The sequence below is a fragment of the Phyllostomus hastatus genome, unplaced genomic scaffold (assembly GCF_019186645.2).
Source record: "Phyllostomus hastatus isolate PE091 unplaced genomic scaffold, TTU_PhHast_1.1 phas_scaffold_182, whole genome shotgun sequence".
Classification (NCBI taxonomy): Eukaryota; Metazoa; Chordata; class Mammalia; order Chiroptera; family Phyllostomidae; genus Phyllostomus; species Phyllostomus hastatus.
This window is the reverse complement of record NW_025334013.1, coordinates 7,462,926-7,532,864: the sequence shown is the minus strand read 5'-3', so window position 1 is coordinate 7,532,864 and position 69,939 is coordinate 7,462,926. Positions and strand designations below refer to the sequence as shown.

General features: G+C 49.9%; 4 protein-coding genes across 4 annotated transcripts in view; 1 reads left to right on the top strand and 3 right to left on the bottom strand.

The window, feature by feature from the left end:
* The window catches only part of LRRC38 (leucine rich repeat containing 38), a 22,174-nt gene extending 13,350 nt beyond the window's left edge, over positions 1-8,824 (top strand). Inside the window, exon 2 of the mRNA XM_045859812.1 lies at positions 3,389-8,824. Coding sequence (XP_045715768.1) covers positions 3,389-3,642 — 254 coding nt within the window. The 3' untranslated portion in view covers positions 3,643-8,824. The remainder of the gene's footprint in view (positions 1-3,388) is intronic.
* Positions 8,825-26,824: 18,000 nt separating this feature from the next.
* LOC123831673 (PRAME family member 12-like) lies at positions 26,825-29,616 on the bottom strand. The gene is made up of 3 exons (XM_045858758.1): positions 29,330-29,616; positions 28,331-28,903; positions 26,825-27,398 (listed from the first exon to the last, which is right to left on the bottom strand). Exons 1-3 carry the CDS (start codon positions 29,614-29,616, stop codon positions 26,825-26,827), a joined length of 1,434 nt encoding a protein of 477 aa, XP_045714714.1.
* A 6,262-nt stretch (positions 29,617-35,878) lies between these two features.
* CFAP107 (cilia and flagella associated protein 107) lies at positions 35,879-47,368 on the bottom strand. Its single transcript, XM_045858423.1, has 4 exons — positions 47,255-47,368; positions 40,048-40,161; positions 37,127-37,304; positions 35,879-36,060 (listed from the first exon to the last, which is right to left on the bottom strand). The coding sequence occupies exons 1-4, from the start codon at positions 47,366-47,368 to the stop codon at positions 35,879-35,881; spliced, it is 588 nt and encodes a 195-aa protein (XP_045714379.1).
* A 7,494-nt stretch (positions 47,369-54,862) lies between these two features.
* On the bottom strand, positions 54,863-67,608 carry LOC123832312 (arylacetamide deacetylase-like 3). The gene is made up of 4 exons (XM_045859990.1): positions 67,441-67,608; positions 65,999-66,215; positions 64,347-64,410; positions 54,863-55,637 (listed from the first exon to the last, which is right to left on the bottom strand). The coding sequence occupies exons 1-4, from the start codon at positions 67,606-67,608 to the stop codon at positions 54,863-54,865; spliced, it is 1,224 nt and encodes a 407-aa protein (XP_045715946.1).
* Between the last annotated feature and the right edge of the window lie 2,331 nt (positions 67,609-69,939).

The window sequence follows — 69,939 nt, the reverse complement described above, 5'->3', positions numbered from 1 at the left end:
GGCCGCGCCTGGGCAGCGCCGTCCGACCCTGCAGTGGACAGAGGGCCTGGGCCTTGCTTCTCCATTCCTCAGTACCACAGCTCCATGAGCTGCAGCGCCCGACCCTGACGAAACAGTCAGGTGTTGCACGCTTTAAAAATCCTTGCGGCGCGCCGGGTGGAAATTGCTGAAATACGCTGACGCAGGGGAAGCCCTAAGAGCAGCGGCCGGCGCGTGCAAGATGCCACATATGTGTCTGCTTTTGTTCGCTGACCTTACCTCGGCCGCTGAGGAGACGGAGGTCAGAGAAGGAGGGAGAACATTCCCGATCAGGCAGGAGGATCTCGGGGGCGGGGGGCACCCTTTTCCCCTCCACGGGCCCCACCCCTCTGGGCTGTCCGAGGACCTCTCGCAATATCATTACTTGTGTCTGTACCCTGATGCCCTCCTCTTAGACTTGAGTCTCTCTCTTCTTTTTTCCCTCCCTCTCCGCCTCCCTTCCTACCTTCCTTCCCTTTTTTTGTGGGGGTGGGGGGTACCTGGCGTGAAGCCTCACTCATTCTGTTTAATGCACGAAGCAAAAGAAGCTGTTTAATAACCAAATGGCTGGATAACAGCTAAGAGTAACCCGGCCTTCAAAGGCCCGGAGCAGTGGGGGGATTCTGCCTCTGTCCCCAGCCCCCTCCTCGGGACATGGGGCACTGTCTGCAGACATTTTTGGTTGTCACAGTGGGAGGGGACCTGCTCCCGGCCACTCGTGGGTGGAGCGCAGGGGTCACCATAAACAGGATTCAGTGCACAGGACAGCCCCCCGTCAAAGGGTTATCCCACCGCGACTGTCGGTCTTGCAGAGGCTGAGATGCCCTGGTCTGAAGTGAGATTCTGCAGGAGAGAAGAGAGAACCCCAAAGTCAGGTCACCCCAACTCCTGAGCTCTGCGGCGGGCCTTGAGGGGGCCTTTAGAATGCCCGGGGCCGCCGTGCCCTGCCCCCTCTGCTGGCCCAGCTGACTCTCTGTACGACTCTCCTTACTCCCGGCGGCCGGCCCTTCGGGAGCCCCGAAGACCCGTCAGGTCAGTGCATCTGATCACCCTGGCGCCGTCAGCCGCGTTCCAGAGCCTCCCACTCCACAGGGGGGTGGTGTGGGGCACTGTTCAAACAAGCCTGTCTTTTCGAGCCACAGAGAAATGGGAGATGACATTTCCTAAGGGCGGCACTTTGTAAAAACGCCAAACCTAATCCGAGGGCACAAAGAACTCTGTGGAAATCAGAACTGACTGGAGGAGCGGGGGCGGGGCTGGCTCTGTAGCGGGGTTGTTTTATTGTGCTTGTTGTCCTCGTCAAAGAAGGACTTTCGACAACGTTTCTCTAGGTAATAATGACTTCTGATGGCTCTGAAGACAGCAAATATTACCGTGGCTTCACAAATGCCTGCGCTTCATGCCCCTCATTGGCGTCCACATTGTTGATTTCCATGGCATCTTTGGCTGCAGATGAGTGAATATTAAGACAAGGCAGGTCAACTGATTTTTCCACTTTTCTTTTTTTTTTTTTTTAGATTTTATTTATTTATTTTTAGAGAGAGTGAAAGGGAGGGAGAAAGAGAAGGAGAGAAACATCAATGTGTGAGAGATGTATTGATTGGTTGCCTCTTGCATACATACCCCCAACTGGGGACCCGGCCCACAACCTAAGCGTGTGTGTCCTGACTGGGAATCGAACCAGCAACCTTTCAGTTCACAGGCTGTCACTCAATCTACTGAGCCACACCAGCTAGGGCAATGTTTCCACTTTTCCACTGAAGAAAAATGTGTCCAAAAGGAAATCCCAATACAATGCTGTCTTAAAGCTCTCCTGTTATGTTCAAATGCATTTATTTTTTTTTTAAGATTTTATTTATTTATTTTTAGAGAGGGGAAGGAAGGGAGAGAAACTTCAATGTGTGGTTGCCTTTCACCTGTCCCCCACTGGGGACCTGGCCCCCAACCCAGGCATGTGCCCTGCTAGGGCAGTTCCCCTAGACTGGGAATCAAACTGACGACCCTTTGATTCACAGGCTGACACTCAATCTATGAGCCACATCAGCCAGGGCTGCTCAAATGCATTTAGAACACTCAAAAAAGCAAACAAGAGTTTGGCTTCTTCAAGAAAAAGAAACAGCCGTAAACCACAATCAAGAGAAAGCTGGACAAACTTGCAGAACTGTGGTCCAGCTAATCCCTTGGGTATAGAAAGTAGGCACTGATTCTGGGAGAGGAGGGACCAAGGGTCTGGTTGCTAGGCAATGGTTCCCATGGGGAGGAGAACATCATGGTTTGGCTATTGACACATAAAAAAATGGGCCAGGGCAGAAGAAAGGACAAAGCACAGCCACTCCTCCTTCCTCTTCACTTTCTGATCTGGGGAAGGAAATATATGCAAATGAAGACCCAAAGGGTGGTTGCGGGTTTGCTGTGCAATTAGCAGGGTTGCTCTTTGAAGGACAGAAACAAGCTAATTAGCGCTGTGCACAGAAATCCTCTTGACTTTCAGATAACGCTGGAGAAGTGTCGAGGGTTAGCTCTTTGAACCCGGGCAGCAATGAAAAGGAACAGTTGCAGGTTTTGCTGAGAACTGAAAGGAAGTCAAAGGGGCGCAGAGGTTGCAGGCAGTTGCGCTTAGTGTCAAATGGTGTCCTCGCGTCTCTGAGAAGCTGTGTTGCTGAAGACAAACCATGCACACTCTCCGAGCTTCAGTTTTCTCGTCCATAGCTGACATAATGACAGCAGCTACCTCAGAAGGCAGTTGTGTGAATGAAGAGTTAATGTCTGCAGCACTTAGAATAGTGTTTGCCGTTAGTAAGTACAATATGAGTAAGAGTCACTACGATTCTGCGTTTCTCTCTTCTTCCAGATAAGAAGCAGAAGACGTGAGTTCTTTATGCATTTTACTATCGTGCGTTCTTTTTCTGTCTGAAGTCTGCAAAATCCTGGCAGCAACTCGACTTTGTGTATGGTTGTATCAGTTGTGTATCAGTCGGGATGTGTAGACCGTGCTTGGTAACAAGCATGAACACGCCCTGATCCCACAGCAGCTGCCCCGCCCTCCACCCACCCTCCGGGAGGCTGGGGGTTACCAGGTCTGGGTTAGAGAGGTCCTAAACCCTGAATGGATTTTGCTGCCCTTCCATCGGCACCCCGAGTACCAATGCCCTGGAGGAGGCCAAGGAAACCTGATGCATTCTGCTGTCTCCCACGGTGGTGGTTCTGAGGCTTTTAAAAAAAGCTTCAATTCCATGCCAATCAACTTCTCCGCCACTTTGGTCCTGGGGTCTGCTCCCACTCTGCACTCCGCAGGCACCCCCTTGCCCAGTGGTAGGCAGCCCCGGGCCGCAGCCTAAACCTATCTCTCGTTCTGCCCACCTCCTTCCAGGCCTCGAGGAGATCCAGTGCTCCCTGCCCCTGGAGAACAGGAGGGTGTCCCTCCGCGAGCTGTCGGAGGCCAGCTTCAGCGAATGCAAGTTCAGCCTCTCGCTCACAGACCTGTTCATCATCATCTTCTCCGGCGTGGCTGTGTCCATCGCCGCCATCATCTCCAGCTTCTTCCTGGCCACCGTGGTGCAGTGTTTCCAGAGGTGCACCCCCAACAAAGACGCCGAGGAGGAAGATGAGGACGAGGACGACTGAGCCACCCCGCCCACGCCCCGCTTTCAGGAACCCACGCTGGTGGCTCCCCTCCAAGAAGAGAGGGAAATGGCAAAAGGAAAACGACCACCGCCAGTGCCCAGAGCACAGAGTGGCACTTGCTCGGTGCCTCACACCCGGGCGGGCACAGTGGGCGGGACCTCTGAGCTCAGAGTCTAGAAGCCGCGGAGCCAGGCGCTCAGGAAGCATTCCTGGAGGAGGGGCTGCCTCTCCGCCTGAGGTGTGTGCGTGTGGGACGTGATGGAGTCGGGCTTCATAGCCGCTGGCTGAAAACCAACCTAGGGCATGTGAGACTAGCAGCTCTTGCCCACGAAGATGATATGGGGATGTCCATGTCCCTGACCTGGCCCGGCAGACCACGCCACGCATCTCCTTCCTCCCAAGAGGCGGCAGCTCAGACTGTGGGGGTTGGGTCTCCGCTCCCTCTCCCGCATTTGGCTAGAGTGGCACCGAGGAGAGAGCTCAGAACTGGCCACAGGGCGTTTGTTGTTACATTTTGGTGAGCGGGTCGGGAAAACTTTCGTCTCTGGAACTCAGACCCTGATCCTTACCCGTAGAGGCAGCAATCCAAAGAGGAAGGGCAGGCGTTTCGTTCAGCCGTCAGGGCCTCTGCTCAGAGTTACTCTTCCCTCTGAAAGTGTTTCCCTTCCCTGTCCCCACTCTCAGTCCCCTGAGTCCCTCCTCAGCCAAACAGCACCTGGCCGTTCTCTGGGCTGACCCCGTTCCAGGACATGCGCTAAAACCTTCCTGGTGGCCAGGCTTCCAGAAAGCAGGTGGCATCAGAGCCACACAATGGTACAATATGACAAAACAAACAAACTGGGGCTTGGCCTCTGAAAAACCTCCATCCCTGACCCTTGGGTGTGTGTGTGACCATTTTTTGGAGCCTAGGTTGTGACAGGCAGTGTTTTCCAGGGTTGGGAAGGGGCACGCTGCTCATGGACGATGTTGAAAGAACGTCCGTCCAGGGCCCAGTGGGTTAATGCGCGCCAGCCTGGGGCAAACCCTCGGGGCAGCAGCCCTGGCTGGGCCTTGCTGGGTCCAGCGGTCAGGTGAGGGGCTCAGGGGATGCTCCGGGGATGCTGCTGGGCGTTGCATCTCCATTGTTCTCCATAATACACGCATGTGTCTGCCTCCGTCGCTCCTTTCCAGCTCTGCTTCCACAAAGAATTACTGAGGGTTTGCTGGGTGCCAGGCATTGACTGGGAAAGACAGGCCCCTGCTCGTGTGGACGTCCTCTTACAAGCGGTGAGGAGCGCCTTGACGGGCATAGATGAGGTCTTGTGACAGAGTGACCAGCAGAAGGCATTCAAGAATGGGCAGCTGGGCCCTGGCCAGAGTAGCTCAGCTGGTTAGAGAGTCCTCCTGATACACTAAGGTTGCAAGTTTGATCCCCGGTCAGGGCACATGCAAGAATCAACCAATGAATGCCTCAATAAGTGGAACAAAAACTCTCTCTCTTTGTCTCTCTCCCTCCCCCCTTGCTCTCTATAAATAAATAAGTAAATAAATAAAGTGGGTAGCTGGGTGTATTAGGGCTCACTAGAAAAACAAAACCAATAGAGGAGATGTGTAATCTATCTAGCCATCCATCTATCCATCTATCCATCTATCCATCCATCCATTCATGCAGGGAGGTTGTAAGGAATTTGCTCACACGCTTTTGGAAGCTGAGAAGTGCCATGATCTGAGGTTGGCCAACTCGAGAGCCAAGAGAAGCCGGTGGTCTGGCTCCAGCCAGGTCCAGAGGCCTGGCCACCAGGTGCGGTTCAGCTGGAGGGCGTGAGAAGACCCCGGTGAGGCAGGCGGGCAGAGCGCTCAGGACTGTCCGCCTTGCGCAGTCCACACGTTCTAACGCCGATCTCCTCCAGAAAGATCCTCACACACACACACCGGGAACGACACATCCCTGGCCACCGGGCAGCCCGATCAAGTTGACGCATAAAATGACCCATCCCACTGGGGAAGGGCTGTGATTGGGTGGCTTGGAGCTGAACCCTGCCTCCTTCTCTCGCCTCCTTGCCGGCCTCCCTCCCTTCTTCCACTGTCTCTGCTCTTCTCCCCCACCCCTGACGCTGGAGGAGACTCTTGGTAACTCCTTCGAGCCTCCAGCATGCTTGACTCCAGGGCAGGAGACCCCTGGCTGGGAGTGGCTTTCTTCTCCCACTGGACAGATGGGGAAGCTGGTGGCCACTTCCCAGACTCTAGGGAACTTCAGCGGCTGAATGACCACTTCCCTAAGTTCCGCCCTGAGTGCAGGTAACGCTTCCATTGAGGAAACCACATAGGCAGACTGCAGTTGGTCGGTCATCCTGAGCCCCCAGGTGATGCTCGAGTGTCGGTCTAAAGGTTGCAGCCATTATTTACACCTTGTTATGAGAGAAGGTTCCGGAAGAAGGTTTTCAGATCAGGAGGGAAGGGAACGCCACTGACATGGCGCCCCCTGGAGGGAAGATAAAACATGACAAGGAGGACCACGCGCTCCCAGGCTGCGAGTGAGACAGAAAGCAATCCGTTGGTTCGGCACCTCCCAGGCTTAGCCGCAGACTCAGCGGAGCAGTGGCGGAGACGAGACGAGACGAGACGTGCGGGGCTGGAACGCTGCCTGTCACCACAGTCTCCGCCCCCTGCCTCCCGGAGCGGCCTATCAGGACCCAGCTGGGCCCCCAGCAAAGTCACACTGTGTTTCTCCCAGGATCCTGGCAAGGAGGTGTCCCGAACTGTGGAAATAGCAGAAGACCCTTTTCTAACAGGTTCTGGTGAATGAATTCCCTCCTAACGAGACCATTTTACTCCTTATCTGCATCAAGGGGCTCCTTCTGGTCAGTGAGCGCGGACCCTGCAGGGCATAGGGGCCAGGGGTCACTTCCCGAATGAGTGAGTGACGAGGGGAGGGGCACCCCGGGCTTTCTGAGCACCAACCAACCAACCATCATTTCGGCCGGCTGCACCCAGCTTTGGAACGAACACGATGCTGAGGAAGAGGAAGAGCTTTACAATACAGCCAGCGGAAACCGTCGCTGCCTGGATGTAAAGTTTCCGTGAAACACTGGGGACGCTGGGGACAAGCGGGACGTCCGCGGGGTACGCTGACCAGGAGCCACAGCTCCACTGGGAAGTGGCCCTTTAGACGGGACAGGGCACAGACAACAAGCGATGATGGTTCCAGGCTCCCTGATTGCGGTATTGGCCATGGCAGTGACCGTGCTCTGCGGCAGCGGACGGCCTCCAGTGCAGCAGCCAGGGCCCTCGGATCTGCACGTGTGTCATTTGGGTCTCGGACGTCACCCCCCCCCCCCCCGCTCAGAATCACTCTTGTTGCAGCAACCCGTATAATTTTCCGCACGGTGTGCACCGCGATGTGAAATTATCCCGTTTCTTCGTGTGTCGTCTGTCTCTCTGGACCAGAACAGGAGCTGCCCTAGGGCAGGAGCCTGGGCGGTCTGTGTCGCCGGTGGTCAGAGCAGTGCCTGGCACTTAGTAGTGGCCCGACAAGATAGCACGGGCTTGGAGCGCAGACCAATGAGTTCCAGGCACCGCACTAGAAACGCTACAGACAGGAACTCCATTCGAGCATCCTCACAACTCCTGGCGAGAGCTGCCATCGTCCCGATCTTACAGATGAGGACCCCGAGGCTCAGAGAAGGTGGATGGATTACAGTGTGCAGGGGGAGGCCCTGGCCACGGGTCCTCTGACCGCTGCACCGCGGCTCCATCCAGCTGCATTCCCTTCTCTGGCCGGCAGGGGCAGTGTGGAGTGACACCTTTCCTGGGTCTGTGCACTGGGCTCCAGGAAAAGCCGCCTGCACTGGCTAGGCACACCCAGAACGAGTTTCCTTTGAGCCTCACATCCACCGTCTTGGACCCCAGCAAGAGAATCAAAACCACCAAAGTATCTTGTTTCACGGTCTCACTCTCCCTAAGATCTGAGGACCAGTGATTGTGGCAGCATCACAAATGAATTCATCTTCTCGTGGTAACAGTGGGTGGCACCAGTGCAGCCCTTAGACCTGGACAAAGGGTCCCCACTCCGGCCCTCCTCCAGCTCTGCTCTTCCCCCTGGGGTGAAGAATTTGTGAGGCCAAGGACACCCACCCAGCCAGAATCAGTGCCCTCTTCCAGAACATTCTCTGGGCACTCAGGATTTCAGAATTTCCTGCTCAACTATCCCCAAACTTGGGAGTGAGCCTGTCTTCCCAGCATCCCTCCTCCAGAGGGGACGGAGTGGCCAGGCAGTAGATATCTCTGGGGGACGTGAGCAGGGTTTGGATGTGCGGCCTGGGGTGTCCACACGGGGGAGCACAAGAGCCCTTGAGGCGCAGGGTGGAGCCAGGGCTGGGGAAGGAAAGGGGCAGGTGTCAGATGGCTCAGCCCACACGCCAGATTCCCGGGAATGCAAGAATTGTCATTTAACCCTGGCCTTGCCATTCATTAACAAGGCATTTTTGTCAAGGTAGCTGAGGAGAACATTTTCTTTACCAGTCTATCTTCATTTGTGACTTATGAATGTTTTGATATGGGTGTGTGGAGGGTGTTTGTACTCTGACCTGGCTCTCCAGATGGGCCTGGGTACCACAGCAGGGACCCAAGGGCAGCCACACACCCTGGCGGTGGCCCTGGGACCAGGCACCACTTCTGCCCCGCAGGGCTGGTCAGAACGGGCCTTTATACAGAAAGGCTGAAAAACGTGCTCACACCGGTTGCTTCCACCAGCGACGGAGAAGGGTCTTGCATCAAGCATCCATGCTTCCCTGTTCTCCTCTTCCTCCTCTTCCTCTTCCTCCTCTTCATCCTCCTCCTCACCCACCCAGGGTCCTTACAGGTTCGCATGGCCAACGTTACAGGAAGGAGTTCTAGGTGCAGCCAGCGGCTGGGGCCGGCGGCGTTGCCAACTCTGTTAAATTTAACTGGACCCTGGAGCGTATCAAGGCTCCAGGTCTCTAACATCCCCCCACCACCAACCGAGCCAGCTGTCAGCCCTGGACCTTGGCCATGAACTCATTTCTAGTGGCTTCCGGTGCCCTCCAGAGTGAAAGTAATTTATTATTTGCAAAGTGGTCTAGTGGTACCCAGCACAGGAACACCCCCCCAAAGCAGACCCCTGTGGGTTTCGTCTGCCTGCAGCCAACAAGGTAGCTTTGTGTTTTAAGACCCCAGGCCAATAAACACGCATCCAAACTTTACATTGTTTTTCCACATACATTTTGTGTGTGTGTGTGTGTGTGTGTGTGTGTACACTGTTGTCTGCTATTTACAAATGTAATCCATTTTTTGAAAGCATGCCTTTTTGGGGTGGGAGGTTATTATATTTTGACCTTGGGAACAAATACAACATCTTTTATGGTGCAACCTCACACCCATGTTCAGGACCCTGAGCCGTGAACTCATGTGCTCACTGGAGTCCCATCGGAATCCGAGCTGGGAGCTGGTGTTCCAGGAACCGTTCTTTCAGTGTTTAGCGCTCAGTACAGAACCTCCACCCCCACTCAGGCCTCTGGTCGTGAATAATCAGAGGGAAGCAACCCCACATTAACCAGCCTCGGAAGGAGCCCGGGGTGCGGAGGCCTGGTCAGCCCTGCAATCCAAGTGTCCACGCTGTCCTCCTAGCTGAGTGCCCTTGGCCATGCCCTGGACCCTCTCGGAGCTGCGAGCCCTCCTTTGTGAACAGGATAGCGCTGACTTCTTGGCAGTGAAGTGAGGGAAGGGACCACCCCACAGCCGCGGTCCTGCCCCGCCTCCTCCAGAAGCCCAGCGGCAGGGCATTCGTGCCCAGGTGCGCAGAAGGGCGTGGCCTCCGAGAAGGGGGGCGTCCAGGCTGCAATGTCCGCACCAGAGAACGGGAGTCAGGAGCCGGCGGTCTGAGCACCCCTGGCATGTCCCCGGGAGGGGGCTCAGTTCTCATCTCTACCACTGAGCCATCCGCCCCAGACCCACCGCTGCTGGCCTCCCGGACCCACCGGGGTGCTCCCCGGTCTGCACAGACGTCAAGGCCGCTCTCACACATGGCACCTGCGTCCCTGGGGGCCGCTGGCCAGGAAGACAGTGGAGCCACATGAACAAGGACTCCAGTGATGTCGTCCTGCTGGATCCTGCCTGCCTGACTTCAAATCCACAAACACACGCCCATACCCCCAACCCACAGACACTGAGTACAGCTGGCCCCCGAACAACTCGGGGTTAGGGACGCCGACTCCCACGCAGTCGAAAATCTGTTTATAACTAAGCACTGTGTTGTGGTCCAGTGTTGAGGTTGGTTGAATTCACAGATCCAAAACGTGGGGATATGAAGGGCTGACTGTGTGCATTTATTGAAAAAAAAAAAAATCCGTGTGTAAGTGGGCCCGTACAGTCCAAAGCAGTATTGGTCGGAGTCCCATGTACTTCTGGGGGTGGAGTCTCTCAGGCTTAAAACCCAGATTGAACTGGCGTCCACCAAGTATCCATCGTGTCTGCTGAGGGTCCACCCCGCTGGGGCTCTTGGCCCTCCCCCGCCAACAATCCCACCGGGTTTTGAATTCCAAACTGCCAGTCCTGGAGGGGACCCCACAGGTGACCTTCCGGTCAGCCCTCACTCACCCCACAGAGACACTGTGTTTCTGATGGAAACAGGGACACCACCCGCCCCGCGGGGTCAGACTGGTCCCTAGGCGGGGCCTAGCGCCACACCTCCTGAGATCTCCCCAGTTCCCTAAAAGCCAAAACCTCTGTTTTTTCAGATTTCCTGCTACTCAGGTTTATCAATGCGAGCAAATAGGTTCCCCAGCGCAGGGCTGTCACTTCCTGCAGCCATGGCAACCGCCAGCTTCCACACCAGATCCGGCTCAGGTGGGACAGGAAGGGAAGTGGACTTCGAAGCCACTCAGCAGCTCTGAGGCTTCCCACTTGAATGGCTGGGCTGGTGCGGGGGTCGGGGGGCGGGGTGGGGGAGTGGGGGGGTTGGGTGGGGAGCTATGAGCTCCCCACACCCTGAGCTACCGGGGAAGGTGACAAATACAGGGGTAGGACATCCCCACCGTGGGGCTCTGAGCTGGCACCACGGACATCTCCTCCGTCCCCTGTGTCCCCACGGAATCCTCTGTCCCCAGAGACCCTCTAGACTGCAAGCTCCATGAAGTCAGGGCCTGCGGGCCGCCGTCACTAAATGCCAACCCTTGACCAGGCCTGGCAGGCAGGAGCCCTTAACCCTCACACACTCACTTGTCACCGCTCTCAACTGCCGCAGGGACAGAGGAACACACACTTGCCCGTCGGAAAGAGGGCCGGACCACGTGGTCTCCCTCCCTTAGGGAAGGGGGTCCAAGCAGGCAAGGCAGGGTCCCCGCTGAGGTCACGCCAGCGAATTGCAGAGGGCCCACCAGCACTGAAATGGCTCTAATAGAGCCTTCTCAAATAGTATAACCTGGTTACTAAAACAGCAGAGTAACAAAATATCCTAGCAGAGTCCCGCAGCACTCGCTTTCTGGGTGTTAGGAGGGTAGCGGGGCTGGGTGTGCGGCTCACCTGGCTGCCCCTTAGGCTGTGCGATGCTGCCGTGAGTGGTCCTGCTCCTGTCCCTGTCCCCACTGCTTGCTCACGCCCTTCAGCCCCTCGGCCCCCTCCGGTTCCCCACACAGAGTCCTCGACCTGTCGTCCCCTCCGCCTGGAATGCTCCTCCCCGCCATCTTTGCTGCTTCTTGTCATCCAGGTCTCAGTGCAAAGGTCACCTTCTCAAAGAGCTCTGCCCTGCCCGTCCCCGCTAAAGACCCCCATCTGTCACCATCTAATGTGTCGTCACCCCCTTGCATTCCTTCATGGCTGTGTGGGCTTCCTGGGTCCTGCTGGCCGCCTTGTGTGTTGTTTTCTCTCTGTAGATGGCAACTACGAGAGTGGGGTCCCTGCTTGGCTTGTTTCTCTGGCATCCCCACAGCCTAGGTCTGCCAAGGGCTAGGCAGGAGCCTGATAAACACTGTGAAGTGGATGAATGAGGTGGATGGATGGTGGGTGGGTGGAGTCATTAGTGAGTAGGTGAGTGGGTGGATGGATGGATGGGTGAGTGCATGGATGGATGGGTGGGTGGAAAGTTTTCTACCCTTTCCCAGGACTTGAAAGCCACCCATAAAGTGAGAAGAACGCAACCAAGGAAGGATTTACAAGAAGCACTGACTGCATTGAAGGAAAATGCCTCTTCACCTTGCAGGAGGCACGGTTCTGAGCCCGGGGCTGCTGCGATGTCAGAAACCACCTCTGGGGTTTCTTCCCTCAGCAGTCGCCCATCTTTGCTGCAGCTCAGAAGCTCCCCCTCAGCCGCAGTGTGGGCTGCTGACTGCAGACTCGAACCCCCAGACTTTGCACCTCGCCTTTGGTCTGCGAACCCGGAGAACAAGCCCCATCAGACCTCTGTGTCCTGTTAGGGGTGGAGGCCTCCCTCCCTCTTCTCAGGGTCCTCCCCCGCCCACCCCTGCGACCTCCTCTCCTCCGCACGGCCAGCCTTGGCATCTGTGACTGGGGACTGAGTGATTTCCATTTGTGACCATCTGACCCCTAATTACTTCCATTAATTACTTGGACAGGCTTCCCCTCGCAAAAAGAGCTTAAATCCCAGGGACGGCAGGAAGGGATGGCCTTCCCGTGTCCTTGCCCACCACCTGCCTCCCGCGGGAAGAGACAGTGTCCCGGGGGGGTATTCAATTTTCCAAGGACTGGCTCTCCGTGGGGGTCAGTCCGTCACGTGATGAGTTCCCTCGAAGAGCTTGCTCTCTCGCTCAGCCTGAATCTTCTAAGGAGCCCGGCTGCTGCGGGGGTGGGAGGGTGGAAACAAGTGTGATAGCAGGAGGGGTGGGTGGGGGGCAACAGGAGGCCTGGATTCGCAGCCTCGGTGACCTGTGGCCCCCACTCTGACCCCCAGCACGGAGCAGCCCAGCCCAGGCAGAGCATAACCACCCACAGCGCCCACGCCCCTCAAGCCACCGCCGCACATCCCTGAGACATCCTCAGTCCTGTCCTCCAGACCCCAGGGAGAGTGCGACAGGCCCCCAGGTCATCGGGGTTTGCCCTTCCCCCTCACCTCCCCAAGCTGTCCTGCCTAAATCCCCCTTGTGCTCGATGCTCCTGACCTGGGATGGACTATTCACTCATTCATTCATTCATTCAGCAGCTATTAACCCTTCGCCCCCTGGCCTGGCACTGGCCACACTGCGGCACGGACGCACACAGCCCTGACCACATGCAGTTTTCTACCAGCAAAGACAAGGAAAACAAGGGATTCCACAGACGTTGACGAGTCACACCAGGAAGTGCCAGGCACCTGCGGAGCCCAGCTCAGGGCGAGGGGCCAGGAAAAATGTCTCCGGTGAAAACTAGCCACTTCGTCCATGCCCCTGCACTGGAGGCGACTGAACTCTAGCAGGGGTCCAGCAGCATAAAGCTGCAGTCTGAGGATGCCCCAGCCCTCAGGCTGCCAGGAGAGTTCCTGTTCGTCCCAGTTAAGCCCTCAATACCCCCCCAACTGTGTCCCTTCTCATGTGCCATCTTTAGGCCCAGGCAGTCCCCTCCAGGTCCTTCTGTTTGTCCTCACTGCTGTAAGCAGACGCTCCTGCAAGACATAGGAGGTCTGGGGACCTAAGAGAGAGGTCGGGGTGTGGGAGAAATAGGGATGGATGTGAGAGGGGAGGCAAGGCACTGCGCCTGCGGGTGGGCGGGGCTCATGACCAGGCAGACTCGGGGCACAGCCCTTTCCTCTGGCCCTGGCTGTCTGCTGAGGCCCAAAGACTTCTTCACAATGGCGGGGGGTGGAACCCCAGGGCCGGGAGCGCCCAACACACCTCAGAAGATGGCCGTTGGAAGCAGTGGCTTTCCATCCCAGTGGAGTCCTTGAGATCTAGGCAGAGAGGCACTGGGCCTGCCGCGTTGTGTCCCAGCAAGCCACGGGAAGTTCCTGAGCAAGGGCATGGTCACCCTGGAGTGGCGCTCTGCAAAGCAGGATGGATTCTGACATTTCCTGAATCTCCAGGCTCCCTGCTGCCTGGCAGCGGTGGGAGGGTCCCTGGAGGAGGGGGAGGGGCTCTGGCTGCCCATCGCTCAGACAGAAATAGTCATGCAGCCAGCCCCTGGGAATTCCCTGGATGCCACATGCCTACTGTAAAGTCCTCCCCCATCCAGGGCAGGCAGAGTTCAGGGGAGCAGGGGGGCCCTTGGCCGTGGGGGTGCTAAAGCAGCCGCCAGCTCCTTACAGGAACCAGTGCCCATGGGCGCCCTCTGCCTGTGTCTGTCTGGACTACGGCAGGCTGGCCAGTCCCCAGTGCAAACAGCCCCGGCTTTGTAACCCCGGCCGCGACAGTCTGACCAGCACCTTCCCCGTGCTTTGATGAATGGTGCCCAGGGATTTTTTTTCTTATGAAAAGGGAAGATTTTCTCTGATTAACCACGAAGGAGACAAGCATAAAAGGCACTCCGCACAAGGCTTCTGGAAGGAAATCTCTGCCTTCACACAGCAGAGTCTCGATTCCCTTGAGTGACAGGACATTTCTTTAAGGAAGCCGAACAAAGAGTGTATAATCCTAAACCCCGCCTGTTTCTTTCCCCATGACCTGCCTTTCGAAATCCAAATAAATAGGGTCAAGTTCAATCCAGGTCCTCCCAGGAGGGGGTTATACAGGTCCACAGGCCTCAGCCAGCGGATTTCTTTTTTCAGATCAGTAACCCCAAAAGGGACTTGTAACTGCCACTTCCAACCGCTGAGGTGGCACCCCCCGTGGAGATACGATAAGGACCACCCCTTACCCATCACCAGAGGGCGAGCTCGCAGCCCTTAAACTGGGCCGATGTCAACCCCCTCCCAGCACACAGAACAGCCCCAACATGGCACGAGGTTTCCTTTGGGGGGGGTGACAAAATGTTGGGGAACTTTATAGAAGCAATGGTGGCACCACATTGCGCATGCATGTACCAAATGCTACTGAATGGCGTACTGTAAACGGTGAATTCTGTGTGATGTGCGCGTCACCTAAATTGAAAGGAGAATTCCGCTTCAGTGTTGCAGACACAGAGCGGATCGATCAAAATCCAAGGTCGGTGCGCTGGCAGCCCTGCCCTCCTTTCTGCAGGGGTCTTGGGCGAGGAATATAAATAGAGCAGTGGGTGAGCAGGAGCCAGCAGGGTTCAGCCTCTGCCCTAGAAAAGAAATGAAACATGTTTGAAAAAAAAATCAAGAAAAGAGAAAGAGAGAAACAAACAAAAGCAAGGAACACCTTGGTGTCTCCTTGGCAGACTTAACCTCAAATCCCGCTTCCGATGCGTCCAGACCTCCGTGGAGACGGAAGACAAAGGAGCTGGTAGGTGCCTCGCCTCTCGGAAAAGAGTTCACCTTCTCGGATAAAGATCGTTTCTCACAAGATAATAGCTGGAGGTTCCACCACAGAGAAGACATCTCTGGGTAACGGCAGCTTCTGGGTCTAGGCCCACCTGGGCAGAGGCCCTGGTCTTGACTTGAAATTCCGTCTTTTGGGGGCCATATATCCACCCGCCCCACCCCTGCCAGGAAGCCTCATCTGTTCCTGGGACTAGGAGCATTGCCTGGGAGATACTTTTCGGGTCCAGTTTTCTAGGTGTCCCAGACTGCCCTTTTCTGGACATCTCTGCCTGGGGTAAGTTGGAGCCGCCTCTGGTTTTCTTGCATGAGTAACCCTTGCTTCCATCACTTGCTGGTTCCTGAGGATGGGCAAGAACAGCGGCTGCCTTTGACTGGGGCCAGGCTTCTGCCATCTTCTGATTGGACGCTCTGACCACGTGCTGACACACCCTCCTGGCCCGGTTCCTTTGGTCATTCATGCCTGGAGCATCTTCTGTGTGGCGGATTAGCACTATGTAGTGTCACAAGAGCATCTCTGTGACAATGACACCTCTCCTTCCATCATTCTTAGGAGAATAACCTTACAAATGCATTGAAAGGCTTATACTTCAGACGAATGACAATGAGCGTTATTTAATCACTGCTACTTTATTTCCCTGCCAATTTGCTGATGTGAATAATGAGACGCAAAGAGGTAAAGTGACCACAGTACGGTAAAAGAGCTGGCTAATGGCACCGCAGGGTCAGAACCCTCCCGTGTCACCTATGATTGGGATTGGTCATAAGTAACAACACACAAGCCAACAACAACAGAATCCGGGTAACAGGAATGGGAACAAGACAGCGGCTTATTTCTCAGATCAGGTGGTCAGTGAGGACTTTTTGGATGCTCTGCAATTCCAGAAACCCAAAGTTCCTTCTGGCTGGGGGTCTGCCATCCGCAGCACCTGGCTTCTACCTCTCAATCCAAAATGTCTGCCTGAGCTCCGGCCATCACTTCAGCATCCCAACTGGCAAGAAGGAGGAAGAGAATGGATGAACACCACCATCCCTTTTGAAGGGACTTCTTAGAAGTTTTACATGACACTTCTGCTTATTTCTTACTGGTTTGAACTCGGTCACCAGGCCGCAACTCCTTTAAGACATTCAGAAAGGAAGCCATGGAGGGAGAGGGTCATGTGACCACTACAATGTTGCTTTATTCACTAGGGAAGAAATGGAGACTGGGTATTGGGAGGCAACTAGAAATCTCGTATACATGAGCTATATCTGTTTCTCTGGAAATTTCGTTCCACCCCGCCCCCCCCTCCAATTTTACCCTCGGTCGTGACTTGGGACTGGGGCCCTGAGCAGGGACTGAACTGAACGTTCAGTTGATCTGCATTTTCTGATTCACCTGCTCGCTAGAACATATTTGCAACCCTAAATTCAACACCCAGGGCACTTCCACAGCCACTCACGGAGCCGCCTGCGCTCAGAGCGGCAAAACTGGAGTCGCCAGACATGTGGCGCGCTCTCAGCTAACGTCACACACGGTGACACCCCGCCCTCTTGTTCTGGCTCTCCTCCTGCAAAGAGCCTGTGCACCGTCTATTTAGTGGCACGTTTGGGGCATTTTTGTGCATTTTGTTGGCGATTTTGCTGTTTACAACGGCTCTCGAGCGCAGTGCCGAAGTGCTGTCTCCTGTTTCTAAACCCGAGAAGGCTGCGAGGTGCCCCGCGGAGAAAATACGTGTGCTGGGTGAGCTCCGCCGAGGCCTGAGTTAGAGCGCTGCAGGCTGAGGGGTCGATGCCCTAAGTCATCACCCCAACACAAAAGAAAGGAGACGTCTTTGAGCAGAAACATACATAAACCAAGGTGATGCATAGGTCGGTTGACAAAGATGTTGTGACCAGAGGCTCAAGGAGCCAACTCCGAGTTTCCCCCAGGGGGCAACGTTCGGAATTCGCTAATTCAGCCTTCCCGAGGCTTTCTGGAACGTAACTACCGCCAACAACGAGACCTGACTGTGCGCGCACGCGCGCACCTCTCACAAGGTCCTCACAGCGCTCTTGCAGAGCAGGGAGCCATTAAGCTCATTTGATGGAAGGGAAAAGCAGCTCCGAGGGGTTGAGGGCCACCCTAACACTGGGTGGCTCTGCTGAGCAGAGGAGCCCCGAGCCCCCTCCCGAGCCCCTCCCGGCTGGCACTGGGGCTGGCTGCTCTGTAGGCGGACGGGCGGACAGTTACATATGACTGAGCATTGATTGCTGCCGTCTCCCCCACGCCCTCCGCCTGCCTCGCGGACGGCAGTCATCTTTCATCTTTACCCAGAGCCACAGCTGGCCGCCTCCCCCACCCCCCGGCCCCAGGAGATGGGCAGCGAGTCCCTGCACAAGCAGCCCTGGACGGAAAGAGCAGAAAGACGTCCGCCATGGGAAAAAATGTAAAAGCAACAACAGACAGCAAACGCAGGAGCTTGCGCCGCTGTGTGCGGAAAAGAGGACTCAGCGGGAGCGCTGGGTGGAAGCAAACCAGAGCCGCCGCGGACGCTGAGCCTGCGGCGGAAGAGGACAGCTCTGGCTGATTCTGGGTAGCGGTACTTCCGGTCATTGGGGCGCTGCCTCCCGCGTGCAGTGGGCCGCCTGCCAGTTGATTTCCCGAGGGGCTCGGCCACCGGCGATGGACCGTGCGGTGAGGGTCCCTGCCAGAGCTCCGCCAGCACTATCTTGCGAGGCAGCACATTCCTATCGGGCCCCTGGAGGTGGTAGAAATCACTACGGGGGGGGATCACAGGTTGGGGGGGGGTCACAGGTAGGGAAGTCATATTCCTCAGGTCACTTCTAACCTGGTCAGTTCAAGTTAGAGTCTCCAGTCCACGTGTTATTGGAAGTAACCGACCTCTGAACCTGCACTTGCCAAAGTCCCACATCGTCTCATTCTGTGCTGAATATGGAGACAGGGGCAAGAGGAATGGCCAGTTATTACTCCTCAAGTCTCAACAAGGACGTGCCCTGAGGACCTACATGGGCCAGACCTGTGGTCACTGCTGGGTCAACCTTGACAAATAAGACAGGGGAGGTCTCATGCCCCGCCCCCCCAGAGCTGGTCATCTAGAAAGAACAGAATGTTCATCATTACAAGTGGTGATATGTTTGGCACGGAGAGGAAACCAACAGGGTGGTGATGGGGAACAGTAGAGGTGGTCAGGGAGGGCTTCTCTGAGGAGGTGACATAAAAGCTGAAACCTGGAGGACCGGAAGGAGCGGTCTAGTAAAAAGTGATGGAGTAGGGGTGGGGTGGGCAAAGCATTCCAGACAGAGAGGAGAGGCCCCCTGCCTGTCTCCTGCCACCCCCAGAGCCAAGGTTATGTGGCCCATTGCGACTCCTACACCACGTCTCACCCCTGGCAGTGGGACATTTTACCCCATAGAGAGAAAGGCCACCACTGTCTTGTTTGGAAGTGAGTTCATGTCCCCTGTGATATGCTGCTGTGAAAGGTGACAGCCCTTTGATTTATCGCGTGCTGGCATCCTGCCGGTGGGAGGCGGGGTGGCACCTAGACAGAGCTGAGGCGCGTTCCGCAGAGCCGCCGGCGTGCACGCTCACTCAGGAAGCAGCAGCTGCCGCTGCGGGCAAGGCGGGCAAGGTTTCTCTCTATCTGAGAGAAACAGCATTGTTGAGAAACCAAAAGGGTTTGGCCAAATCCATGAGCAGAGGGTTGTGGGGTGGGGAGCCAGCTGCCAGCTTAATCGCCTTGTTTATCATATTTGAGCAGGCCCTCTTGGAGGCTGCCCCAGTAAATAACAACATGGCAAATCAATTTTGAGCTTCTCTGGAGGGGAAAAAAAGCACATAATGCACACCATTAACTGCTTTTTAAATAGTGTTTCTTGATTATCCCAGAACAGACTTGAACCTCCAGCGGTATCCACTTTAGGCAGAAGGAAGTTGTATTTAAAATAAAAAAAAAAAAGCCTGCTCACATCCAGCACAGGCTAGAATGCTCCAGTGCCTAGGACTTCGTCCGTCTCTCCTTGGAAAGGGCATTGTCTTCCTTGAGGCCATTTTCCTTTTACTTCCCTGTCCCCTAGTGCGCGAACCTCGGGATAAAATCCCTTTATCTCATCTCCTTCCCGTCTTTGTCTGGTTCCACGTCTGATTTGCTTCCTTGTCCTGAACGCAGACTATCGGCCAAAAAAGTCACGGATTCGAACCAGACAAGGTGAACATGTAGGTGACGCTCTGTGCTAAGTAAAGGATTAAAAATAATGCACGTCTGCCTCGCTTCAGAGCAAAGGGACAAAAGGAAGCAAATCTTCCGAACGTCCTGTTCCCTCGCTGTCCTCTTTCCTCCCGAGGAAGAAGGGTACCTCGTGAGGTGGGACACTGCTCAGAGAACTAGGCGGGTAGGATGGGCCGGAATCACTGCGCTAAGGTCTCCCTCTAGGGGCCAAGGAGGGATTTGCATTTTCAAGGAGAGGGAGTCCTCCGTCCGAACCCACGACACCGTGGGTCACCGACCTGCTCTGACAGATTCCACTGTCCCGCCGAAAGCTGGTGCCAGGCCCAGGCCGCGGTGGAAACTTCATGGAAGTTAAGTCTGTCACCTGGGGCCGTGGAGCACACGGAGCTGCTGGGGACTCGAAGGCAGGCCACTGTGTCAAGTGGAAGGGAAAAAATGCCACGTTTCAACAGCGAGCTGACTTTCAGATGGCCTCTCCCAGTGCTCGTGAACACACACACACACACACACATGAGGGCTCGATGAGAGCCCACAGCCTCCACGGGGCACAGTTTTCCTCAGGTGTCTTTTTGGAGCCCTGCTGTCCTTTCGCACTTTGCAGCTGCGACAGCACCCAGGCCCCGAGTTCCCGGAGCCACTGGCGTTGCTGTCACAGTCTTCTGGCCGACAACCCGCTGTGCATCTCCTGGCCACTGAGGAGCCGAGCCCACCGAGCCATCTCTTCAGCTAGAGACAGGTCTGATCAGTATGGTGGACTCGGAGTCCCGTACAGATGCCTGTACTGGGCACACCCGTCCCTAACGGCTGGGAGTGTTGATTGCTAGTGGCCCACGTCTTACAGAGAGTCACCCCCAAAGAAGTGAAGCCTCCCTGTCAGCCCAGCCCCTGACCCCCAAGTGGGCCCTACGCGGTGGTGTGCTCCACACTCTGGAGCCTCCTGGGGGTGCAGGGGAAGTGGGGTCCAGCTGGGACCACAGCCTTGCTAGGCTCCTTTCCCCGCCCTGCCTGCACCTCTGCTGCTCTTCTCCCGAGAGCTCCCTCGCCCCCAGCCTGGTCAACCCCATGTGCCTGCACCCCTCCCTGGGCCAGGCTCTCCTTGAGAGACCGACACGAGATACGCAGGTGCCCACGAATGGCGGCCACACTGACCCACACAGAGAAAGCTCTCCGTTATCTGCGCAGAAAGGGGTTTGCATCCGGGAGCACGCAGCCTGATGACGAACATCTAGGACACTTTACTTCCTCATCACGTCGGGGGACCACGGTGCTGTTCCCGGAGGGTAATGAGTGACCCCTCTCATAAGGAAGCTCTTCCACCAGCAATGTTGTCTGAGCAGCTCAGGGCTGGATATTTCCGAGGACGGTGGCAAGGGAGACCGATGACAGCCAGGACCCTGACGGTGACAGCATCCTTTGGGGGAGGAGACCCAGCAGGGGTCTGAGCCCCTCTGAATGTCCCCAGACCCAGACCCAGGCCGCTCCGTGGAAATCTCTGTAGCGGCACTGCAGGTGGGTTACCTGTGTTATACCTAAGGGAAAAATTCTAGCTTCGGGGAGCATTGGCGGAACCATTTAACTTCACCAGAGGTGTCTGACCAGGGTGACGCCTTATCAGTTCAGAGAGGTCTGTCGGTCAAGGGCATCTTCCAGGAACAGACAGTGAGTGTCATGATGAATGGCACCTTAACAGAAGCCCGTGGCCTGTGTGCCCTGATGGGTCTGCTAACACTGCTGTCATCCCACGTCGCGTTAAGGGTCCTAGCCAGTTTTATGAGAAAATATGAAAGAACTAAGAGGTCTACGTTTAAGGTGGCCATAAGTACTTCCTGAACAGCAGGAGTACCTGGATGGACTGACTATCACCTTGACTGTAGACCTTGTTCTCTTAATGTTTTCACTCAGTAGCATATTTTTTAAGATATAAGAGCAATCCTGGCTGGCGTAGCTCAGTGGATTGAGCGCGGGCTGCGAACCAAAGTGTTGCAGGTTCGATTCCCAGTCAGGGCACATGCCTGGGTTGCAGGCCACAGCCCCCAGCAACCGCACATTGATGTTTCTCTCTCTCTTTCTCCCTCCCTTCCCTCTCTAAAAATAAATAAATAAATTCTAAAAAAAAGATATAAGAGCAACAATAACAATAGTAATAGCACTTGCTCTGTGGCAAACACCACTGCCACTCGGCATGGGGATATCATTATGATGCCCATTTTATGGGTGAGGAAACCGAGGCGCAGAGAGACGAAGCCAGCTCTGCAAGGTCACACGAGGCCAGTGAGCACTGAGCCAGTTCTGAACCTCAGTTAGTCGGTCTGGTTCCGAGTCTCTGCTGATACCTGGAATACTGTCCTTGCCCCTATATGCAAAGGTTCTGGGGGCCTTATTTTATCCCAGTCAGAAGGTAGGTAAAGTTTCTGCACTGCATCTGACATTTAATATGCGTTTTGAGTACATGCCATTTAATTTTTCAAAGAATTTTTCTTGCCCTGGCTGGTGTAGCTCAGTGGATTGAGTGCCGGCCTGTGAACCAAAGGGTCACTGGTTTGATTCCTAGTCGGGGCACATGCCTGGGTTGCAGGCCAGGTCCTCTAATGGGGGGCATGTGAGAGGCAACCACACGTTGATGTTTCTCTCCATCTCTTTGTCCTTACCTTCCCTTCTCTCTAAAAATAAATAAATAAAATCTTTAAGAAAAAAGAATTTTTCTTAACATGAATACAATTTGATTTCTATAACATTCTTTTCTGAATTTTTGAAACCAACTGTGGTTTCCCTTCTTTAGCCCGTCAGGGTGGTGAATTACACCGATGGTTTTCAGAGATTTGCTTTATTCCTGAAATGAACTTCCCTTGGTCACGACAGATTACTTTTTAATACATGTGGACTTAGTTAACCAAGTTAAGAATTTTTGCCAAACGGGCCCGTAATTTACAACACTCTCCTCCTCACGCCCTTACTCGGTGTGAAGCGCAGGGCCTGGCTGGCCCCACGGAATGAACGCACGGCTCTTCCTACCGTCCGTGTCCTGGGACGTCTCATGTCCCACGGGGCGCAGAGAAGCGCGTGGAAATGGAGCTGCAGGGAGGGTAGGCTCTTCGGTTTCCAGTCCCGGTTCTCTGACCCATCTGTTCCAGAACGTGTTTCTTCTTGCACAAATATTGTCATTTCCCATTTCTCCAGGAACTTTTCCTTTTGGTTTTGATGTTCAAATTTATTAGCCTGTTATTACTCTTTATTATAACACACTTTATTGTGAAAAATACATACAAACGAAAGGCTATATGATAATATATACACACATAAATACATATGTACACGGTTGGGAAACTATAGTAAAGTGAAGGCCCAGCTACCACTTACGGCCACTGTCTCTGGTCGCCTCTGCCCCCCACCCCCCACCTCTGCCTCCTACCTTTCACCTCTGCCCCCCACCCCCACCTCTGCCAATCCCATCTCCCTCCCCCTCTTCCAGTGATTTAATGACCAGGAGAGGTTTATTCCAGGAATGCAAGATTGGCTTAACATTAGAAAATCAATCACTCTAACTAACCATATCAATGGAATAAAAGCAAGAAAACATATGATCATCTCAATAGTGCCAAAAAAAAGCGCATTTGACAAAATTCAATGATCTATTTGTGATTTTTAAAAAACTCTCAGTAACCTGGCTGGCGTAGCTCAGTGGATTGAGCTCAGGCTGCAAACCAAAGCATCGCAGGTTCGATTCCCAGTCAGGACACATGCCTGGGTTGCAGGCCACGGCCCCCAGCAACCGCACATTGATGTTTTTCTCTCTTTCTTTCTCCCTCCCTTCCCTCTCTAAAAATGAATAAATAAGATCTTTTAAAAAATAGTGTCATTAAAAAAAAACTCTCAGTGAAATAGAAACAAAATTTCTCAGTATGATCAAAGCCAGTCTCAAAAAAACCTGTAGCCAAATTCCTACCTAATCATGAAGAACTGAATGCTTTCTCCCAAGGTCAGGCACAAGGCGGTGAAGAGAAAGAAAAGCCATACAAGTTGCAAAAGAAGAAGTAACCGCTATCCCCACAAACAATGTAAACACCCACAGATGAAAGCGTATATAGGATCCACACCAGAACCACCAGAATGGACTGAATTAAGCAAAATCACAGGCTACAAGATCAATATATTGTATAACAACCAATTGTGTTTCCATGCTAGCTGTGAGTTACAAACAGTTGGAAATTGAATTTGAAACCCCACTTACTAGCGCACCCAAAGGCATGATGGGGTAAGTGGAATAAAGTGTGTTCAGGACCCGAACATTAAAAACTATAAAGTAGGGTGGGAAGAAATTAAAGAGTTCCTGAGTAAATGGAGACAGCATTTTCATGCACTGAAAGACTTCATGTGGTTAAAATGTCGATTTCCCCAAATCTATAGATTCTGATCCTAATCAAAATTCCATTAGGCTTTATTTGGTAGAGTTGACAGGCTTCTTTTGAAATGTGTGTGGAAATGCAAACAACTCTGTTTAGCCTGGAATCAGTTTTATAAAACTATAATGTTTTGGAAGACTCACACCACCTGATTTCAAGACTTAGTAGAAAGCCACAGTAACCAAGAGTGTGGCGTCAACACGCAGGTTAACGGAGCAGAACAGAGAATGCCCCTGTGTAAGGCAGGCCCCCGCATGCGTAGTCAGTTTCGGTAAGGTGCCAAGGTGATTCGATGGAGAAATAAAGGTCTTTTCAACCAATGGTGCCACAACCACAGAACATCCACGTGGGACCAACAATAAAAAAACTCACTCTCACCATATATAAAAATGAACTGGAAATGGGTTATATATCTACACATGAAAACTAGAGCTATACGACTTCTGGAAGACAAAAGGGACTTTTAGGGCAATGAAATGACTCTGTGCAAAACCACAACAGTGGGTACGTGTCTTCATACATTTGCTAAAAGCCGTAGACTGTACAATACTGAGAGCGAACGGTAATGCCAGTTACCGACTCCGGGTGGTAAGGGGGTGGCGGGCTCGGCCCAGCAGTTGTATCAAATGGACCGCCCGGCGGGGGTGCTGACGGTGGGGAGGCCGTGCGTGGGGACGGGCGGGGGTCCGTGGGAACTCTGTCTGCCTTCTGCTCAATTTTGCTGTGAACCGAAACTGCTCTAAAAAATAAAGTCCACCTTTAAAAATGTAACTGTAATCCTTCCAGCTCTAAAATTTTATTATTCTAAATATTTTTTAAAAGAAAAAATTCTTGGTCATTGATCTTTAAAATCAGTTTTAAAGTTTGTTTTGAGGCTCTGAACCAAGTTAAACATTTTTTAAAAATACGTGCATTCTTTAAAAGCACTAAATTTCCTTTATCCTTTTAAAAGGCAATTTGTGTCTTTAATACTTGCACAAATCACAACATAAATACACTCAAATGGCATCTATATGATATCAGATTTTTTTACTTTTATATTTTTAATTTTTAAAAAAAAATTGGTGTTTTTTTTTGTTGTTGGAAGAGCAGATATTTTTTAAAAAGAGCACGGCCCGGCTTTCAACACTAACATGTCACCCAGTCTGACCAGCAGGTGGCGCTTGAATCCTACAGCTTGGAATTTTTTTTTTTTTTTTTTTTTTTTGCTAATCACCGGGTATAAATCCAATCTTTCACATTTCAAAGCCCCTCTCCCCCTCCCTCCCCGCCCCTCCCCCCAGGCTGACTGCTAGGCCTGTTCGGGAAATCGTGACCTTTGGTGGCTGAGGTGGAAGCTGAGTTCCATTGCGTGCCCTGTGCTCTGCTCTCCTCCACGTTCTGATGAGTAGAGGATACGATTGAGGGGTGAATGCTGGGGGCTTCTCCTGGGAGGGAAAAAGAAGGAAAAATCCACTGCCCTCAACATGCACCATCTCGTTGGAACCTGCAAGAACCCCCTCAGCTGAGTGGGCTCCAAGATCCTCATTTTGCAGGGAAACTGAGCTTCGGGCCCGAGGTCCCCTCCCGCCCCCAACAGCACCAGCCCCTGCATCCTCAGCTGGGGTCCTCATCCGGCTGCCCTTTGTGTGGGGTGTCACCGTGATGGGTTAATTCTGTGTCAACCTGACCCCCCCCGCTAAGGGATGCAGAGATCAGTGGAACCAATCCTGGGTGTGGCTGAAGGGATTAGCATTTGATTCAGTGACCAAGCCCAGAATCTCCTGGAGCCCAATGGAACCAAAAGGGGAAGGAGGGATGAATTCTCTTCTTGGGCTAAGATGTGCCTCTCTTCCTGCCCATGGACATCGGAGCTCCTGGCTCTCCCGGCTTCAACCTCCAGGACTTCTACCCGCTGCCCTGTGTTCTCAGGCCCTTGGCCTCAGACTGGGGGTTGCACCGTGGGCTCCCCACCCCCCGCCCCCAGGCCTCCGGACTTGGACTGAGTCACACCATCAGCTTTGCAGTTCTCTCGCCAGCAGATGGCAGATGATGGGACTTCTCAGTCTCCGTGTCTGCACAGCCAATCCCTGAGCTGAATCTCCTGCTGGTGAGTCCGCAGAACCCTGCCCGACGACACAGGGACTCAGCCCAAGCCAGGCCATTTCTGTTACCCATCCTGACACACTGATTTCAAAGCATGCTGTTGTAGTCTTCCCCGAGAGGGAGTGTCGGGAGGCGTTAGGGGAGCCAAGTCAATCTCTCATCCATATGACCTAGCCCCCCAAAAGGTTATACTTGTATCACGGTGTAGAAACACAAAGAAAAAAATGCTATATGCCCGAATAATTTTACCATGTTGCTAAAAGGAGTGTGGATGTTTTTACTGGCCACATGCAGGTCCATTTCAGAAGCACGGCGACCCACTAGGATGACAGGCGTGGGTCGGGGAGGCCCAGCCTGGACCTGCAGCGTGGACCACTCCTTCCAGACCAGGGGCCCTGCCCCGTGCGGCGAACCCTCCCTGGCACAGCCATCGGCTGGGGACTGAGGCTTATGGGTCTGCCCGGAGAAGCCTGACGAATGCTCATGTCCAGGGTCACCGCCTGAGTCCGCAGGGAGGTCCCCTTGCTGCGGGGCCTCCTTGGCCACTTCGTGTGTTCCAGTTGTGTGAGCCCACCGAGCGGCCGAGAGGAGGTGCGAGAAGCCCCAGAGAGAAGGGAAGGGCCGGAGGGGATGACACAGACACCGCTGGAGCCCTGCAGCCGCACCGCATCCCAGCGGCTAGGGTTCCTGACCCTGACACCTCAGCGCCCTCTTTCCTTTTCCTCGGTACCTGGAGAGCCCTGACGCGTACACAGGGCGGGGCGGGGGGGACGACACAGGTTAACCTATCATGGAGGACCAGACTGGAGTCATGGAAATTTTCTTTATTTCCGACCATTCCTTTAAAACCGTCCACCCCAGGGTAACTCCCACCCACGCATTGGAAGCCCAGCTCCCCACTCCGCAATTCATTCACGTTTCCGACTCTACGGGACGCTTGCCACCTCATGTCCCATCAAGTCTCCAACATCTGCCCCTGCATTCCTGCACCCTGGCTGGACCCCCTCCCTTTCCCCTTTCACACTGAACGCATGTCTGCAACATGGGCGTGTGTCCCCTGTCTGCACCTGGGGCCTGGGTTTCAGCTTCGCCGTGCCCGGGAGAACGCTTCTGCTGGATGCACCCCTCTACGCAGGGTTCTCGCAGGAGAATGCAATGGGTTTCAACTCAGAGGACACCGGCTTGCCGCAGTGAGGACAGGGGTTGGTGCTGAGCTGGATGGTCCTGGACTGTCCTAAGTCCCTCAGAAGCCCTTTCAGCTCGTCGCAGATCTGGTCAAATCTCTCCAGGTCAAGAGCCCCGTGGGCGTCGTAAGTCTCCATAGGGGCCGGGTACAGCTCGAGGTTTAGACTGCGCAGCCCGGTGGTGTGGCGCAGCAGCTTGTCCATGGCAGCCAGGGACAGGAGGTTCCCGGACAGCTTGAGGGTCCTGAGCTGGTGGCAGCAGCTCAGGGCAGGCGCAATGGCCTCGACCTGGACGTCCCTGATCCCGCAGTAAACTAAGTCCAGGTCCTCGAGCGTGGCCGTGATCTTCTCCAGCAACGTGGAGAGGAGCTCAGGATTGAACTCGGTCAGGCAGACGCCATTCAGATCTAGGTTCGTGAGCTGACGGAGGTTCGGGCACCGGGACAGGTGCATCATGTCCAATTCCGTGAGCAGGGTGTCTGTTATGGAGAAGAGCTCCAAGCGGGTCTGCAGGCAGCTGGGGAGAGACAGGGCAGTTAGTTCTGGGGGGGTGGGTGGCAGGTCGAGGGGGCCTCCGGGTGACAGAGGACCGGTTTGTCCAAGTGCAGGGTGGCTCTGACCATCTGATAAAGGCCAACGGCCAGGACGCCCAGTCTTGCTTCAGGTGGAGTCCTTTCGCTTTCACTTATGTGACTGGGTCAAGTTCATGAACTCTCCAAAACTTCCTTTCCTCACCTGTCAGGCAGAACACTCCACTCGGGAGGATGGATGGATATGACGGAAAACACCGGAACATGCTTAGGGGGCCTGACCACGTCTCGATCAAGCATGGGCATCCCTGAATTTTAATATTGGGGGATAAAACCAAAAACACTCTCCACTCTGGCTCCCTTCTGTCCACGGCTGGGGCCCCAGGTGCGGGGATATCCGGGCCACGTGAGGCTAGTTCTTCTGAGGCAGAAAGAACGCACCTGGGCACACGCTCCCGCCACACCAGCTGGGCTGGCCAGTCTGCGGGGGTTCCCCGCAAACCATCTCTCACTTTCAGTCACCCTGTGCGCCCCTCCTCCCCAGTCTCCAGAATCACGCATTTCCCATCTACTCCTCGCCTTCCCTAGAGCACAGAACCTCTTCTCCCAGACGGGGAAGCGGAGACAGGGCCGTCCGTGTTCACGCAGCTGGCAGGCACGGAGCTCTTCTTTGGAAATGGCTCCATCTCACGCGGCTTCTCCTCTTCACTCACCTCTTCGGAAGTCGCCTTAATTGAGACATCTCTCCCTGAAGAGGCATTTACAAGCCCACCCTCGCTGGCTCCGAGCTCCCTCTCCCATTTGTCCCTCCTCCTTTCTTTGGGGTGGGGGTGGGGGCTGCGTGATACCACCCTTCAGAGCAGCAAATGAGACAAAACGCTTGACATCTTGCCGCCACGCCCCCTGTCCCACAGCTCACCTGAGCAACTTGTCCAGATGGCCCGTGAGAAAGGCGGGAGATTCCAAGTAGAGATCCCGCAGGTGCTGCAGCCGGAGGAACTGAGAGGTGAACCTGATGATATGGAACTCCTCCACCCGCTTCTCCTCCCTGGAGGCCGGCAGGTGGATGTGGGACAGACAGAGGCTCTGCACGTTAGTCATCTGACCCAGGTAAGAAGCAAACGTCCCCAGACTGGACAGGTTCCAGGGGCAATTCACATACACCTCCTGGATGCAGCTCAGCTGCACCAAGGCCAGGGACTTGATGTTCCTGACGGGCACTCCCGAAATGTCCAGCGTCTTACAGCACAGGTGGAGGGACCCTTCCCTCCTCTTGGCCCATGAGATGACGTAGGTGAGGAAATGGTCCTGGATCCTATTGCTGAAGCGAAGGTCTATGAACACCTCCAGGGGGACCAAGGGCTGCTGCATCCCGGAGCTGCCCTCGGCCCCGGGCCCGGTCTCAGAGTCCCCCTCGGCCCTGGCTGCAGACCACCTGCTCCAGAAGTCCTGGCCGGTGTCCCGTAAATCCAGCACCCGCAGTCTCCACCTCCTGCAGGGGAAACGGGGGCACTGGCTGAGATGCTCTTCGGCCAACAGAATGAGAGCGGATCTGAGTGAGCCCGAGCGCCTGAGAACTTGAGGCAACGATTGGACTCCACCACCCCCAAGCTTTCACTCTGCACCCCAACATCAGTTTCTCCTGTGCCCTCTTCTTCCTTCTCTGCGTTGTGTGTCTCCATCTCCTTCCCCTCCACACTTCCTGGCCAGCAGGGCTAGTGCCTTTAAGTACCACAGGGAGGACGCAGGGCATGTTTTTTCGGGTGCCCCTGCCTTGTAAGCAGGCCTCCAAGCTTCTCCGAATGTCCCTGTCACCCTCAGAAACCTCTGGCCCACCCCCTCGGCCCTCTACCCTGCCGGGCCCCAGCTGTCTTCCGGGATGCCCAGGACCCTGTGGGGCTCCCTGGATCGGCCTCACCTGGGGCGAACCTTCTGGGCAAGCAGGATGTCGAGCCCGTCGAACACAGCCTGTAGGGTCCTGCCCTGAGGCGTCTTCATCAGGGTCCCCAGAGGGAGGTAGTCGAAGGGCCAGGCGCACACCATGGTCTTCAGGGACGCCCTGTGTCTCCCCGAGAAGGCCTGCATGAACAGTGGCGGGAAGAGGTCGGAGGGCAGGCACTCCAGATCCCTGGCAGACAACACCCTGTCCCTCAGCAGGCTCTGGCCCGCCAGGTCCAGGAGTCTGGGTGGAGTCTGGAAGCTCATCTTCGTTCTGTTCCGGAGGGAATCCCGTGGACACGTCTAGAAGACAAAGCATCCCTGTCAGGACAAGCACGAGCCCCCCCCAGCGTCTGACCCCCCCGCCCCCCTTCAGAAGACTCATCTCAGAGCCAAAGCCACCCCCTGGTGATGGTGATGGCCTCAGTTTACCCAGCTGCAGTCTGCCCCTGCTGGCCCCAAACAAGCATCTCAGAGGCACCCACATCTCTGATTCTAGTGCAACCGGGAAGTGGGGACGGAGGCGCCTGAAAGCTGGCCCCGCCCTTCTGGAGGGGAACTGGCAGACCATTGGTTGCCCCGAAGGGACGGAAACGGAGACGTCATGAGGCCCAATCAGCCTACACCCTCCGTTCCCATAGTCAGCCCACTGGGGGAAGACGCCCCTCAAATGCATGCCATTCATAGTTAACATTTTACAAATATATTTTATTGATCATGCCATTACAGTTGTCCCATTTTCCCCCTTCATTCCCTATGCCCTGCACACCCCCTCCTGCCCCCATTCCCCCCCCGCCCCGCCTTAGTTCATGTCCATGGGTCATACATATAAGCTCTTTGGCTTCTACATTTCCTATACTATTCGTAACCTCCTCCTGTCTATTTTGTATCTACCATTTATGCTTCTTATTCCCTGTTCCTTTTCCCCCCACTCTCCCCCCCCCTCCTCCCCCTCCCTGCTGATAACCTTCCATGTGATCTCCATTTCTGTGATTCTGTTTCTGTTCTAGTTGTTTGCTTAGTTTGTTTTTGTTTTTTAGGTTCGCTGGTTGATAGTTGTGAGTTTGTTGTCATTTTACTGTTCATAGTTTTGATCATCTTCTTTTTCATAGATAAGCCCCTTTAACATTTCATGTAATAATGGCTTGGTGATGATGAACTCCTTTAACTTGACCTTATCTGGGAAGAACTTTATCTGCCTTTTCATTCTAAGTGATAGCTTTGCTGGATAGAGTAATCTTGGATGTAGGTCCTTGCCTTTCATGACTTTGAATACTTCTTCCCAGCCCCTTTTTGTCTGCAAGGTTTCTTTTGAGAATTCAGCTGACAATTTTATGGAAACTCCTTTATAGGTAACTGTCTCCTTTCCTCTTGCTGCTTTTAAGATTCTCTCCTTATCTTTAATCTTGGGTAATGTAATTATGATGTGCCTTGGTGTGTGCTTCCTTGAGTCCAACTTCTTTGGGACTCTCTGAGCTTCCTGGACTTCCTAGAACTTTGTTTCCTTTGCCAGATTGGGGAAGTTCTCCTTCATTTTTTTTTTCAAATAAGTTTTCCATTTCCTGCTCTTCTTCTTCTCCTTCTGGCACCCCTATGATTTGGATGTTGGAATGTTTAAAGATGTCCTGGAGGTTCCTAAGCCTCTCCTCATTTTTTTGAATTCCCATTTCTTCATTCTGTTCTTTTTGAATGTTTATTTCTTCCTTCTGGTCCAAAGCATTGATTTGAGGCTCAGTCTCCTTCCTGTCACTGTTGGTTTCCTATACATTTTCCTTTATTTCACTTTTCATAGCCTTCACTTTTTCTTCTATTTTGCGACCATACTCAACTATTTCTGTGAGCATCCTGATTACCAGTGTTTTGAACTCTGCATATGATACGTTGGCTATCTCTCCATTGCTTAGTTGTATTTTTTCAGGAGATTTGATCTGTTCTTTCATTTAGGCCAATTTTTTTTGTCTTGGCACACCTGTTACGTAGTAAGGGGTGCAGCAACCCACGTGGCTGTGTTGTCTCACTGCTGTGTGTGGGGAAGGGCTCAGAGAGGGAACAATGCTCCTTGCTCAGCTCTCAGCTGGCTTTCAGTCACTCCCTCCACTAGCCACCAGCAAATTGGGCCCTTCTGGTGCTGATTCCCAGGTGGGTGGGTTTGTGTATGTTCTAGGACCCTGTGGGTCTCTCCGAGGAACTCTCTATGAGGCTGGGAGTTTCTCCTGCTGCTGCCGCAATCCCCCACAGGTGTTTTCAATCAGAGGTTTGAGGCTTTATTTCCCTGCGCTGGAGCCCTGGGTTGCGAGGTCTGTTTTGCTCCCCAGTTGTTCCTCCCAGTTTATCTGCCCGTGAATGTGGGACTGCCCAGTCTGCCAGCCACCACCTCACCTGACCAGTCCTCTACCGACCACCTTGCTGAGGGTCCTCTCTGCCTGGCTGCCTGTTCTGCCCCTCCTACTGGTCTGGATGAATGTTTCTTCTTTAATTCCTTGGTTGTTGGCCTTCCATACAGTTCGATTTTCTGTCAGTTCTGGTTGTTTTTTTGTTTTTAAATTTGTTTTTGTCCTTTTGGTCATGTGAGGAGGCACAGTGTGTCTACCTACACTTCCATCTTGGCTGGAAGGCCATCTTTAAACTTTTTAAATGGGACAAAAAGAAACCCAAAACAAAACAAAAACCATACATGTGAAAATGAAAAGGAACAAAACAAAAAGAACAAAAATGAAAATAACAGAAGTAGAAACACACACACAAAAATAAAATAAAATTGGCTCCGTTAAGATATTTAAAAATAGCAAACCAAATCAGAAATCCAAATGCTTGGGATTTGAGCAAAACTACACTTAGAGGCAAAACCGAAGACTGAAATCTGCTGGTCTGCGAAAAAAGAAAAGAGAAAGGTCTCTGTGCCATCTCAGGCTGCGTGTCACCGTGGGAGACCAGCTGCGTTAGGTAAGAGGGGCCGTCCCCAGTGGAGGGGGCAGCTTACCTGCGCTGATGCGGTTGGCTGGGCGCTCACACCTCAGACCAGGTGGAGACCCCAGCAGGGACTCCAGAGGTGAGTTTCTGTGTCTCTTCTTGGGTGTCCGAGGCTTCTATAGACCTTTGTAGTCGCATCTTCCCCTTTTCAACGATCATCATCCAATCAGAAATCAATACCTAATTAGATTCCTCAATCTCTAGCCCTTAACCCTGATGGGATCTTTCCCTTCCGCCAGATGAATTGATTGGATCAGACATTCGCGTAAGGAAGGGAGAGAATTAGGGAGGGGCGAGGTTCAGGGCTGAGTTTTGCTGACCGCCCAGCGGTGGTCACCCTCGGGGTGAGCCAGGGAAGGGTGCAGTCGGCTCCTGGCTTCGGTCAGGGGGAACACAAAATCGGAAAGCATCCCCGTTGGGGGATCTCTGGCCACAGCAAAATTATTGAAATGTCCCAGGGTTACAACAGCTTCGGGAGGATGATGGCGCAGTCCCCAAAGAAAAAGAAGTAAATGTGTCTGGGCCTGAGGTTGTCACTTAGGCAGGAAACAGAGCAGACCCTGAGCTCACTCAGGGAGCAAGGGACATGCCGCTGAGGACGGGCTGGACCCCCAGACCGCTGGGCTTCTCCGGAGGAGGTCATGTCAGAACTGCCACGGGGAGCCGGGGTGGGGGCTGGGCAGGGTGGAGCCAGGCTGTCCTGAATGACCCAAGGCCATGTAACGGACGGGGCCTTCCTGGGGGAGAAGAGGGTTTGAGAGGCTTCTCCCTGGGTGAGTTGAGACACTAAGAGGGGACAGGCCAAAGTGGAGACAGTGTCACCCTTCAGGGCAAAAGGGAGGTTCTGTCTCTGCCCCTCCCCAGAGGATGATGGGAATAGCTCAGCAAAGTGCAGAGAAGATGAAGGACTGGCAAGTTTCAAAGCCAGGCCGCTGACCGAGGTCGTTATCACGTCTGCAGCACAGGAGTTCAGTGTCTCTTCTGCCTTCATCCGGCTCATCCTGGGCCAGGCCACAGCACCCTGCTGGACTGTTGGCGTAAGCTGGTGTCAATTTGGCCACCAGGGGGCAGGCTCGTCCCACCCGAGGGCGGAGCTCCAAAGGGGCTGGGTTCTGCAGTCCAACCAAGCCTTGCGTCCTAGCAGAGGGAACAGTGGCCCTGCACGGGGGCTCTGACTCAGGTCTGAGTTGTCCTCTGTGGCCTGGACTGTTTCCTTGATTCCGTCTATTGTCTTTGAATGTTGAGCAACAGCCCCCAACGTGCATGCAGGACTTACACCGCACCAGTCGCTGGACTCAGTCATTTTCTCTGCCTTAGAGATGATCACTGACAGAGGAAGAGAGAGATTTCGGGGGCAGGGAGGGTGGAGGGGTGGATAGTGGTTTCTTCTAGGCCCCAAGGCCTGTCAGTGGTGGAGGCAGAATTCTAAGGCCCGCCTGTTGGTCCCTGCTCTTGAATATGACACCCTGTGGTCCCGGCACCTGGCAATGCGCTGCTCATTGGTGCTTTGTAATAACATCCTAGTGTCATGGGCTCTGCTGCGGCTGCAGGAAGCCTCAGACAGCACCAGATCCATAATGCACCATGCTGCTTGCACGGCAGAGTCTGCTACCACGAAACACCAAACCGCCCAGATAAACCAGAGGGGCCCAGCCTCCTCCGCCAGGCAAAAATGACTCATCCAACCCCTGCCTTGGGACACCGGCCATGGCTGGTGGTGGTGACAGTCAGCAGGACCACCCGGCAAAGCTCCGGTCCTGCGCTTGGTTCCCCACCATAAATATTAACTCAACTTTTCTCCTGCCACTTGTTTTCTTACTTGCTAGAATGTGGTAGCAAGTGACCCCCACCCCAAACATGTGAAAAAAAATTCATAGAAAAATAGCCCGATCCATTCATTTTTCTGTTGTTTATCTGTGGTTGGTTTGTTTTGGTGACAGAACAGCTGAGATGCTCCGAAAGCAGTGGCGTGGGTGGGCGGCCAGGGCCGGGCTCTCACGGGTACAGAGGCAGGGAGCCGATTCCCTCTCTGAGGCTGGCCGAGGAGTCGAGGGACTCATTTCTGCTGAGTCAGGAGTGGGGAGACGCTGAGCCCTGGGGAGAATATCTTTAGACATCAGAGTGGTTTGGGGCCTGGATACAGAGGCCTCCCCCTCCAGGGCGGGGGGGTTTAGGACTGTGAACAACAAAAAAAGGGGGGGTGGAGAGGCTCTGTAATAAATCTAATTGGAAGTACCCTCACAAGGTGGGCTGACCGTACATTGCCACGTGGGCAGGTCATGGTGGGTACTCACGCCCAAGGCTAGCACGCCTTTGGAGGCCTCTTCTTCAGAATTGGGGCCACAGCACCCCCAAGAGGGCACATCATCTTGTTAACGACCCCGTCATCCAATCCCCACCCTGCTTTCTCCCACCTTCACGTAAGTCTCCTTACAGTGCCTCCTGAATTCCGAAAGTATAAAAGAAACCACAGACTGTCATCCTGGGAAGCCGTTTCCTCAGTCCGTGGAGTCTCGCTCCCAGGTCGCCTGTTCTTACCTCGATAGGAAGCAGCTGGTCGGAGGGGGCTCGCCCCAGATGGAGAACAGGAGGGGTGTCGAGAGTGGGGCAGAGTGTGGGTTCACGGAGAAGCTCCGAGAGACCAGGGTTCACTCATTCGCCCAGCCAGGGATTGGTAAGCACCCACTGAATACCCGGCGCTGTCTCTACAGTAGCAGATGCAAACAGTTGGGGAGGGGGCGTGAGGCGGAGAGAGGCCATTCACAGGAAGGCTCTGCGGTTCCAGTGCGGACAGCCCAAGGGGGCAGATGGGGGAGGAGCTGCTCGCAGCCCCCGGGTGGCCCCCACAGCAGGTGGTGACGCACGTGGCAGGGGACGGACTCCATCCTGGGCGAGGACGGCCCCCGAGTCTGTGCGCCAGGGGTCCGCCCTCCCTCCCAGCCTCTCGCCGAAAAACTCCCCATCCCAAACTCCTACAGAGATCGGAGAGTTAGGAAGTGGAGGGGAGAGTCTGCATGTCTTCCCTTCCTCTGAGCCCTCGGGTTCAAGTGCACGTCTGCGGGGGCAACAACAGACCCACTGGACTCCTTCTGGGCTGCCCTCCCCGTGACCCCATTTGACTATTCCATGGAGTTTTCAAGAAGCGTCTTGGAGTCCGATTTGTTCCTCTCACTGGATCAGAGACTCCTGGAGGTATACACCCAGCTGTGAGAGCTTGAAGGAGTCCCATGACCTCTCTGGGCCTCAGTGTCCCCTCCCGTGAAACAGGAGAGTGAAACTTAAGGATCCTTCTGTTTCTTCTAACAGTCTTACCTTCTGCACACACATGACGCTCCACCATGTCAAAGAGCTTTAATTGTGGGATGGGAAAGGCAGGAACCACGGGTGTGGAGGAGGGGCGGGAGCTCTAAACCCAGACCATAGTTCTGAGGGCCCCTCCCACGGACTGGATTCAGAGCTCGGGCTGTCTCTGCAGTACCTCCCGCCCTGCGGCGGCAGGCCCCACTGTACGGTGGGTCTCCGGTTGGTGCTGCCTGGGCCGCCCGTGGTGGGGTGGTTCTCAGAAGCGTGGGACAGGGTGCAGGCGAGGGGGAGGGACCGGGATGGAGTGCTCCCGCCGGGACAGAGCACACAGCGGAGGCCGGGGGTAGGACACAGTGTAGACGCTCTCTCTCAGGCCAGCCTTGGGAGGGAGCCATCTCTGCTTCAGCTGCTCGTAGAGTCCGTAGTTTGTAGGGGGAGCTGTGAAAAAGAGCAGGTCCAGGGACTCAGCTGCCAGTGCCCGGGAGGGAAGGTAGGTTCGTGGGCGGGCGAGTGTTGGCTTGGCCAGCTCATGGGAGCCTCGGGCTGCAGAGCTCCCTGTGTACTCAAAAGGGACCAGGAGGCCTCGGAGAAGTCAGCCCCATGACCTGCTGCAGGGTGGCGCCACCTGCTCTTGGGTAACTCTCCCACCCCAGCAGGGAAGGGAGCAGTGTGGGCTCGGGAGGTGAAGAAACCCTTGCAAAAAGTCACGCAGAGGGACAAGCAGTTCACTCTCTGACCTATGTCCCATTGCGTTCACTGAAGGGTAGGACTGCCGAGAGAGGAGGCAGAGGCTGCTGGGTAGCTTGAAACATAAATCAGACTAAGCTACTCTCCCAGGTAAATTCCTCCAAAAAGCCTTGGTGCTATCTTGGAGCTACCCCGACCCTGGAAGGCTCTTCCCCCTAATCCCTGCTGTGGTTCCCTCCTTCTCCACTCAGTTAAAGCCCAGCCCCCATTGTCCCACCCACAGGAGATCCAGGAACACCCACCTCACTTTCTAGCCTCACCTGTTTTCATCAGAGCTCATATCCCAGCGCAAAACTACTAGATCTTAGGATATCTTATTCCTCAATGGTGTCTTAATTGTCAGCCAACTGGAGTGCCAACTCCCTGAGGGCAGAAGTCCCTCTCTGTTTGTCCTTGCTATGTGTCCAAAGGCCCGGCACCTGGACCCTCGTACTAGTCAGGAAATGAACGATCCATCCAAATGTGCAGACCCATTGCTCCTGACACCTGTGCTCCAGGCAAACCTGCCACTTCGGGGCACAGGTGGGGCTTCATCCCACCGCCAGCCTCGCACCAGTGTCGAGGGGCAGAGGACAGAGGGCAGCCCTGGGGGCAAACAGGACTCCTCCCCCCATCAGCTCCTTCTAATGCTCTCCTTGAGCCAGAGCCAGGGCCCCCTGGGCGTGTCCTTCTGCGTGAGCCGGGCACCCCTCAGCCTTGGGCAGGTGTGGGCCCCTTACAGCCCAATGCGGGGGGAAATCTAGAATTATAAAAATACCCAGAAGAGGGAAGTCGGATCTCTCTGGAAGCCACTGCAACTTATGCTTGTCCCAGCTGCGGCGTGAGGCCAGGCCCGGGTTGTAATTGTGCCGGTTGTAGTGGTCGTCGTACGTGCTGATCAGGTGGCAGTGCGAGGGCTCCTGGTGGTGGGTGAAGATGTGTTTGTACGGCAGCCCCTGGCAGGACAGACAGCGCGGCCTGTTACTGATTGGAGCCGGGCATCACCTGCCCGCCTCGGTGAGGGCGGGTGTGGCTGCGTGGACTCCCGGGGCCGCACGGGTCCGACCCACCCGGACGCAGCTCCCCTCCAAACACACGCCTCAGCTCAGCTGCGGTCAGTTCTCTGTACGAGTGACCCCCGGCTTCAGCCCAGTCAAAGAACTACGGGGGCGCATTCACATGAAAGTCGGGACCCCCGGCTGAATGGGGAGGGTCACCCCGTCTTGTCGCATGCCCCTGCGCTCTGAAGCTGTCCCCTTTCACTTGTCAGCCCAGTCTCCAAGTGCCTGTCTCCATGGCCAGTGAAAGCTGAATCCGGAGCCTGGCGTCTGCACCTTGTACTTCCGTCGGTTACCATGGGGAGCGCTGGCGAGCAGCCTTCCTCCGCACGGGATTTACGGCGACCTCAGCTGGAGACCCGGGGAGGGGTCCCTTTGGTGGAGAGTAATTTACGGGGAGAAGAAAGCCGTGTTCTCCCGGCTCTGGGACGTGTGCCTGAATCAGAGCTTTTCCTCGGACAATCCCTGGGCCCCAGACAGGAATCCGGGGGGACTGGGCTGATTTACGGGGGAGGAGAAGGTCGATTTGCACGCCCGTCCCCCAGTCTGGAGCACGCGGAGGGGTCTGTGGCTGCTCCCGTCTGGAAACGCCGACTGCGCCCCATATTTCAAGTGCCGGCCCATAAATAAGTCCGATCACAATGGCGGGGGCAGACGGGGGTGGGGGCGTGGGCGCAGACATGCGGCCGGGGCTCCCAAGGTCGCCGTCACCAGGTGCCCAGAGCATTCCCAGAGCCAGGGAAAGCCAGCCGAAGAGGTTCCCATCAGCCAAGGGCAGTGCCGAGGGGGACAGGACAGAGACCAACAAGCATTTCCTGGCTGTTTCTCTCGGTTCGGGGGCACCACCCCGCTGGCTTCATCATGTTCCCAGGATTTTTGTTTTCCTCAGCTATGGTAAGGTGACCTACATACAGACAACTGCCTTTGAGAGGAAAGCTTCTAGGTCCCCAAAGAGGGGGCGTGCCATGCCACACCACGCAGGGCCACAGGGGGGAGCGCCAGGGCGGGCCAGGGGCAGAAAAGGAAGAGAGTACAGCCCAGGGAATGGGCGAGGCACGGCCGGCTGGTTTGAGAAGCTTAGGATGGCGCAGTTTGGCTAGTTTCAGAAGGCTCTGGGCTAGAGGGGTGCCTCTGGTTGTGGGTGCCTGCCCTGGAGTGGCCTAAGCGGAGGACAGTGGCTGGGTGAGTGAGTGTCAGACAAAGGAGGTGGCTGCGGAGATGGGCTCGGATGGTTGGATTGTGTCCCTCCCATAGCAAAGCATCATAAAAGAGATGAAACTAACAATGTGATGAATACCCCTGCCTGGGAGAAAAGCACAGGAAGGGGGTCTTCCCTGGGGGGTGATAACCTCAGCTCTCCAAGGTCCGCTTGAACAGCCATCAGCATTTGCCGAAGAGGGGTCCTGGGGGCGGGGGCCGGGGAGTGGTGTGCAGAAGGAAGCCCAAGAGAGCTGAAGAAGCAGAAGCAGCCATGCAAACAGACCATTCGAGCTGTCTGTAGGGACAAACGTCCGATTGCTTGGTTCTATTCCGTGTGTGTTGGGGGGCGGGGGGCTTGGTCTGATTTTAACAACCGTGTGCGTGTGTGTGGTCAGCCCTCCACCAAGGTCTGGGGCAGGTCCGAAGGTCTGAGAAAGGGCAGCTCGTGAGCGTGGAAGACAACGTGAAGTGCCCCGTGTGCACGGCTGGTTGGGGACTGGACGCCCCGACCGTGGCTTCTAACTTTTGCCTCCTTGTATTAAAGTGCATCTGTGGCCTCAGTGCGCACCAAGGGTGAAGTCGGCAGCCCCAGAGCAGCAGCCGGGTGTCTGAGGGTGCCGGCACAAAGCTGAGATCCTGGCGCTCTCTGGAGACCCCGACATGGGGGCACCCCTTGCTTGATTTTCAGAGCGGGCCCCTGCTTTGTCCCTTAGCTACACAGCTTCACACGTGACACGTGACACACACCACCCCTGGGCACATTTTACGGGAAAATGAGTGTGCTGAGCTCAACAATCCCTTGCAGCTCCAAATGCTCCCATTCTGACAGATGTCCACCCCTCGTCCTGGGCCTCCCTGCCCCCCACCCTGCCTTCAGGCAGGTGGAGGGTCCAGCAGGCGTGGTGGGAGGGGGGGGGTCCTGAGGTTGCATCCCCCTGCTCCCCGCTCCACAGGCCTAGAACACGACATGCCACAGACACCCAGGGAGAAGGAGCTGAACGTGCCCTTGCCTTTTCAGACAAAAGAACAGGAAGCTGGGGCTCAGAGGACACCCAACGCTGTCATCCAAACCTCACCGCCACTTGTTTTGGGAGCACCTTACGTGATCCCTCACAATAGTCACCTTAGTTCAGTGTTGACCACGCTCATTGCGTGTTGCCTACAGCCTGGGCCCGCATCCTGCTGGGGAAGTGTGGAGGGGTGGGGAAGATGAAGCAGGAAGGGGCTGGGGTGCAGGGCGGGGGAAGCTACCAGCTTCAGACTGCACAGACCTCTGCTCACCAGGTCATGTGCCACCTGCAGCCGCTGGGCTGGGGACAGCACAGACGAGCCTACTCCTGTGTTCCCGAGAGGACACTGGACCCAGAAGCAGCCGCCTGGTGGGGCCTCTGAGCCCTGGGTTGGGGCGCAGCCCGAGCGTGGGGCCCCTACTTCCTCTTACCTCAATTCTGCTCCTCCAGTTCCACCTGGAGACCTGGTCCGGTCTGTAGCCAGGGAAGGGAATGTACTCTTTCCTGTAAGTGGACTGGAGAGTCTTCTCAGTGGCTTTGGTGAACTGGAAAAAAAAAATCAAATTTTCAACACAACGTCTGGGGCCTCCCTTCTCAAACTTCTGCTGCAACCCCTCACCTCCTGGGCCATCCGAAGCCGGGCAGGGAAAGGGTAAATTGGGACCCCACACAACGCAGGCTTAATTCTGTCCCTTCGCTTCCAACACCGGAAAAGGAGTGGGCGCCCCGCCGTCTAGGACCCCGCCGACCGGTCCCTCGCTCATCTCCTCTCTCCCTGCTCCTCCCCCGTGCTCACCTCCTCCCCGTCCTTCTTCGTGTTCACTCTTTCCGACTCACCCTCCCCCCCCCCCCCGCCCCGATATTATGGTTCCTGGTTGATATTTTACATTTGTATTGTGGTAAAGTACCCATAACAAGATTTACCGTTTTAGCCATTTCGACGTTTGCCGTTCAGTGACATTAGCACATTCCCTTTATCATGCAACCACCACCACCGCCCACTTCGAGAACTTTTTCATCATCTCAACCCAAAACTCCATCCCTATTCAGCAACTCCCCCCCCCCACCTCTCCCTCAGCCCCTGGCGCCCACCATTCTACTTTCCATCTCTATGAGTTTGACTACTCAAAGGACCTCTTTTAGGTGGGATCATACAGTACTTGTCTTCTTGTGACTGGCTGACTTCACGTAGCATAGTGTCTTCAAAGTTCACGGACATCGTAGCGCGAGTCAGAATGTGTTCCCTCTTAAAGGCTGAACAATATTCTATTGCACACATATGCCATATTTTGCTTATCCATTTATCCATCACAGAATTATTTCTGCCCTTTGGCTACTATCAATAATAGTGCTATAACCAGGAATGTACAAATATCTTTCTTAAAGACCCTGCTTTCAATCTGGTGAGGGGTTATAGAGCCAGAAGTGGAATTGCTGGGTCAGGTGGGAATTCTGTGTTTAACTTGGTGAGGAAATGCCATACTGGCCGAAACAGTGGTGGCACCACCTTACACTCCCACCAGCAAGGCGCAACAGTTCCCGTTTCTCCACACCCTCACCAACACTTGTTATTTTCTGTTTGTTTTTTTTTTAAGATTTTATTTATTTTTAGACAGAGGGGAACAGAGGGAGAAAGAGAGGGAGAGAAACATCAATGTGTGGTTGCTTCTCACACACTCCTCACCAGGGACCTGGCCCGCTACCCAGGCAGGTGCCCTGATTGGGAATTGAACCAGCAACTCTTTGGTTTAGCAAGCCAGCGCTCACTCCACTGAGCCACACCAGCCAGGGCTATTTTCTGTTTTTTTGTTTTGTTTTGTTTTTGTTTGTTTGTTTGTTTTTTACTAATAGCCATTTCAGTGGGTGTGAAGTGGTAACTCATTACGATTTTGATTTGCTAAACAGTTCTTTCCCTAATGAGTAGTGACGTTGAGCATCTTTGTGTGTGCTTATTGGTCATTTGCCTGTCTTCTTTGGAGAAATGCCTCTTCAAGTTCTTTGCCAGTTTTTAATTGGGTTGGATTTTGGTGTTGAGTTGTACAAGTTCCTTATATACTCTAATGTTATTCCTTTATCACATAGAAGATTGGGAAATATTTTCTCCCATTCTGTCAGTTGCCTTCCCACTTTGTTAATAGTTTTCTTTGGTGCATAAAAGTTTTTAATTTTGATGAAGTGCAACTTATCTATTTTGTTGTTGTTGCCTGTTTTTTGGTGCTATAGCCAAGCAATGATTGCCAAATTCAGTGTCATGATGCTTTTCTCCCATGTTTTCTTCTGAGAGTTTTCTAGTTTTAGGTCTTTATCTAGGTCTTTGATCCATTTTTAAATTTATGTTTGTATATAGTGCAAGGTAAGGCTCCAGCTTGATTCTTTTGCATGCGGCTAGTTTTCCCAACACCATTTGTTTTTTTTTTTTTTTAAATAGGTCTTTTTTATTGAGTGGTCTTGGTATCCTTGTTGAAACCATCTGATTTGACATATAAGGGTTTATTTCTGGGTTCTTTATTCTACGCCACAGGTTTATGTGTCTGCCTTCATACCAGTGCCACACTCTTTTGATTATTGTAGCTTTGTCCTAAGTTTTGAAATCAGAGAACATGAGTACTCCAACTTTGTTCTTCTTTTCAAGATTTGTTTGGCATTCAGAGTCTCCTGAGATTCCCAATGAATTGTAGGGCAGTTTTTAAAACTTGTGCAAAAAAAAAAAAATCCTAGAGATTGCTTTGACTCTGAAGATAGTTTGGGAAGTAGTATTGGCATCTTCACAGCATGGGGTCTTCCAGTTCATGAGCACAGGATTTCATTTCATATATCGCCGTCTTCTCTTATTTCTTTCAACAACGCCTTGTTTTTAGCGAGTAAGACTTTTTCCTTCTTCAAGTTTATTTTGAAGTATTTAATTCTCTTTCATGCTATTATAAATAAAATTGTTTTCTTAATTTCCTCTTTCAGATCGTCCACTCTTACTGTACAGAAATGCACGTGATTTCCGCATGTTGATTCTGTTCCCTGCTACTTTGTTGAATTTGTTTATTTGTTTTAATGGGGGGGGCAGGGGGTGTGGTTGGGGGTCTTTAAGGTTTGGCGCACATATGATCATGTCGTGCAGAGATGATTTTACTTCTTTCTTTCCAATTCTATGAGTTTTATTTCTTTTTCTTGCTCTGGCTGGAACTTTGAATACAATGTTAAATAGAAGTAGCAAAAGTAGGCATCCTCGTCTTAGAAGAAAAGCTTTCAGTCTTTAACCTTTGGGTCTGATGTTAGCTGTGGGCTTTTCATGTACAGCCTTCATTATGTGGAGGGAGCCAAGTACTAAGTAAAATTCACCAGTGAGGCTATTCAGTCCTGGGCTTTTATTTTCTGAGAGGTTTTTGATTACTAATTTAACTTCCTTACTAGTTACCAGTCTATTTAGATCTTCTATTTCTTCATGACATTTTCTTCAATACATACTGTTTCTCTTTGCTTCTTGGAACATTTTTTGACCTAAAGTCTATTTTTTTATGATGTTAGTATTGTCACTCCACTTTCTTTGGTTACTGTTTGCATGGGATACCTTTTCCTACCCTTCCACTTTCAACCTGTGCATGTCCTTAGGTCTAAAGACAGTCTCATAGATGGCACGTAATTGGATCCTGGTCCCCTCTCCACCCCCATTCTGCCAATCTATGTCTTTTGATTGAAAGTTTAATCTATTTACCTCTAATTACTGTTAAGGGAGGACTTACTTTTGATATTTTATCCTTTTTCTGTATGTCTTACAGGGCTTTTGTCTCTCAGTTTCTCCATTATTGTCCTTTTTTGTGTTTAATTGATTTTTTGTAAGTGATACATTTTTATTTCCTCTCATCTCCTTGTGTATATTCTGGAGATATTTTTGTAGTTATCATAAGCATTACATAAAACATTCTAAGGTTATAACATATATATATATTTAAGATTTTATTTATTTATTATTTTAGAGAGGGAAAGGAGGAAGAGAGAGAGAGACAACAATGTGCGGTTGCTGGGGGTCATGGCCTACAACCCAAGCATGTACCCTGACTGGGAATCGAACCTATGACACTTTGGTTCGCAGCCCACGCTCAATCCACGGAGCTACGCCAGCCAGGGCTAACGTATATTTTAAATTGATAGCAACTTAACTTAACTCATATATAAAAACTTCGCAGCTCCACCCTCTCCCACTTGATGTTATTGATGTCACAAATTACATATCAACATATTGGCACCAATGAACATGGACTTATAATAACATTATGCATTTGTTTCTAAATTCTATAGAAAATAGTGGAGTTGCAAACTAAAATTATTATAACAGTGGCTTTTATATTTGTCCACAGATTTACCTTAACCATAGGTCTTCATATTTTTTTATGGCTTCAAGTTATCTACCATTGCTCCATTTCAGCTTCAAGGATTTCTGTTGGCTTTTTTTTTTTTTTTTTTTTTTCAGGGCAGGTCTAGGGGCAATGAGCTTCCTCTGTTTTTGTTTATCTGGGCATGTTTTCCTTTGTCTTTCATTTTTAAGACGAGTTTTGCTGGCTATAGTGTTCTCAGTTGATAGTTTTGTTTTTGTTTTGGAGCATTTTAAATATGTTGTTGCCCCACTGCCTTCCACATGCAAGGTCTCTGCTGAAAAATCTTCTGATCACCTTATAGTCTCCTTTGCAAATGGTAAGTCATTTTTCCCTTGCTGCTTTCCAGATACTCTATGTCTTTGACTTTCAACAGTTGATTATAATGTGTCTCTGGGGTGGTCTAGTTGGACTTATTCTACCTGGAGTTTACTGTGCTTCTTAGATTTGTAGATCCATGTTTTTTCTTCAAATTGAGGAAGATTTCAGCCATTATTTCTTCAAATTATCTCTCTGCCACTTTCATGCTGCCTTTCCCCTCATAATGTGTATGTTGATCAGCTTGATGGTATCCTACGAGTCCCTAGGCTCTATTTACTTTTCTCCATTCTTTTTGCTCTTCAGGCTCAAATATTTCAAGTGATATTCCTTCAAGCTCTCTGATTCCTTCTTCTGCTTGTTTAAGTCTACAGTTGGTAATCTCTAGTGCGTTTTTCAATTTAGTTATTGTATTTTTCAGCTCCAAATTCTTGTCTTGTTCCTTTTTGTAATTTATATCTCTATTGAAATTTCATTTTGTTCATATATCATTTTTCTGTTTTTCTTTACAGTTGACCCTTGAACAATATGAGTTTGAACTGTGTGGGTCCACTTATATGTGGATTTTTTCCAATAAGTACTATAAATGTATATTCTCTTCCTTACAATTTTCTTAGTAACTTTTTCTTTTCTTTGACTTACTTTATTGTAAGAATACTAATATATAATAATGTATGATATATAATCATCCAAAATATGTGTTAATTGCCAGTTGATGTTATCAGTAAGGCTCCTGGTCAATAGTAGGCTATTAATATAGTTAAGTTTGAGGGGAGTCCAAAGTTATACGTGAATTTTTGACTACACAAGAGATGGGCCAATCCCCCTAAGCCCTACATTGTTCAAGAGTCAACTGTAGTTCTTTGTCCATGTATTCTTTCAGCTCTTTAAGTATATTTGAGATAGTTGTTCTGAAGTTTTTGTCATATACTTCTGATGCCTGTGCTTCTTCAGAGGCAGTTTCAGCTACTTTAGTTTTTTTCTTTGAGTGAGCCATGTTTTCCTGTGTCTTCATATACCTTAAGATGTTTTGTTAAATATTGTGCATTTGGAAAACAATAAAAGCCACCTTTCTGAATCTTTGCGAGCTAGCTCCATTCAAGAGAACATTTCTGCTAACTAACAGGGCAGGTTCTGAACCTTGAAGTCAGGTTGGTGTGAAGACTTCAGGACTTCTCAGGACTTTTCTGTGCATGCCGCTTGCCTGGGCTTCTTTGTGTGTGTATGTGTTTTCCCCATGTACATGGCTTCTTTAAATGCCTCAGTCTCCTACAGACTCTCTTCCCTGCTTCTTCTCAGGGCCTTAGATGTTCTGCTGCATTTCTCTCCCTGTGACCTCTTGCCCCTGACATTTGCAGGTCTGGAGTCTGGCAGCTTGCACTAGCTGTGACTACTGCTGCTATTCACAGCTTTTCTGAGCCCAAAATCTGAACTATGCCACTTTTCCTGTCCGAGCTCTGAGTTAGGTAAAACAGAGACCCATCAGTCAGGCAGCCCCAGGCAGGTTAGAATGCTGCTCTACTCCTTCTGAGTTTGATGGAGGGAACTAGCAGCCGGGCCACTGCTTCCCCCACGCTGCACCATGTCATAGTGAGGGTATGTGAAAAGGGCAAGTGAAAACACCATGGGGTTCTCTACCATTTTGAACGTGGCTTTTTCTAAATCGGGCATTTGATTTGTTGCTATAGAGCTTCGACTGTTTTCCAGAGCCTCTACCCAGTTAGTTTAGCTCAGCAACAGTAGTTTTGTAAATGCTTCCATGATAGAACAAGGACCTCAAATTTCTTAACCTGCTCCCTTTCTTACATCATGCCCACTCCACTCTCTTTATGCAATTTCCTCTAGGTATAGGGCCAGCTTGCAATATCCCTGGGCACTGCCTTGCCTGCGGGAGTCTGAAGGGATTGCTCAGGCAGTCCTTTGTGCCCTTGGATCTTCCATGACACATATCCACTCCTCACACAAGACCACGTGCACTCAGATCTAAGAATGGCCACCAGTCATGTCTGGCCAGAAAGGTGGTGGATGCTAATGGGCTCCATAAAAGCAGCCTTTTCCAGTTCTCAGAAATCACCACCCATCTTCCCACACTTACACCAAAGCTACCAATTCTATCACCCTTTTTCCTTGGCCCATTTCCCAAGAAAATGTGAGGATATTTCGATATCCCTGCAAAAATGTAAGTGGCTCAGTGTTGATAGCCAAACAGGAAGACATTCCATTTTAAGTAGGCCAATTCAGGCAAAGTGTTTTGTAATGGCCTCTGAAGAACACGGAAATACCACGAGCCCAATTGTTTTGAAAATAGAATCTGAAGTGCACAGGCAGCAGGGCAAGGCATGGAACAGGTGCCAGGGAACAGCAGCTCATCCTGGTCACCAACGCAGGGAATGTCAAGCCTACCTTGGCAGGTACTGCATTCTGGTAAGGGCCAGGCCAGGGAGAGCAGAGATTCTTCACATCAAGGTTCAGAGCCATGGCCAGTATGGCTCAACTTGTTGGAGCATCATCCCATACACCAAAAGTTTGGGGGTTCGATTCCCCATCAGGGCACATACCTAGGTTGCCAGCTCAATCCCCCATAGGGATGCATATGGGAGGCCACCAGTCGATGTTTCTCTTGCCCTTTCCCTTCCTCTCTCTCTAAAATCAATAAAGATATTGATTTTAAAAATCAAGGTTCAGAAGAATTAGGGACAGGAAATATCAGATGCTTAGAAAGTCTCCACTGAAAATAGTACTATGAGGCGCAACTATATTGACACGCCTGCTATAATATTTGGAAGACACAGTGGGGACCTTGAGGGTTGCTTGTCTGTAACTCCCGATGCAGCACACAGACACCCTAATGCCGTATTTTAAGACGGTCCTTGATTTGAGAATAGTAATGGCTTCACTCCTGCCTCTCCCTGCCTGTCCTCCCTCTGAGCACTGTCTACCTTCTGTCTTTCCTTACCTTCTTCCTCTCTTCCACCCAGTTTCCAGTGAGCACGTGGGTTGAATACTTGCTCTCGATCTTCCAGCTGGGAGTGTTCAGTGACTGTGGGTTCACTGCGGTCAGTAACTGCATGGTGAGCCTCCACCCAGGTGTCTTTGACTTGACACAGTTTACGGTTTCAGGAGCAGGGAGATTTTATGACATTGCCGCGTTTGAGTGCCTTTTATTTTTCTTCTCAGACACCCTTCTGAGCGGGCGGTCGATGACACCCTGCCAACTTCACAGAATAAAAGGGCCTCGAGAATCCATTTTCAGGCTCCAGGGAGAGGTGAAGTGATCTTGGATTCCCTATTGTTGACTGTCTCCGTGGTGATAGACTGAGTATAAACAGGCTCCTTCAGGGAGCAGCTGATTCTTCAAGAGCAAAACTGTTTTAGCTTGAAAGCTCAAAATTTTGTCGTTGACAAGTACTGTTTGTTGTTTTCCTCGAAGTGACAGATATACTTCGATCGTCTCCAAGCAAGTATCTGCCAGATATTCCAATCTGAATAATCATGGTTTGTCTCCCAGTCATCCCTTCAAGTAAAAATGGTACTTAATTGAAAAGGATCCCAGCTGGCTCTGCTCACAGCTCAGTCGCACACACAGTGCTCCTTCTCCAGAGAAACCTTGTACATGGGCGTGCAACAGCAGAGCCTTGCTCACCCTCCTGCCCGTTTCATCACACTGCACATTAAAAAGACATCTGCTCAAGGGTCTAGATTTAATAAAATCAATAAGAATGTCCTTGCGCTGGCTGGTGGGGCTCACTGGGTTAAGCATCAGACTACAAACCAAAAGGTCGCTGGTTCAATTCCTGGCTAGGTGCCTGGTTGGGGTGGGTGACAGACAACAGATTGATGTCTCCCTCTCTTTCTCCTTCCTTCCCCTCATTCTAAAATCAAATAGGGTATTTTAAAAAAAGAATGGCCTTGATAAAGATGTAAAAATTAAGTGAAACTGGCATTATCCTTACTTTACGGCAAGTGTATGGTGGTGGAGATATGGCCACTTGACCAGCTAATGGCACTGCCTTGATTCACACTCAGGTACTGGCAGTTTTACCCCCAGTGCTTTTGCACTAACAGTGCAAACTTCAACATTGTGAACCAGGACAAATAAGATCTTAGTAGTGTGGGCGCTAGACATACAAAGAAGTATACAGATGATGTATCGTAGAACTGTGCACTTCAAACCTATGTAATCTTAACAAATGTCACCCCAATAAATTTAATGTTTAAGAAGGGGGAAAACTCAATGGCTATTCCATTCTATTGTCATTTGAAATAGAATGCTATTTAAATAATATTTATTTTTTTGTGTATATTTTATTGATTACACTATTATGGTTGTCCCATTTTTTTCTCCCCTTTATCCCCCTCTGCCCTGTACTCCACTTTCCTCCAGCATTCCTCCCCCCTTAGTTCATGTCCATGGGTTGTATATATAAGTTCTTTAGCTTCTCCATTCCTATACTATTCTTAACATACCCCTGTCTATTCTGTACCTGTCCAATTATGCTTCTTATTCCCTGTACCTTTTCCTCCACCCCTCCCTCCTGATAACCCTCCATGTGATCTCCATTTCTGTGATTCTTTTCCTGTTCTAGTTGTTTGCTTAGTTTGTTTTTGGTTTTATTTTAGGTTCAGTTGTTGATAGCTGTGAGTTTGTTGTCATTTTACTGTTCATAGTTTTGATCATCTTCTTTTTCTTAGATAAGTCCCTTTAACATTTCATATAAAAAGGGCTTGGTGATGATGAACTCCTTCAACTTTGCCTTAGCTGGGAAGCACTTTATCTGCCCTTTTATTCTAAATGGTAGCTTTGCTAGATAGAGTAATCTTGGATGTAGGTCCTTGCCTTTCATGATTTCAAATACTTCTTTCCAGCTCCTTCTTGCCTGCAAGATTTCTTTTGAGAAATCAGCTGACAATCTTATGGAAACTCCTTTGTAGGTAACTGTCTCCTTTCCTCTTACTGCTTTTAAGATTCTCTCCTTATCTTTAATCTTGGGTAATGTAATTATGATGTGCCTTGGTGTGTGCTTCCTTAGGGCCAACTTCTTTGGGACTCTCTGAGCTTCTTGGACTTCCTAGAAATTTATTTCCTTTGCCACATTGAGGAAGTTCTCCTTCATTTTTTTTTTCAAATAAGTTTTCCATTTCCTGCTCTTCTTCTTCTCCTTCTGGCACCCCTATGATTTGGATGTTGGAGTGTTTAAAGATGTCCTGGAGGTTCCTAAGCCTCTCTTCATTTTTTTGAATTCTCATTTCTTCACTCTGTTCTTGTTGAATGTTATTTCTTCCTTCTTGTCCAAAGTGTTGATTTGAGTCCCGGTTTCCTTCCCATTACTATTGGTTCCCTGTACATTTTCCTTTATTTCACTTTTTATAGCCTTCATATTTTCTTCTATTTTTGCGACCATACTCAACCATTTCTGTGAGCATCCTGATTACCAGTGTTTTGAACTCTGCATCTGATAGGTTGTCTATTTCTTCATTGTTTAGTTGTATTTTTTCTGGAACTTTGATCTGTTCTTTCATTTGGGCCATATTTTTTTGTCTCAGTGTGCCTATTAGCCTGTTACATAGCAAGCGGCAGAGCCTTAAGTATTCCCCAGGGCAGGGGAGGGGTCAGAGAGGGGACAATGCTGCTTGCTCAGCTCTTGCCTCACTTTCGGTCACTCCCCCTACTACTCACAAGCAAATTGTGCCTTTCTGATGCTGATTCCCCGGTGGATTGGTTTGTGTATATTCTAGGACCCTGTGGGTCCCTCCAACAGACTCTTCTGTGAGACTGGGAGTTTCTCCTGCCGCTGCAACCCCCACAGATTTTTAAAGCCAGAGGTTTGAGGCTTTAGTTTCCTATGCTGAAACCCTGGGTTGTATGCACAGTCTGTCTCACTCCCCAGTTGTTCCTCCTGGTTTATCTGCACATGAATGTGGGATCACCAGGCCCACCAACTGCTTCCTTGTTGTGTGTCCTCTCTGCCCCAGCTGCCTGTCTCCGCCCCTCCTGTGAATCTAGATGAATATTTCTTCTTTAACTCCTGGGTTGTCAGACTTCCACACAGTTCAATTTCTGGCAGTTGTGCTTGTGGTTTTTTGTTTTTATTTTATTGAATATATTTTATTGATTATGCTATTACAGTTGCCCCATTTTCCCCCTTTATTCCCCTCCATCCTGCACCCCTCTCCTGCCTCCATACCCTCCCCTCCCAGCTTAGTTCATGTCCATGGGTCATACATTTAAGTTCTTTGGCCTCTACATTTCCTATACTATTCTTAACCTCCCCCTGTCTATTTTCTATCTACCATTTATGCTTCTTCCTATACCTTTTCCCCCGTACTCCTCCCTTCCTGCTGATAACCCTCCATGTGATCTTCATTTCTGTGATTTTTGTTCCTGTTATAGTTGTTTGCTTAGTTTATTTTTGTTTTTGTTTTTGTTTTAGGTTCGATTGTTAATAGCTGTGACTTTGCTGTCATTTTAATGTTCATATCTTTGGTCTTCTTTTTCTTAGATAAGTCCCTTTAACATGTCATATAATAAGGGCTTGGTGATGATGAACTTCTTTAACTTGACCTTATCTGAGAAGCACTTTATCTGCCCTTTTATTCTAAATGATAGCTTTGCTGGATAGAGTAATCTTGGATGTAGGTCAAGACATCTAAGACATCAAGTAATCTTGGATGCCTTTCATGACTTCAAATACTTTTTTTATTTTAATCATTGTTCAAGTACAGTTTTCTGTCCTTTACTCCCATCCCAGCCCACCCACCCATCCCTCCCCACCTCCCTCCCATTTCTGCCCCCCCCCCAGTTTTTGTCCATTGTCCTTTATGCTTGTTCCTGTATACCCTTCCCCTTTCCCCCTGAAATTCCCTCCCCTCTCCCTTCTGGTCACTATGAGCCTGTTCCCTATTTCAGTGTCTTAGGATATATTTTGCTTATTTGTTTGTTTCGTTGATTAGGTTCCTGTTAAAGGTGAGATCATATGGTATTTGTCTTTCACTGCCTGGCTTGTTTCACTTAGCATAATGCTTTCCAGCTCCATCCAAGCTGTTGCAAAGGGTAGGAGCTCCTTCTTTCTTTCTGCTGCATAGAATTCCATTGTGTAAATGTACCAAGTTTTTTGATCCACTCATTTACTGATGGGCACCTAGGCTGCTTCCAACACTTGGCTATTGTAAATTGTGCTGCTATGAACATTGGGGTGCATAGGTTCTTTTGGATTGGTGTTTCAGAGTTCTTAGTATATAATCCCAGCAGTGGAATTGCTGGATCAAAAGGCAGATCCATTTTTAGTTTTCTGAGAAAATTCCATACTGTTTTCCATAGTGGTTGTACCAGTCTGCAATACCACCAACAATGCAGTAGGGTTCCCTTTTCTCCACAACCTCTCCAACACTGGTTGTTTGTTGCTTTGTTTATGATGGCCTAGGCTAGATTTCTAAGACACATCATTGAGTGAAAAAACCCAGTGGCACAGCATGCACAGAATTATTATTCTTTTGTATAATGATATATGGCAAAGTCATCCCATAAAATAATAGTCTGTATTTTCTATGAGTATATATCTGTGTATGTAAAAGCACAGGGACAAGCTCTGAAGGTTAGAAAGACCCTAGTACCTACCCACCACCCCCAACAAAAAAAGGGAAAGTGGATACATTCAGATAAAAGGGAATAGAGTTGCAGGAGAATAATCAAAAGGGACTGTGTCTTATCTCCAGCATTTGAAGGTTTTATTTAAAAGACTATATTTATCACTTCTATAATTTCAAATTAATTTTCAAAAGGTAGAATGGTCATGGAAATCTGATTGAAATTGTGGCAGCTGTCATATTGCCCAAAAATATCTGCTGTCCTCTCTGGGGAGGAATGTGCTTCTCTGTCCCATCAGCATCAGGCTTGGCCATGTGTCTTGCTCTGGCCAATGCAAGGTGAGCAGAAACCATGAGCCTCACTTCCGAGAAGAAGCTTGGGGAGCCCATGTGTGACCCACATGTTCTTTTTCCCTCCACCATGAGGCTGGAGATGTTTCAACAGAGGCTGCTGCCTTCAGCCTGGATCTCAGAGCAGACACATATGGTGCAGAGCTGCTGCCGACTGGTGAGGGCTGAGTAATGTTTAACATGAGCAAGCAATAGACCCTGGCTGTCATAAGCCACTGAGACTGTGGGGCCATTTGTCACTGCAGCAGATCCTAACCTTTACTAGCCTATACTAGCCTAGGGACAGGAAAAGCAAGCAGTCACTCTGGAGCAGAGAGTACAGGGGGAGAGGGAGACAAGGTTTGGGGTCAGAAAGGCTGGGAGGTCCTGGGTGGGGGTGATACTGAAAGGGAACTGAGGGAAAGATCAGCAAAGACTAATTTTGCCCATTTTTCAACTTTGTCCTCAGACCTTGTTCTCCATTGCCTACTACTGACCGAAGGCCACAGTTTGGGATGCAGTGCATTGCCCTTCATCAGCTGGCACTTGCCCTGGGCTAACTGGCAGATCTTTCCAAGGAAGTCCTAGAAATTTTCTGAGAAAACTCCCAGAGTGTCTAGGTCAGGAAGTGCATGGGTGTCCATCTCCCCTGACCTATGTTAGCTGGGCACCTCAGCTGTGCATTCCTGGAGGGACCAACAGTTAGTAACTACACAGTCACTCACACTGAGAGAAGGTACAGTCAAGTCAACAAAGGAAACTGTATGTCACAATGCTTGACTCTGCCAACCTGACTCAGACAGTAGTTGATGCCTACCTGGATGGAAAATGATTCACATAAGGTTATGTGGCTCAGTCATGTCTTTCATTTTAATTTCGAGTGATGGGGAAAAAAAGAGTTAATGGGCCCTGAGGCACAAAGAAAGGGGCTGCTGTTAGACAAATCAGGGTTGCTATGCCCTGTGTCTGGGCCATCAGGTGGCCCTGGACAAATTAGCTAATCAGCTGGCCTTGAGCTGCACAAGAAAGAGACAGGAAGTGAGTGTTGTTATTAATATCTCTTGGCCTCAGTTTCCTCATCTGTAAAATGGGCTCAAGGATGCACACTTTGTAGAATTCATGTAAGGAGCATATGAGTGTGCTAAGGGACCTGTGGATGGTGTATTCAATAAAAACTATACAGAATAAGACCTGCTGAATGAGGAGGCAGAAGCCTCCCCACACAGGGTTGGAAGGGAGCTCCCTCAGCATCCAAGTTCCCCCTTTGGGGAAGTGAAATCACAGCATTATTCTGATTGAATGTGCAGTTTCAATAAACTCATACAAAGGAAGCAAAACTTCCATACACTTTGGCTCAGGATGTACTTCAGCTTCTGTAGTAGAGTGAGTGTTGATGTGAGGTAAGTAGTCCTGCCCTCCCAAGTACTCAGTTCAAGACCCAGGTGGAGTTGACCCCACCTTCCACTCCAGGGATGGCATGGGACGTGCATCTGTTCAGTCAGAACATTCCATTCCATTGCTTGTGGCAACTGGCTCTATCATTCAGAAAGCCCACAGAGCCATAGAGTTGTAACTCGGTTTCTGCTGGGACCACCAAGAATGAGGCAAATCCATAATAAAACCCTGGCAGTGTAAGTATGCATCTGGACAGGGCCACCATGGGCAGAAGTGAAAGAAAATTAAACAGAGAGAAGCACAGAATACAGGAAAGAAGAAAAGGTAGCTGATGGCATTGTTTGAGTTCCTGCATCACAGCAATTCTCATTTATTCCACTGGCCAACACATTCTCTCTGGTTTAGGTCAATTGGAGTCAGTTCTGTATCCTAAAGCAGAAATAGTCCTCCCTACACATCTTTGCTTTCTCTTGGCTCTCCCTCAGTTTCTCCCTGTAGACGTGGTTGAGTTGGGTCAGAGTCTGTCTTCATGGGTCTCTGACTCAGCACAGAGACCTTTCCAACTCCTTTCTTCTCACAGTCCAACAGCTCCAGAGCTCCCCTAGTCAGTGGCTCTGGGCTGTCTTCATCTGTCCCTAGCAGCCCATCATCACAGAAACTTGTCTATTCAGTCCTAAGTCTTCCAGCTCAGGCAGCTGAGACTGTGAACTCCAGAGGAAGAGCAGGGAAAGTGTCACCCTGTCCCAATAGGAAGACAGTGGGGCCAGTTTCTCCAGCTCCACCCAGCAGTCTAGAGCAGCAGAGCCACACCCTCCAGGCCAGATTGGAGAGGGCCCATGGATTGCACATGGTGCCTCTGGGTGTGTCCAGGGCCAGCCAAGTGGATGCTCCTGTTGCACACAGACTGGATCAGCTGGGGCCATCGGAACTCAACCTCAGTGGGCAACCCTTACATGCTCATTCACTCTCTTGCAAATGGCCAGTGAAGAGCATCTGCTCAAATTTTCCCAGTGGTGCACAGAGACAGAGAGCCCCACCTTCTCCCACCACACCTGTCTCATCTTCTGCTTTCCCTCCAGACATCAGAGAAACATGTACTCTGGGATTCTAGAACCTGGAGCAAGAAAAAGATGGCGGTCTCCACACCCTCCCTCACCTCACTTGGCATCACCTACATCAGCAACAGAGAGCCCCATAGGGAACTGGTTGATAGTGGGACCCATGCTCTCATAGCTCCAGTGGGAAGGAAGGATGATCACAACCCCTTTAGAAAATGGACCATGGCATTTAGAATATCCGTGGAGCAGGAGAAGTAAAGGTAGCCCCTCCCAAGCAGGTTGAGGGCTCCATGAAAACCATCCTCCATGTGGTGCCAAGTCACAGGGACTCCCAGGTCCTCCAGTCTCTTCTTGTACAGCAGCGAATCATCCCGGAGAAGGTCATACTCACAACTCACGATGCAAGTTTCCGGGAGCCGAAACACTACTTCATCTTCTGCAATCAGGGGCATATCCATGCAATCCAGAGCATGGTGTGTCTCCAGGTAAGCATCCTCATTATGGGGCACAAGGAGTACTTCCTGGTAGCCTCTCTTCTTAAATCTTTCTGGGATGTTTTCTGAGCCCAACCACTTTCTGTACTTCTCCCATACTTCGACAGGCAAGTGGGCATGTTTCATAACTACGCTTTTCCAAGAGGGATGGATGTCCATGTAATAACAAAAACAGCGGAAGGCAAAATTCCTGCTGATTAGGGGGACATTTGCATTCTGCTGGTAGGATGGGAGTTGGAAATCCACTAATTGAAGAGCAGCATAGACCAGAATCTGAGCACGGATCTTGGGGAGATCTGACCTGTCCATGAGTTTTTGACACATTACTGCTGCTATTCCCCCTCCAGCACTGTCACCACAGACTACAACCCGGGCTGGGTCCACCCCGTACACATTCAGGGACCTGAGGAAGTGGATGGAGGCCACAAGGCAGTCTCTTATTGGCGTTGGAAACTTATGCTGGGGCGCCTTGCGGTATCTGAAAAGGAATCAAGGAACATGGATTACACTCATCACCATGGCAGAGCCCAAGACACCTGTGTGTTGCATTCTTGAGCCCAAATTTCTTCCATTACTTCTCTTTCTGAACCCTCAGCAGGTAGACTTAAGGTCTAGGGCTTAAATGAGCTGATGGAAATAAAGTCACATGGTGCATGGCCTCAGTAAGGACAGCTGCTATTTCTACTGTCTCAATGCCAATTTGGGGGACAGGCTGTGATCACCAGAGCCCTGTCACCCCCCTATTATTGGTCAAGAACTTAGCTATCAGCAGCATGAGCCCCACCCTTCTCAACCTACCTGATGGTGCTGCCCTGAGTCACACCTGTTCTGTACATTATGGTTTCATTTATGAGCAAGCCCTGGGTGGTCTGGGTTTAGATTTTAAATACTGCTGCCATGCTTACAGGTGTTGTGGCCTCCAGGTTTGGAGGCTAAAATACCACCCAATGCACCCTGACTGATGTGACTCAGTTGCTTAGGTGTCATCCTGCAAAACAAAAGGTCACCAGTTGTACTCCCAGTCAGGGTACATGCCTGGTTTTCGGGTACAGCCCCTGGTTCAGGAAAGTTCTAGAGGCAACCAATGGATGTTTCTGTCCCACACAGATGTTTCTCTTCCTCTCTCTCTCCCTTCCTTCCCCTCTCTCTAAAAATAAATACGTAACATCTAAAATATGTATATGCCTAAATACTGCCCAGGGCCACAGATAACACATGGGTCCCTCCAGATCAGACACCCCAACTTGAGCCCATGGCTTCCCATTCAGTTGGCTATCAGCAGTTTGCCAGCCTGGTTTTGCTAGAACTTCCCATTTCAAGAGTCCAGAAATCTGGGTTTTGGCAGAAACTTTACCATTTTAAATACTAGACTCTAAGAAGTTGGGGTTTGGCTGGCTAGGTGGCTCAACTGGTTGGAGCATTGTCCCATTACTGATGGATTGTGGGTTACATTGTTGGTTGGGGCACTTATGGGAGACACCCAATTCATGTTTCTCTCTCACATAGATGATTATCTCATCTTTCCCTCTTTCTCTAAAATCAATAAAACACACACCCAGGTGAGAAAAGTGGAAACATGCTTTGGGATCCACAAAGCTTCTGCCAGCCATCTCCATTCTGTTGCCCCTATTCTTCGCTACCTGGGATGCCAATGCTTAACTCCTGATCCCTGTCTACTTTGGAGTCACAAAATAACTTTCTTGCAGATATCTGCTAGTACAATCCACTGACGACTACTTGCTTCAGCACAGCCAGGATACTAAGACATATAGGGCCACCAACTGGGTCAAGATTTCCATTGCTCCGGGTGCTTAGTGCCTTCCTATAGCCCGAATCTCAAAAGTTCGGTGGAGGGGCGCGCCCTTTTACAACTCCCAGGGAGGGTGCAGTGAATCCCAAAAACGTCGTGGGTGCCTCCTGAGATTATAGAGCTGGAACCCTGCAGGGACCCCAGAGTCCAGAAGAACGTGGCAGTGAGCTCTGGAGAGCGAGTGTGCTCGGGAGCGCCCAGGGTTCCTGAGAGACTTGCTGAGATCTGGCTGGGAAGAAAGAGACGCATTTCAAAGGTCCCTCAGCCAGCTGAAGCCAGCAAGATCAGAAAAACTGGTCTGGCCAGTTAGAAACCAACAAGAGGTTTTTTTTTTATTTTGTTTGGTTTGGTTTGGTTTGGTTTTTGTGGCTGTTGTTGGATGATTGATTTTATCTTGTGTTTTAAGTGACATTTTATTTTTCAGTTCTTACTATTTTTATATCTCGCAATCCCTTATGTTTCTCTTCCATTCATCCTAATAATATTCTTTCCAATCCAAATTTATCTCCCCTGCACTCCATCTTCTGCTTTTCTTTCCTTTTTTTATCTTGCAAGTTACTGTAAATTTGTATTATCTTTTTCTCAACTTTCTGACATTTTTTATTTTAATGATATTTTGGTATTCTTTTTCTTTTTGTATAATCTTCTTTGCTTGGCTGGTTATACTGTCATTTGATAGGTTCCCCCTGGTATCTCAGTCACAGTGTGTTGATAATTTACTATCTTTCATCTGTGTTCCATTAATACACCTCTCAAGGTTCTATACTCTTTATTCTTGTTATCTAGATCTCATCGATTCTGCCACAAGACTGTCACTTTACTATTACTGTTAATAAGACCTAGTCCATACAATTGTAAATACTACTCAATACCCCTACCTGATCTCAGCCCACTTTGCAATTTCCTGAAATATACTATGGTGGGGGTCGTCTCTATCCTTTTACACACTACTCCTATATACTAATCTTTAATCCAACCCTACCTTAGAATCTGACCTCCCACAGCCTCACAGCTTTCTAGATCCAACTATCAATCCTCTCGTCCCCAATAAGAGTCTTACCCTCTTTCCATCCTTTCTAAAACATGGATAGTGGGGTGGAGGATCACGGTTAATACTATAAGGAGCCAAAGGATAACCTATCTCTTCTCTACTGGCTGCTAATGTAAATATCATAGTACACTGTCTTGCTGTCTTAAACCATTTTGCCTTACTCCTCCAACTGATCACAAAAAAAGAGTAGGGGGAAGCTGTGAACACCAGGATACACAAAGGAGATTGCACCACTGAATCCCACAAGTATTCTACCACAAAAGTTCACACCATAATTGCAGGGAACCAGAACAGATCAATTTAAGAAACAGAGGCTAATGAGAAGAAACCCATGAACAATGAGAAAACAAAGAAACAACCCCCAATTGAAGGGAAATCAGGAAGCCTCAGGAAAAATGCTAAATGAAATAGAGGCAACTCAACTATCAGATAGTAAGTTCAAAATAATGATTATCAGAAAGTTCAATGAACTCACAATGAGCTATCAGAAATTAGAGGGAAACTACATCAATCTCACTGCAAACTATATAAACATGAAAAAGGAAATAGAAACTCTCAACAAAGGCCAAGAGGAAATGAAGAATACAATTTCTGAACTGAAGAACACAGTAGTAGGAGTGAAAAGCAGGATCAATGAAGCAGAAGATTGGATTAGCAAGCTAGAGGACAAAGTAGAAAACAACATCCAGAAAGAGCAAGAAAAGGAAAAGAGTCTCAGAAAGAATGAAGAGGGATTAAGAGAAATGCAAGACAATATGAAAGGTAATAATATCCATATAATAGGGATACCAGAAGGAGAAGAAGAAGAACAAGGGATCGAAAACCTAGTCAAAAAAGTAATGAAGGAGAACTTCCCTAATTTGATGAGAGAAAAAGTCACACAAATCCATGAAACACAGAGAGTCCCAATCAAGAGGAACCCAAAGAGGCCCACCTCAAGACACATCATAATTAAAATGGCAAATTTCAAGACAAAGAGAGAATCTTAAAGGCAGCAAGGGAGAAAAAGGAAGTAACATACAAGGGAGCCCCAATAAGGCTAACAGCTGACTTCTCAATGGAAACACTTCAAGCCAGAAGAGAATGGCAAGAAATACTCCAGGTAATGAGAACCAGAGGTCTGCAACCAAGGCTACTTTATCCAGCAAGCCTCTCGATCAAGATAGAGGGCCAAATAAGAAGCTTCCCAGACAAAAGAAGTCTAAAAGAATACACCTCCACCAAACCAGCTCTGCAAGAGATTCTAAAGGGACTGCTTTAAGGAAGGGAAGGAAAAGAGAGAGAGAGGAACACACGTACATAAAAGACAATGAATAAGTACCTATCAATAATAACCTTAAACATAAATGGATTAAATGCTCCAATCAAAAGACATAGAATAGCTGAATGGATAAGAAAAAATAACCCACATATATGCTGTCTACAAGAGACCCACCTCAGGATAAAAGACCTACACAGGCTGAAAGTGAAGGGCTGGAAACAAATCTTCCAAGCAAATGGACAGGAAAAAAAGGCCAGGGTAGCAATACTCATATCAGACAAAATAGACTTCCAAAAAAGGGCCATAAAGAGAGACCCAGAAGGTCACTTCATAATACTCAAGGGAAGAATCCACCAAGAAGACATAAATATTGTAAATATATATGCACCCAACACAGGAGCACCCAAATACATAAAGAAAATCTTAGAGGACTTCAAGAAAGATATGGACAGCAACACAATTATAGTGGGAGATTTTAACACCCCACTATCAAAAATGTACAGATCTTCCAAACAAAATATCAACAAAGATATTATGGCATTGAACAATACCCTTGATGAAATGGACTTTACTGATATATACAGAGCTCTCCATCCAAAAGAAGCTAAATATACATTCTTTTCAAATGTACACAGAACATTTTCAAAGATAGACCACATGATAGGACACAAAACAAGCCTCAAAAATTTCAAGAAAATTGAAATCATACCAAGCATTTTCTCAGACCACAAGGGACTGAAGCTAGAAACCAACCCCAAGGAAAAAAACCCAAAACACTCAAAATCATGGAGATTAAATAGCATACTATTAAACAATGAATGGGTCAAGAATGATATTAGGGAAGAAATCAAAAGGTTTCTGGAAACAAATGAAAACGAACTCACAACAACCCAAAATTTATGGGACACAGCCAAGGCAGTCCTGAGAGGGAAGTTCATAGCGATACAGGCCCGCCTAAAAAAGTTAGAAACATTCCAAACAAACAACCTAACCCTACGTCTACAAGAACTCGAGGAACAACAACAAAGACAGCCCAGAGCAAGCAGAAGAAAGGAAATAACCAAGATCAGAGCAGAATTAAATGACATAGAGACTAAAAGCACAATTCTCAGGATCAATGAATCCAAGAGCTGGTTCTTTGAAAAGATAAACAAAATCGACAAGCCTTTAAGCAGACTCATCAAGAAAAAAAGAGAGAAGACCCAAATAAACACAATCAGAAATGAAAGAGGAGAGATTACAACAGATACCATAGAAATACAAAGGATTCTAAGAAATTACTACAAAGAACTGTATGCCAAGAAATTTGAAAACCTAGGTGAAATGGACAAATTTCCAGAAAAAAATAATCTTCCAAAACTCAATGAAAAAGAAGCAGAAAGCCTGAACATACCAATAACAACAAAAGAAATTGAAGCAGTAATCAAAAAACTCCCAACACACAAAAGCCCTGGACCAGATGGTTTCACAGGAGAATTCTACAAAGCATTTAAGGAAGACCTAACCCTTATCCTTCACAGACTATTCCAAAAAATCCAAAAAGATGGGAGTCTCCCAAACTCTTTTTATGAGGCCAACATCATCCTAATTCCAAAACCAGATAAAGACACAACAAAGAAAGAAAACTTCAGGCCGATATCACTGATGAACATTGACGCTAAAATCGTCAACAAAATACTGGCAAACCTCATCCAACAATACATTAAAAAGACCATACACCATGACCAAGTGGGATTCATTCCAGAGATGCAAGGATGGTTCAATATTCGTAAATCAGTAAATGTAATACATCACATAAACAAAAGCAAAGACAAAAACCACATGATCATATCAATTGATGCAGAAAAAGCATTTGATAAGGTATAGCACCCATTCATGATAAAAACACTCGGCAAAGTGGGAATAGAGGGAGCATTCCTCAACATAATAAAGGCCATATATGAGAGACCTACAGCCAACATCATTCTCAATGGGCAAAAAATTAAAATCTTTTCCACTAAGATCAGGAACAAGACAAGGCTGTCCACTTTCACCACTTCTATTCAATATGGTACTGGAAGTTTTAGCCACAGCGATCAGACAAGAAAAAGAAATAAAAGGCATCCAAATCAGAAAGGAGGAAACAAAACTGTCACTGTTTGCAGATGACATGATAGTATACCTAGAAAATCCTATAGACTCCACCAAAAAACTGCTTGACCTAATAAATGAATTCGGCAAAACAGCGGGATACAAAGTCAATATCCAGAAATCAAAGGCATTTCTGTACACCAACAATGAAACAGCAGAAGCAGAGATCAAAGAAAAAAATCCCATTTGAAATAGCAAAAAGAAAAAATAAAATATCTAGGAATAAACCTAACCAAAGAGGTAAAAGACCTGTATTCAGAAAACTACATAACACTCAGGAAAGAAATCAAGGAAGACACAAACAAATGGAAACATATACCGTGTTCATGGACTGGAAGAATTAATATCATCAAAATGTCCATACTACCCAAAGCAATTTACACATTCAATGCAATTCCTATTAAAGTACCAATGGCATATTTCACAGACATAGAACAAACACTTCAAAAATTTATATGGAATCATAAATGACCCGAATAGCTGCTGCAATTTTGAGAAAGAAGAGTAAAGTAGGAGGGATCACAATACCCGACACTAAACTATACTACAAGGCCACTGTAATCAAAACAGCCTGGTACTGGCATAAAAACAGGCACATAGACCAATGGAACAGAACAGAGAGCCCAGAAATAAACCCAAGTCTCTATAGTCAATTAATATTTGACAAAGGGGGAAGCAACATAAAATGCAGTAAAAATAGCCTCTTCAACAAATGGTGTTGGGAGAACTGGACAGCCACGTGCAAAAAATTGAAACTTGAACACCAACTTACACCATCTACAAAAATAAATTCAAGGTGGATAAAAGACTTAAATATAAAACGTGACACCATTAAAGTCCTAGAGGAGAACGTAGGTAGGAAAATCTCAGATATTTCACGAAGAAACTTTTTTACTGACTTGTCCCCTAGAGCAAGGGACATAAAGGAAAGAATAAACAAATGGGACCTCATCAAAATTAAAAGCTTCTGCACAGCTAAAGAAAACAGTATCAAAATTAAAAGAGAACCAACTGTATGGGAAAACATATTTGCCAATGATATCTCAGACAAGGGTTTAATCTCCAAAATATATAAAGAACTTGCATGACTGCACTCTAAGAAGACAAGGAATCCAATTAAAAAGTGGGCAAAGGACTTGAACAGACACTTCTCCAAGGAGGACATACAGAAAATCCAAAGACACATGAAACGATGTTCAATATCGCTAGCTATCAGAGAGATGCAAATTAAAAACCACAATGAGATACCACTTCACACCAGTCAGAATGGCCATCATAAACAAAGCAACAAACAACAAGTGTTGGAGAGGTTGTGGAGAAAAGGGGGTCCCTAGTGCACTGTTGGTGGGACTGCAGACTGGTACAACCACTATGGAAAGCAGTATGGAACTTCCTCAGAAAACTAAAAATGGATCTGCCTTTTGACCATGAGATTCCACTGCTGGGACTCTATCCTAAGAACACTATAAAACACCAATCCAAAAGAACCTATGCACCCCAATGTTCATAGCAGCACAATTTACAATAGCCAAGTGCTGGAAGCAACCTAGATGCCCATCAGTAAATGAATGGATCAAAAAACTATGGTACATTTACACAATGGAATTCTATGCGGCAGAAAGAAAGGAGCTCCTACACTTTACAACAGCGTGGATGGAGCTGGAAAGCATTATGCTAAGCGAAACAAGCCAGGCAGTGAAAGACAAATACCATATGATCTCACCTTTAACAGGAACCTAAACAACAGAACAAAAAAGCAAGCAAAATATAACCAAAGACACTGAAATAGAGGACAGGCTGACAGTGACCACAGGGGAGAGTAGAGGAAATTTCAGGGGACATTGGGAAGGGTTCATGGGAGCAAACTTAAAGGACACATGGTCAAAAACTAGGGGGAGGGTGGTAATGGGAGGGAAGTGGGGAGGGGTGGGGGGGCTGGACTGGGAGTGAAAAGGAGAAAACTGTATTTGAAAAATGATTAAAATAAAATTTAAAAAAAAGATTTCCATCCCTCTGCAGAAATGGTTTGATGCCAAGAGCTATAAAGTGAGGCCCTTCTCTGGGTCTCTTCCCCTCATCCAGGACTAACTTCTGTATTTATTATTCTACTAGCTGCACTATGGGAAAGCTGGGAATGTAGCCACACCAAGATGCTGGCCACTGATATTTCTTCATGGCAGGTGCACTTAAACAAACCTGCAGGAAAAGCATGATCAGCAGGAGCCACACCGCCCCCCTTGCCTCCAGTGTGACCATGTGTCAGGCAGGAGGGCAAGGCCACTCCACTGCAGTGACTGCTCCTCATACACATGTCCAGGTGGCCTGGCATGGAGGCCCAGGGAGGGGCTTCCAGGTCTCTCCTGCCCCATGTCCACCAAGACCTCTTCACCTCTCCAGGTCACTGAGTGACTCTCCCAGATCAGTTAAGACAGAGACTGAATTTTCCATCTTTCTCACTTCCTTAGATGCATCTCACCAGGGTGACGCTTCCTCCTGAGAGCACTTGGATGTGATGTGACCACCGTGTTTGCAGTTGTCCTGGTGCCTGTGCAGGGCACCCTGGGCATGTAGTGGAAGGAGGTGCTAAGTGTGCAGACTGTGCAGGGCTGTTCTGCTCAAGGAAGACCAGCCCACCCAAAAGGGCTGTGCTGTGAAGCTCGGCAGCTGATCTGCTTAACTAAGCCCACTCCTCAGCCAGCTTGCAATTGATGCCATGCAAAGAATGCCCCACTGAAACACACCCACAGGCTGCCCACAGGAAGGAGTGCCCATGCTCTGCCTCTGTGTCTCTGCCCCTTCCTTCCTCTCCTCCTTGCTGGTTGCCCTACTTCCCTTGTCCATCTGACTCCCTGCCAGTCTGAGTTCCCACCTCCCACCCCATCACTCCATGGCACAGTCTTATTTCTTTGCCCTCCTCACCCTCCCCTTTACTCACCCAACTGCTACAACCACAGAGTCACTCTCTTTGGACAAACGACAGCATATCACATGGTAGGTTTCTAGAAAAGAAAGGTTTTAAAATTGACTAGGAAGGCTTAGTGGGCTTCCTTTGCCTATCATGGGCTGTCCCTGCTCTCTGCCAACTACCATGGACAGCGCTCTTGGGTCCTGACTACAGGTTCACAGCATGTGAGAAGCTGTTTGGCCATAGACTAGAGTGCTTCTGTGTGTGAACTCAGATTCAGACCCAAATTTGAATCTCTACATTGCCTCCTCTTCACTTGAGCTGAAGGAGTGTGGGACACATCCCTTCTCTCCCTGAGGTTCAATTTTCCCATCTGTGAAATGGGGATAATGATAATCATGGGTGGAGCAATGAGATAATGTGCATAAGGGGCTTTCCCCCATGCTGCCACGTAAATACTACCATTAAGAAATATTCATTAATAAATATTTGCTGTCATTGTCATTTCTTATGCAGAGAATACCCAAACCATGGTTTCATTAAACATGCTATTTTCAAAGGCTACCACAATTGATCCTGGCATTCCGCAGACTAGAAATAACCATAAATGTGATTTGCCCCCTAATTCCTGCACTTAGGGTTGAGGAATTAAAATAACAAAATGAGCTCAATTGTTAGTTTTCTTCTCTCATTAATTTTTCTCAAATCTTTAGATCGCTAGTCTCTTTATACCAGACTTTATCTCTAAGCAATACCTGATATGAAACCAAACAATGTGTTTTAGTTATTTTCATTTAAAAAAAAATCCTCAATTCCAGCTCAGTAGTCACACAATATTGTGAAGATACTAAATGGCACTGACTGGTACACTTTCCAATGGCGAATTTTATATTCCGTGAATTTTCTATTCCATTTCATACACATAGACAGGTGCCTCCCACTTTTTGAAAGTGTGTTAGGTTGGTTGGCTTTTACTAAACACCCACATTTGTATTTGTTTCAGGCTAACCAAAGGAAGTCCAAAGGGCATTTTCATTTTTTCCAAAAAGGTAAGAAGATGAAGAACAACAATAAGAAGAGGAGGGAGACGAATAGAAAGAAGGACATGGAAAGGGAAAACAGTCTTCAGGGTTTGTGTAGGAGGGAGCCCTTACAGAGGCCGTGCCGCACCCCCACCACCACCCCTGGCAGGACAAAAGAGGGGGTACGAATCTGCGTCCCACCACACCTCCCAAAATCACATGCAGCATCCAGTCCCAGACCTCTGATCTGGGTCTCTAGGCATCTGGGCTTTATCCTGGCTAATTGGGGGCGTCCATTAGCAAGGTGTCTCCTAAGGTAATTGCTTCTTAGATTTACAGCACTTTGGCTTAGGAAAGGTGTGTAGAGACCCTACTTTCACACTGTGAGTGAAACCTGCATCCTGTTATGTCATAGCAGGGAAAACCTGCATAGACATATGCATAGATGCACATGGATATTCCATGCATGCCTCCTTACTTCCAGAAAGAGGTCAATACCTTCCATATCTTGGCCACTGAGCAATCAGGGACCCGCTAGGGCCCTGGTGATCCCTGGTTGTCATGGCAGCCTTTAAATGCCAGGAGGATGACAGAAGTGCTCCACCCACCCTGTTGTGAGGCTGTCACACTACAGGCCAGGTCAGAGGGAAGGACTCTTACTCAGGCTCCCAATGATGGCTGCACCACCATGGAAGAACAGGACGCCCCTCCGGGGAGTGCAGGAGGACATCCTGGGCTGGTACACCTTCACTGGGATAGTCCCAAAGCAGAGGTCCTTGACCACCACGTCTGGGTCCTGCTTCAGGGGTGGTAGGTCATATATGAAAGAGACAAATTGGGGCATAGAGCAGATTCTCAGTTTCTCAAAAATGGTGCCCTGTTGGTGAGAGAAGAGGAAATGCAATGGGAAGGATTTCAGGGTGTCACTACTTCATGCCACTCATATGTTCCACAGATGGCTGAACCCATCCCTCCCACAGAAAATCCCCGGCCCCTCGGCCCCAGCACCAGCCAGGTCAACCCCCCTACCTCCCCAGAACAGCACATCCCAGCCCTACACCAGGTTTCTGGCCACCCCTGAGGGACCCTGTACCTGGAATGACCTGAAACACAACTTTGTAGAAAAAAACAGATCAACACATTGGAATGAGGGATGTTTATGGACAGCTTCCTCTGTGTGAGGTCCTGACACTCACACTCAACTCACTGTCTCCCCACAAATGCTAGGAAGTGGGGACTATTATTTCTCCCCATTTTGCAGATGAGAAAACTGAGTCACTATGTTTGTGAAACTGGAGTGTAGACTATGAACACCAAGGGCAGGAAGAGTACAGGAGTGAATCATCAGCTCCTGTAACTCTGACCCGGGTGGGAGAATCCTCCCGATCCTGGGTTCCTCTCCATCGAGGGTCTCTCACGAGAACAGGCATTTACAATCGCTTGTGGTTACATAAGAGACCGAAGAAACGTGTTTTCTCTGTGCCGTCTCTGCCAGCCCTCTGGAGCAGCACAGCAAATCCTTACTACCAACCTTGGCATGATCCTCACCACTACCCATCCACAGGGGTCTCATTAAATTACACCCTCCAAGAGGAACAGGTAGAATCTGACTACTGACAGAAGCAGGCTTCTGTCTCTCCAAAGCAACAAATATCTACTTTGAAGTCACATCTGTAGTTTTGCTCATAGCACCAATTTATGAATTTGCTAGCGTGTCTCTCTGTTTTGGCGTCGGCCGGTAGGTAGAAATGGGGACCGAAAGATTCACAACAACTCATTCCTGTCTTCAGGATTTCAAAGCGTGGCCAGTGTGATGAATGAGGGAAATCAGGAGGTGGGGCCACGAAGGGAAGCAGGCTTTTTTTTTTTTCTGAAAACAGGAATCATTCCTTAAATTTTGTGGCTATCAATCCATTCACCTTGCCAAACCCTGAGAATTGTTTGAGAACCATGTTTACCTAACAGGAATTATTCTTGATTCTTGTTTGAAAAATACTGACAGCCTCAACCACCGTGATATTAGTATTCATCCAACAAGAAGCTTCTGGTATGTTCTCCCCACTCTCCTCACCAGGAGAGAACAGAGAAAACACACAACTCACCCAGGTCACAGACAGCTGGAAGAGGCAGTGCAAAACCCGCAGTATCGCAGGGTGGCTGATGGCTGCAGGGATGTCTGTAGTGAAGAAGTGGCTGCAGATGACCCACAGCCCCACCCCCACAAAGAACATGCAGGCTGCCCCAGGGAGGACCAGCAGAAGGACCCACATGGTGCTCTTCCCACCACAGAGGAGGCCACAAAGAGGCTGGGCTCAGCACACACCACTTGGAACAGGCTACTGAGCCAGGAGAACGCTGACACTTATATCACAATTGGCCTTCCCCACTTCCTCATCTCTCAAAAGAATTGGTCCAGCCCAGGTGAGTCACAGATATGTTACTAACAGAAAAGCCCACAGACAGGAGAAAGGGGCGCCTGCAATCTGACCCAGCTGGGAACAAGACTTCCAAGGTTTCAGTTTACATCCTAGCACTGCACTGGAAATGACCTGGAAAAAGTCACCTGGGACATCAAAACACGATCCCTCCCCCGCCCTCTGAAGCCCTATCCACCCTGACCACCCATGCTATTCCTGAGTCTGCTGAGGAGGCCCCAGGACCTTTGCATTTACTCTCCTCTTACTGTCTCCATGGCAGCTAAGCTGAACCTCTCCCCTGTTTTGGGCTCTGCTGACATGTCACCTTCTGAATGAGGCCACCCCTGGTAACCTTATGTAAAATTATAACCCCACACCAGCAGTCCAATGCCAATCTCCACTGTACAAACACACATACACCTGCTAACATAGTCTTTATGGCTTTTACTATCAACTGAGATAACATGTACTTCACTTGTTTGTTTATTGTCTAGAGAATATAAGCTCCACTGGAGACAGGAATTTTTGTTTTGCTCTTTGCTTTATCTCCTGAGGGGAGATCCAGGTTTGGTACTGAGCAGGTTCTTAGCAAATGTCTGTTGAATGAAGAAATAAATGAATAACACTGTCCTTTTCCTTATAAATCAGGAAAAAAATGAGCTCACCATCTTTACAGGTTGAGTCAGAGACTGCTGTCAGTGTTCCACATCCTTCCTCATATATGGCAAAGTCCCACATCCACAGTAGTGATGATGACATCTCTCCTACCACCCACTCCAAGGTCACAGTGGTGGGTCTCACATGGGGGGTTGTTACCCTCCAGGAGCCATCTGGCAATGACTGACAACATTTTGGCTGTGACAATGGTGAGGTGTGGGAGCTGGCACTGGCATCTCATGGGTAGGAGCCAGGGTGCTGCTGAGCATCCTACAAGGCACAGGCAGCCCCTACAACAGGAAGTTATCTGCTTTGACATGTCAACACTGCTCAGGGTGGAAAACCCTGAGTTGGTAAGACTTGGGATTGAATCCTGGCTCTGCCAAATGGCAGCATTCTGGACGTGAGCAAGTTACTTACACTCTTTTGCCCCGGCCCATGGGGCTCAGTTGGTTGGGGCATCCTCCTGGAACCTAAAGGTTGCAGGATCTGAATCCATGTCCCCTCCCCACCCTCTCACCAGTTCTGGGACATTTCTCTACCCAAAGGTAAGGAGTCTGAGTCTGCTCTTTGTCCCAAACAATTTGTTTTCCATCCTGGCTTACATTTGCTCATATGACTTTCATAGAGAAACATGTTTTCCTGTGACATGTAGACATATGCAACATTGACTTTTATATGTGGCCTGGTGCAGAGATTCTAGCCACGACCTCTGCACTGTCAAGGATAGGCTCCCCCCACCCCTTCCCCTCATCTTCCTCTTCCTCCTGCAGCAGATCAGCCTGAGAATGCCTGCTCTCCTCTTGGTCAACACTCCCCACTGCCATGACTATGAGTGCCGCCCACACGCAAGACACCTTCAGCTCTAAGTTGCTCTAAGGTTTCAGGTTCAAATAACCAACTGCCCTCATGACCTGCTCTTCTCTGTCCCATTTTTCTCCCCTCTCAGCATTGCACCACCATGGTTTCTGCCAGAATCCCTACAATTCTCCATGATTCTTCTCTTCCAGGCCCTCCCTAAGCTGTTGGGTCCTGGCTAGATCCCAATCATGTCAATATTCATCTTATTAAGTATTCTCAGTCCTTAGTCCAGGGCCAAGTCCTCAGGCCAAGTCCAAGGGTTTCCAACAACCCACCATAATCCATGCACCATAAAGCTTGTAGCAACCACCAATGAGAGTATCTCTTCCCTCAACCCACTCACATTTTGGTGACTTCCCATCACACAGATGCTGAAAATACTTGAGAAGGCCTTCCTGTGAGACAGATTGGGTGAAAATTCTCACTCATTGTCAAGATATAAACTCACAAGCTTATTCTTTAATAAATTCAATTCTTCTGAAAAAGAAAAGCAGGATGCATGAAACTCACAGTCAGTGTGGAGCATGGGTGAAAGTAAGCTGGTCCAACGAGGCACAGAGAAAACACACGGCACAGGGAGAGTTAAGCACAGACCGTGGGTAAACCTGGGGCTTAGAGACACAGGAAGAAGTGGCATCAAGTGTTCCAGATACACAGTAAGCAAGA

Coding starts and splice junctions, on each gene's coding strand:
- LOC123831673 (XM_045858758.1), bottom strand. CDS start 29,616: ATGAGCTTCCAGACTCCACCCAGACTCCTGGACCTGGCGGGCCAGAGC. Junction 28,904..29,329: donor GCCCAGAAGGTTCGCCCCAG/GTGAGGCCGATC, acceptor TTTCCCCTGCAG/GAGGTGGAGACTGCGGGTGC. Junction 27,399..28,330: donor CATCTGGACAAGTTGCTCAG/GTGAGCTGTGGG, acceptor GTCTCTCCCCAG/CTGCCTGCAGACCCGCTTGG.
- LOC123832312 (XM_045859990.1), bottom strand. CDS start 67,608: ATGTGGGTCCTTCTGCTGGTCCTCCCTGGGGCAGCCTGCATGTTCTTT. Junction 64,411..65,998: donor AGCCATCATTGGGAGCCTGA/GTAAGAGTCCTT, acceptor TTTCTTTTCTAG/AAACCTACCATGTGATATGC. Junction 55,638..64,346: donor TCTGTGGTTGTAGCAGTTGG/GTGAGTAAAGGG, acceptor ATTCCTTTTCAG/ATACCGCAAGGCGCCCCAGC.
- CFAP107 (XM_045858423.1), bottom strand. CDS start 47,368: ATGCAGTTACTGACCGCAGTGAACCCACAGTCACTGAACACTCCCAGC. Junction 40,162..47,254: donor GGGTGGAAGAGAGGAAGAAG/GTAAGGAAAGAC, acceptor TTTTTTTTCCAG/TTCACCAAAGCCACTGAGAA. Junction 36,061..37,126: donor ATCCGACTTCCCTCTTCTGG/GTATTTTTATAA, acceptor TCTTTTTCACAG/CTCCCCCTACAAACTACGGA.